The sequence below is a fragment of the Rhinopithecus roxellana genome, chromosome 18, assembly GCF_007565055.1.
Source record: "Rhinopithecus roxellana isolate Shanxi Qingling chromosome 18, ASM756505v1, whole genome shotgun sequence".
Lineage (NCBI taxonomy): Eukaryota > Metazoa > Chordata > Mammalia > Primates > Cercopithecidae > Rhinopithecus > Rhinopithecus roxellana.
In genome coordinates this window covers 70,285,382-70,353,201 of record NC_044566.1, presented here as the reverse complement: position 1 = coordinate 70,353,201, position 67,820 = coordinate 70,285,382, and the positions used below count along the sequence as shown (strand labels likewise).

The 67,820-nt window shown below is 44.1% G+C and overlaps 2 protein-coding genes across 5 annotated transcripts; one reads left to right on the top strand and one right to left on the bottom strand.

Annotated features, from left to right (window-relative positions):
* Positions 1 to 9,956: 9,956 nt before the first annotated feature.
* MTIF3 (mitochondrial translational initiation factor 3) lies at positions 9,957 to 24,961 on the top strand. Of its 4 annotated transcripts, none has more exons than XM_030922142.1 (5): positions 9,957 to 10,028; positions 15,745 to 15,812; positions 20,174 to 20,634; positions 23,337 to 23,494; positions 24,711 to 24,961. In XM_030922142.1, exons 3-5 carry the CDS (start codon positions 20,175 to 20,177, stop codon positions 24,927 to 24,929), a joined length of 837 nt encoding a protein of 278 aa, XP_030778002.1. In that variant the 5' UTR covers positions 9,957 to 10,028; positions 15,745 to 15,812; position 20,174; the 3' UTR covers positions 24,930 to 24,961. The 4 variants fall into 4 exon arrangements, with proteins under 4 accessions (XP_030778002.1, XP_010373386.2, XP_030778003.1 ...); XM_030922143.1 differs by lacking the exon at positions 9,957 to 10,028 and adding an exon at positions 10,457 to 10,578; XM_030922144.1 differs by lacking the exon at positions 9,957 to 10,028 and adding an exon at positions 10,603 to 10,683.
* On the bottom strand, positions 24,914 to 43,824 carry GTF3A (general transcription factor IIIA). The gene is given in 12 exon segments (XM_030922020.1): positions 24,914 to 25,171; positions 25,716 to 25,775; positions 25,872 to 26,101; positions 32,870 to 32,950; positions 34,508 to 34,581; positions 36,696 to 36,784; positions 37,357 to 37,453; positions 40,037 to 40,137; positions 42,317 to 42,430; positions 42,432 to 42,584; positions 42,586 to 42,807; positions 43,801 to 43,824. Coding segments are annotated over 12 exon segments (1,410 nt in total). The 3' UTR covers positions 24,914 to 25,006.
* Positions 43,825 to 67,820: the final 23,996 nt, after the last annotated feature.

Sequence of the window (67,820 nt, the reverse complement as noted above, 5' to 3'; positions counted from 1 at the left end):
ACGGCTCCGTGTGCCGCCCCCTCAGGAAAGCCATGGGTCGTTTGTCATGGAATTAGGGACAAAAGTCACCAAATCATTTCGCTTCTTTCCTCAGAAGCCTCATTCCCATTTAGTACAGTATCTTATGGACAAGTGAGAATTATTGTAGTAGCATGTGCACCCCCACACCCTAAACTAGAGAGACAGGACGTTTACTAAAGAGTTGAATGGAAGAAAAGAAATTCTAGAGGATTCTAGGACAAATTTCCAGACCCAGCTTCTACAGAGCACCTCAGACACTCCAACACTTGGCTTAGGAGTAATTTGTATAGAAAGTGTTAGCTCTAGTCCAGCCCCTCTCATGAGAATATTTTAGACAACTGTCAGTAAAAAACAGAAATCTGTATTCTTGTGAGATAGTAAGTTGTACTGTGTGTGTTAATGAATAAAACAAATTCCATTTGCACACAGACTGAATTTATAAAATCTCTCTCACCAAAATGGATTGATACACAATCTAATGCAATATTAGCTATGTTTTCATTTTCATTTTCTGTAATATATCAGCAGTAAGCAAAATAAAGTTATGACATCTTTTGAACATAAATGTCGTGAGGATCCTGCTGTAACTGTTTTTCTCATTGCTAAAGCCAAAGTATAAAATCTGAGCACCCTGAATCCCCTGAGATACAGACTCACTAGGGAAAACACAGCAGATGAGCCAGCCAAAGCCTGGCTCCAGGTCCAGCAGGCTGCCATGTGGCTCCGCAGACCTCTCCACATGTTTAGAATTCTCCACTGCCCTGTGTTTTGTCTTTGAGTTTGTTACATAACAGTGCTAATGTTTCTCAGCCCCAGTTTTGTCTTTTTGTCCATACTTATGCCTTTGCCTGCAAAAGCGGTTCTTAACCCTGTAGGAGCAGACACACACACGCACACGCACACGCTCACACACGGCAAAGCTCACATGTGGGCCCTCCTGCCATGCTCCAGGTGTCCAGGAAGCAATCAAAGGTCTCGCCTAACCAGGCTGGGCGTAAGATACAGCTCCTGTGATGCCGACTGTCATTCAGCAGTTCTCTCACCCATTCAAGAAGCAAGTGGGCCAGGCAAAGTGGCACACTTCTATAATCCCAGTGCTTTGGGAGGGTGAGGTGGAAGGATGGCTTGAGCCCAGGGGTTTGAGACCAGCCTGGGCAACATAGTGAGACCTCTTCTCTACAAAAAAATAAAAATTAAAAATTAAAAATTAGCAGGACGTAGTGGCATGCACCTGTAGTTCCAGCTATTGGGAGGCTGAGGCAGGAAGATTGCTTGAGCCCAGGAAGTCAAAGCTGCAGTGAGCTATGATTGTGCCACTGCACTCCAGCCTGGGCAACAGAGCAAAGCCCTGTCTCTAAAAAAATAAAAAGGAAAAAAAGAAGTGAATGAGAGACCAACTATAGACAGAATAACTTCAAATCCATTCTAATTTGCAAAAAACAAAATCAAGTAAAATCAGTGGCAACTTCTATGACGTAAACTATCAACACAAATGACACACACACACCAGGCCACATTATTCACACATTAGGCCACATTATTCAGTTACATGCTCTCCTAGTAATAATTTGAAGTCTCAGTTATAATTACTAAAATAAATCCATTTTATGGTATCTGGTTTTGACTGTGAGTGTTAATACCAAAACATTTGTCCAAGTCAGTCATCAAATCTGCCTATTATATACAGAAAATGAAAGATGTGGCTAGACTGGATTTTATTTTTTGAGACAGAGTCTCGCTCTGTCCACCCAGGCTGGAGTGCAATGGCACGATCTTGCTCACTGCAACCTCCACCTCCAGGGTTCAAGTGATTCTCCTGCCTCAGCCTCTGGAGTAGCGGGGACCACAGGCGCACACCACCACACCTGGCTAATTTTTGTATGTTTAGTAGAGACGGGGTTTACCATGTTGGCCAGGCTGGTCTTGAACTTCTGCCCTCAAGTGATCTGCCCACCTCAGCCTTCCAAAATGCTGGGATTACAGGAGTGAGCTACCGCGCCCAGCCTAGACTGGATTTTCTAACACACTGTGAGCCAGATCTGATCTTTCTGACTTGGATGTAGAAAGCTCAACCAGAGTTACACATATGTGATCATTTAATAACCCTTTTGACAATTATTATGATTATATTGAATGTAGGTTGCAGATTATTGAGTCTATAATATAGTAACTAATGCAAGCAAATCCGAAGACCTCACTGTTTCTCCTTTATGAGACACAGACTTTCTCTGACTTTTTCATAAATTATTTAGACTTTCTGTGCTTTTAATTCAGTTATTATATGTTACTACAGTCATAAACATGATACTTAACACAGAAGTTTATTTCAACAAAAACCCCTATTATTTCAGCAGAGCTTCCCATGATGATTTAGAAGGTTTCCTCCTAACACTGTAGTAAAACACCTAGTGGCATCTATGCAGTACTCTCAGCCAGAAAAAGAAGAGGTAGCCTCTAAAAGACACAAAGGCCTACACCAAAGCTTGTATACTCTCCTCAGAGACAGCTGTTCTCTCTTTTTTTTTTTTTTTTGAGACGGAGTCTTGCACTGTCACCCAGTCTGGAGTGCAGTGGTGTGATCTTGGCTCACTGCAAGCTCCACCTCCCTGGTTCACGCCATTCTCCTGCCTCAGCCTCCCAAGTAGCTGGGACTACAGGCACCCGCCACCACGCCCAGCTAATTTTTTGTAGAGACGGGGTTTCACCGTGTTAGCCAGGATGGTCTCAATCTCCTGACCCACGTGATCCACCTGCCTTGGCCTCCCAAAGTACTGGGATTACAAGCGTGAGCCATCGCGTCTGGGCAGCCTGTTCTCTCTTATCCAGAGATCATTTGAAAGTCTTTGTTGTGTCTTTTATAGCCCACAACTGTTCAACAAATACTTAGTGTACACTAAGGATATACAGAGGAGCAGGCCAGCTGCTACAGACAACACGAATTACTAAAGGTGTCGCCCCTGCCTTCAAGGAGCTGACAATGTAAAGGGTGGGATATGCAAAGTATACAAGTAACTTTGTTGAGAGACACAGAAAAATGCCACAGGATGGGCAAACAAAATGGCGGAGGTCCAAAAAAGGAAGACATGCATCTCGCTGGGCTAAGGGAAGGCTTTATAGAGAGGTGGGATTGGGTGAGGGCAGGAAGGCTGCATTCCAGGCAGAAGGGAGGGCACACACAGCCACAGAGACAGAAAAGTACCAAACACCGTTAAGGAACAGCCAGCAGTCATTTGGCTGCTCAGCAGGGTTGGGTGAAGAGGGAGTTAAAGCTGAAAAGGTGTCTGGTTGCCATGAACAGAAAGTTGTTGTAAAAAAAAATAAATAAATAATAAATAAATAAAAATTCCACCTGGGAGTTATCTAAAGACAGAAAATGAAGACCAGTATACCACACTGAGACTGGAATTAGAAAGGTAGAAAGGAAGGCTCCTTCCCCGATTTCTCATGAGGTCTGTCTTTCTGCATGGTTCTCTGTCCATGTCTGTTTTATTCTCTTCCTCTCTGCAGACCAACTCATCTGCTCGAAGAACTCCAGCATGCACAAGGCATTGGCTTGTACTGTGAAAGAAACAACTTTATGAGACTTTTTAGTTCAAGTACCATGTTGGTTAGGAGTAGGTTCAACTGCAGTATAAGAGTGTGTTTCTCGGCCAGGCGCGGTGGCTCAAGCCTGTAATCCCAGCACTTTGGGAGGCCGAGACGGGCGGATCACGAGGTCAGGAGATCCAGACCATTCTGGCTAACACGGTGAAACCCCGTCTCTACTAAAAAAATGCAAAAAATTAGCCTGGCGTAGTGGCGGGGCCTGGGGTCCCAGCTACTCGGGAGGCTGAGGCAGGTGAATGGCGTAAATCCGAGAGGCGGAGCTTGCAGTGAGCTGAGATCGGGCCACTGCACTCCAGCCTGGGCGACACAGGGAGACTCCGTCTCAAAAAAAAAAAAAAAAAAGTGTGTTTCTCTCTCACATTCAAGAAATTCAGAGGTAATGAGCCTCTGGCTGGTGTGATGTGCCATGGTGATCCACCTGTATATCTAAAGCTCAATTTCCCTAACAGTTCAGTTCTTGAACAGAAAATGCAGAGTAACAGAATTTTAAGAGCGAGCGTAAAGGACATACACAGAAATCTATGGCCATCTTTCTTTGCTTCTATAGAAATGCAATAAACAACTAGTCCTGCCTAGTATTATGTCCTAAATTTGAAGAAATGCACCTTCAGAGAAGGCCGCTTTGATAATTTTGAATAACTGGGAAAAGTTTACTAGGACGGCCGAGAGAAAAATTCACACAAAGAATCTTCTAGAAGTAGGAGCTCTGCATCTGACTACTGGAGCGTCCCTCCATTTCCAATAGGGATTTTTTTTTCACAGAATTATTTTTGACTTGGCCAAGCAGGGAGCCTATTTCAAAGCTCCCAATTTGGAAATCATGGAAGCTTTATAGTTTTCCACCTGCATCTCTTTTTAGGAACACAGTTCTTTATTCTCTAAGGGATGAAAACCTTTAGCATATAAAAACTTTGTTAAGCTGTCACTATCAATAGTGGGAAAAAAATAACAGTGGACAAAGAAGAAACAAATTGCATCTTCGAATAAGTTTTCTTGTAGTTCTTGTTAAAAGCTATAACCTCTGATGTTAACTAAATTTAACCCATTCTGACCCTCTTGGCGGCCCTTAACCTCTTCTTCTGTTTCCTGTGGCTGCTGGAGAGAACTAGCCCAGTCATTGGAAAAGCGTTCTCTGTAGCACACAAAGGCCCAGCCTTCCTGCTACCCCATCAGGAGGCCCCGAGTCGACCGAGGGGTCAGCACCTGTGCCGAGAAGCAGGTGACAGTGAACTGCCTGTATCCTTCTTGGCAAGTTGTAAGAGTGTCTACCCTTCAAATATCACACTGCAGTTTCAGGCATTCAAGCCACTGAAGTTTAGATTTTCTTTGTGAATGCAGACTTTACACAAATTAATCTATTGCTGTTCAACTGACTGTAAAATTAATAGATTTACTGTTGCAAAAAAAAAAAAAGAAGAAGAAAAACTAAGAGCTTTCACTTTCACTTTGGTAAGGTCAGGGATGTGTCCTAGGCTGCTAACAAAGCAGGCTTTAAAAATCTTTGTAGCAGAACCTAGCAACTTGCAAGGTGAAAAAGCAGCAAAACAATGACTCCAATGTACAGTGGAAAGTCTACTTCCCTATACAGTAAACATCTGAAACTCCACATTTGAGGAACTTTCCAAAACGGAATAATTTGCCTTTAATTCCATTTGCCTCAAAGATGGGAAACAGAGCACAAATTTATTTTATCACAAACATTCTATTTGCTGTCAGTCCTCCCCTCTTTAAATAGCCTTGTAACTACAACATTTCACGTAGGTGTTTAAAAATAGTATAGGGTTGCATTCTTTTTTTTTTTTTTTTTTTGAGATGGAGTCTCCCTCTATCATCCAGGCTGGAGTGCAGTGGTGCGATTTTGGCTCACTGTAACCTCTACCTCCCTGGTTCAAGGGATTCTCCTGCCTCCGCCTCCCAAGTAGCTGGGACTACAGGTGCGCACCACCATGCCCAGCTAAATTTTTTTTTTTTTTGTAATTTTAGTAGAGATGGGGTTTCGTCATGTTGGCCACACTGGTCTCGAACTCCTGACCTCATGATCTGCTCGCCTCAGCCTCCCAAAATGCTGGGATTACAAGCATGAGACACTGTGCCCAGCTGGGTTGCATTCTAAATGTAAAATGCTAACTAATCATTTCATCCTGTTTTGCTTTAGCTACACAGTAGTCAGCGTGGTACATTTCATACTAGCTCTTCGTTGTTCTGCATGATGTCCTATGATGGTAATAGAAATTTTCATTGTTTCAAAACGATCAAAGTTAACTGAATCACCCCAAAACTCAGTACCTCTGAAATGGAAAGACATGTCTCTGTTGTGTTCCAAATGAAACTTTTGAACCTATTTTCTGCTTCTGCGGTTGCACAAGAGACTTTTCACAGAGGATAAGTGGATCTTCCATATACAAATATTTTTATTTGGCAAATATGAAAGCTTTTTAAAAATTTATTACAATATGTCATTCATTTTAGACAAATTTATTTTGCTGATTCACAACCACTACCTTTTAATAACTGAGGCCATCATATTCTGACAAGAGAAATGATTAATCTGGAGTCTAATGTTATGGGAAATCTCACTCATGTTAAGGAAATTTATTTTGAATCGAGTAGTCTGCGAGCACACAAAGGGTTATAACACAGATGTGGTCACCAGATGTTCTCCAGCTCTACTGCAGAACCAGACTAAGTAGCAACATGATGGATTTAGGTTATGTAAAGGAAAAGACTCCCGTCTTATGAAACATTGAAATGAGAAGCTAAATCTCCTTGCCTCGAGTTTTTTCATTTTGTTTTGTTTTGTCTTGTTTTAAATGTAGAGATGTTTACATGTTTGGAATGGATTGATTATAGTCCTGCCTGAGGAAAATGGTAGAGATTCCGTAAGAAGGCTTTCGGCTTTAATAGTTTCTAACAGACAATAATAGACACACAATATTGGGCTGAGAGTATCTTCAGGAAGTTTTCAACGAGTTACCTAATACTCAGCCAAAGCCTCTTGCATGCCTTGTTTCTATCTTTTGACAAGTCTGTAAACATCAGCTAAGCAGAGCATGGGCCCTCTTGGCTATTAAACTGGCCTTGTAATGACAGAGTTGCTGCCATTTAAGATAACTGCTCTCAGCTACATTTGCTTGGCACTACATAGGATCTCACACATCATAAACTTAAATTCCCCCAGTTTTAGCAAAACTGCCCAGGTGAGAGTTTATAATCTGGGGAGGGAGGAGTATATAATCTATGAACAATTATTTGTTGAAGAATATGCTGAAGATCCAAACCCACATGGGCGTTAAAGTTTGAAGATGCTTCGTATCTTCAAAATAAACCAAGAATTTTGGCTGGGCAGGGTGGCTCACGCCTGTAATCCCAGCACTTTGGGGGGCCAAGGTGGGTGGATCACCTGAGGTCAGGAGTTCCAGACCAGCCTGGCCAATATGGTGAAACCCCATCTCTACTAAAAATATAAAAACTAGCCAGGCATGGTGGTGGGTGCCTGTAATCCCAGCTACTTGGGAGGCTGAGGCAGGAGAATTGCTTGAACCCAGGAGATGGAGGTTGCAGTGAGACAACACGGTGCTACTGCACTCCAGCCTCGGCAGCAGAGTGAGACCTCATCTCAAAAAAAAAAAAAAAAAAAAAAAACAGGATTTTTACTAGTATTAAATTTTTAAATGAATTGTTAGAGTCATTGTGGCATTATAAGGATGCAGCCCAGTGTTCAAAACTTTTTAAAGAAATCACCCACATACTGATTATTTTGTGGATCAGATATGTTGTACCTCAATGACCTTGGGCTAAGCAAGTAAATTTCACGTACAATCCTATTTTGGAAGGTCCCCTCGGCGTTGGGGAAAAGTGGGAGGACTTGGAAAGCTAACAGGCAAAGAGAGGGACAGGATATTTCCATTATTCCTTCATCAGAGCAAATCACCAATATATTCATTGCAAGAGAAAGTTCACGGGCATGCTATGGAAATCAGCGTAGAAATTACCATGTGGTAGAAAACATAGGCATTTTTAGAGTCACCATGATTTGAGTCTTATTGAGTTTCATTTTTGAGGGGGTTAAATTATGTGTAGAAACGATAACATAATTGGGAAAGTGCTACACATTTCTCAGAGTCCTCTTCTATGTACATAATGGAGTAGTTTACAAAAGATCTGTGGCATAGTAATATCACTTCCCCAAACCACAGTCATCTTTATTCAAGGATCTTCAAAGTCTGCCCCCACCAAGCAGAGTTCAAGGCTCTCAATGACTATTTAAAAGCTGCCAAGTGGCCTGGCGTGGTGGCTCACACCCGTAATCCTGTCACTTTGGGAGGCCGAGTGGGGTGGATCACCTGAGGTCAGGAGTTCGAGATCAGCCTGGCCAACATGGTGAAACCCCATCTCTACTAAAAATACAAAAATTAGTCGGACCCAGTGGGACGCGCCTGTAATCCCAGCTACTCGGGAGGCTGAGGCAGGAGAATGGCGTGAACCCGGGAGGCGGAGGTTGCTGTGAGCCGAGATCGCGCCACTGCACTCCAGCCTGGGCGACAGAGCGAGACTCCGTCTCAAAAAAAAAAAAAAAAAAAAAAAAAAAAAAAAAAGCTGCCAACCTCCATTTCGGCTAGAGGTCAAAGGAGAGTTCAAGGGAAAAGATGAAAAAAAGGCTTCTTTCCATCTGTGAGCGTGTCTGTAATGGTCATCCCATTTCTGCATGTCTCCTCCCAGGAACACTAAAGCACCATCTTCTAGGTGTGGAGACATCTGACAACATAAGTCTAGAAAGCTTCCTAAACCACCTGCTCTGGACATAGTTGCCTTCAAAGAGGGACTGCAAATGGATGCTGGGCGGTAGCTTCAGTTACCAGCGATTACTTGGTGTCAATCTATCTGTACTATTACCTTAGCAAATTTTAAGTCTTTAGTTTGGGCATTAAATGTTTCAGTTACTTGTACATACTTCACATCCTTTAATGTTTTCATGGACTCGTAACTTTACTGTTTCACTACTTCAGTCTAGCGATGCAAGGAACATTTAAAGTTTGCCTGGGCTTTGGGTTTTTTGGCTTTTTTTTTCCTTGATTCTGCTACTAGTTGTGTGACCTTGGGCAAATTTGTCTCAGTTCCCTCATCTGTAAAATGGGTAATAATAGTAATTGGCTCATAAGGCTGTCCTTCAGATTAAATAACCTGAGATATGTTCAGTGCGTAGAACAGTGTCTGGCACATAGGTAAAAGCAATCATAAGTGTGGACAATTCTAACTGCTGAGCACCTAACTCTCCCCAGGTATTGTGCTACTCACTCTATCCCCGAATCTACATCACACAAAATATCTTGGCATTGAGAAATAATTTTGATAGAATGAAATGAATCCTTAATTCTTCTTGATTAACTTGGAAACAGCCAAGATGCACACCTGGACTTTCGGTCTCACACAAGAGTTGTTTCATCACCTCCCTATTTTAAGTGAGCCTCGAGCTACCAGCAGCTAAGGAGGAAATGGAGATTTCGTCTTTGCTCTCAAAGAACTATTTAAAGCTGAAGTAGTTTTGTCATCTGTAATAAAAGAGGTAATGCTGATTCAAGGAGTTAATGAGAAATAAGACAACGCCTTCCAGTGGACAAGTAGCCAATAAATGTTAGTTTCCCTTCATACCAGGAATCCAAACATTCCAGGTATGACGCCAGATTAGGTGGCTTCACGACTGTGGATTCGCAGTCTGCCCTTGAGGAATTTCTTATTGAAGAAGGAGGGGGGAAGGGCGGCCCACACCCCCAGCACCCGGCTTTCGAGTGGGCTCCACGGGTCCGGGTCCAGGTCCGTTTTCCCCTTCGCCAGCTGAGGCCCCGTTCGAACCCAACTACAACGCGGAGGCTCTGAGGCCCCGGCCCCAGCTTCGTTTTGCCTCCGGGAGCCGCGCTCCACCGGGGACCCAAGGGGAGCCGTTCGCACTCCGAAGCTGTCTGCTCACCTGCAAATCGGAGATAGCGCCCTTTCACTCATGATCCTTATAAAAGACGCTTATGAAACACTTTATTCAGTGTTACATTAAAAAGACGTTTATAAAAGCTATTTATAAAGCCCTAGTGGGAGACCGAGATTGGTGTGAATGTAATATTAACTGGAGGAAGGGCTGCTCCGATTGCTGCAGAAATTTGACATTAGATTCACTGCACCTGCGGAGCGGCGGGAGCCAGGTGAGCAGCAATTTCCCCTCAACGACTTCCTCCACCCCCTCCTCATTTTCTGTCGGCATCCCAACTGTAGAAAACCGTGGCTCCACCCATCACCTCTCCTTTAAAGGACGCGGGATGAAGCCCCGCCCACTACGCAGAGCGAAAGGGACTCGCCGCGGAGGCGCTGTACGTGCGCCCGCCAGAGTGTACCAATCGCTTGCCCCGGCACAGGTAATGCTAAATATGAGGCGTGCGGAGCGGTGTGAGGACCAGCACCGGGAGGATGTGATCTTAGGGGGCGCCCCTGTAGAGGAGGCACCTGGAAGGTCACGGTCACCCCGTCCCGCCGGTACCGAGGGCGAAGAGGCCCCGCAGGTCCTGCCGCAGAGTCGGGGGGTTCTGCCGGGCTGTAATGCCATTTTCAGGGAGGCCGCTGCACGAACTTCCCAACGATGCTAGATCTAGAGTCGGCGCCCGCCCGGGGCCTACTGAGCTTTCCTAGTTCTGCCGCGCCATGCGCGCTCACCTTTGTACGCACGCAGGCAGTACGTCCCTACGTCCCGTCTCTAACCCGGACGCGCCGCCGGTGGCCGCCTCCAGGTGGGCGTGGCCGCCGTGTTACCCACGACCGGGTCAGGGGCTCCCGGAAGTGCTCCTGCCCCTTACTGCCTGGCACCTCTGGGGCAGAACAAGCCAGGCGAAGGGCGCCTGCGCAGGGAAGGCTGAAGAAATGCACTGTTCTTGCTGCCTGCTGCTGCGGGAGGAGACCTTATGGGGGAAGGTCGCTAAGTGGGATTTTTTTTCTCATTTATCATTTAGTAGGCTCCGTGGCTTAAGACTTGAACGAAGTAAACCAAATTCTCTTATTGAGAAGTCTCAGTTTGAAGTACGTGTTGTGAAAGGGCTAAGTCTAAGAAAAGTAGAGGGAGGAGAGAAGAATCTGGAAAATCGACTACTATTTATTGTGCCAGGCACAACACAGTCATGAATAAGTCGATTTTGTTCGTTGCTTCGTAGAGTTTACGGTCTAGTGATGGAGAGCAGTAGTACTAAGATCATCACAAAACTGTAATTGTAATGAATGTTTTAAAGGAAAGATAAATTGGACTGTGGAAGCATTCAGTGTTAGGCTCAGTAAATTGCGGGAGGGTTGGGAGACCTGGCTTAGTTTGGGAGGTAATTAGAAGAAGGCGCTAGGCATTGATCTGGCTTTTCCTAAACCAAGGACAGGAGTACTGTATTTCAAAAGCCGAGTGGCCAGTGTGGCCTAGGCATAAAGGAGAAACTGGAGAGGTGGGAAGGGCCTTTTGGCCTGGTGAAGGTGTAGATCCTTAATCTCGGGGCAGTTTTACTTAAGATGAGGAGGGTCCTGACGGGTGTAGTGACCACAGTGCAGTGGGAACTGGTTGCCAGGACTCAAGCCGAGTTAGGAGACTGGCAGGAATCCAAACTAGGTGGTCGATGTTTTAAACTGACGGTGGTGACAGTGGATACGGAGAAAACTGGATGGATTCGAGCGGGGTTTAGGAAATGAAGTCGATGAGGCTTGGTGTTGGGTTGACTGTGAAAGTGAAGGAAAGTGGAGGCGTCAAAGGTGTCTTGGAGGTGACTGGAGGTTGTGGATGGGTGGTGACTCCATCACTAAAGTTCTGGAAGAAGACTAACATAGGATTAACATAGGAGAATAAGTTCAATTTTTTTATTTTTTATTTTTGAGAGTCTCACCCTGTTGCCTAGGCTGCATGCCTAAGCTGGAGTGCAGTGGCACGATCTCAGCTCACTGCAACCTCTGCTTCCCGAGTTCAAGTGATTCTCCTGCCTCAGTCACTCAAATAGCTGGGATTACAGGCTCATGCCACCAGGCCCGGCTAGTGTTTTTGTATTTTTAGTAGAGACGGGGTTTCACCATGTTGGCCAGGCTGGTCTTGAACCCTTGACCTCAAGTGATCTGCCCTCCTCAGCCTCCCCAAAGTGCTGGGATTACAAGCGTGAGCCACCGCGCCCGGTCTTAAGTCCAGTTTTTAATACTGAGTCTTTAGCTCTGGGTTTAAAAGCTTTTTAAAAATATATGATTATTATTTCAACTTAATAGCTAAAGAAATATGGTTAAATAGTTGGCCAAAGATACATGTTGGCTTTTTCCAGTGTTCTGAGTGAGAGTTCTAGCACGTAAACAGCTCAACCTCATTATGGAGAGTACACTTTGTGCTTCCTGTGGAAGAGCAAAACCAGAGCCAAGGGAGGGCAGCATGAAGGCCCAGTAAGGTAGTGCTGGTCCTCTCGGATTAAGGCTGCACTGCTCAGGCTAGAATGGGGCAACTGGGACGGTTTGCAGGCAGAAACAAGGACTTTATGAAACTTCTTTGGAAGGTGTAAAAGAGTTCTTAGGGACATGAGAATTGGCAAAATTAATTTCACAAATATTTAGTCCGCTAGAGTCTATGCAACTTTGATCCAGTCTCCCAGGAAAGAACAGATAACAGTATGAGCTTGTGAATATCAGCTATATGAGAAAAGCAGTGGGTGAACAAATAATAGAAGTTATTTTCGTCTCTTCAGTCCACATGATTTCAAATGCATGCAAGTGATTTAATTTTTTATCGGACAAGAATGCCCACCCACTCACCCCTCATATCTACTAAACCACATGTTTAAATCATGTTCCAGGAAGTTTCCTTGCAAATATTTTATCAGTACTTCCAGTGGAATGCAAAATAATACAGGGAATACAGCTGTCCTTTGAAGCAGTAATAATTGTCTTTTTTTTTTTTTGGTACAAGAATGTTCACAGCAGCTATTCGTAAGAGCCAAAAAAAAAAAAAAAAAAAAAAAAAAAAAGGAATAGCCTAGGTGTTCATTAACAGAAAACTAGATTTAAAAACTGTGACATATTCATATACTTGGAGGACACTTCTTAGAAATAAAAAGGAACAAAGTAATGATCCGTACAACATGAATTAGTCTGGAAACATGCTGAGATGCCTTACAACAAAGAGTAGATACTGTTTATAGATACTGTTATATGAAGTCTTAGGACAGACTGTGATGGGAAAAGATCAGAACAATAGTTGCCTCTTGGGGATGGAGATCGACATGGAAATGGCAAGAGGGAACTTTCTGGGATGATGGTGATGTTTTGTCGATAGGAGTTTTGGTTACAAAGGTGTATGCACTTGTCAAAACTCAGATAAAGTCTGAGTAATCATCGAATTAAAAATGGATATCATACTATAAAGTTATGCATTATAAGTAATTGACATTAAGATCATTGACTTTTAGAATATTGTGGATGTCTCGGAGAGTATAGTTGTGGGAGTGAGTGCAGCAAATGCACCAGGATTATCATGAGAATGTAAGCATTTGTTTCTATTTTGAGTTAGTCTCCTGGCCTATTCAGCCTCGTGTTGTTTACCTCACAGAGGCATCAAAGATTTTCATCAGAGAATATGGCTTCCTATTTTTCATCAACCTTGAAAGGTTAGGGGCAGTCTCAGGCATCCTAGCTCAAACTACCCTTGACCCCACTTATAGTGTTTTCTTAAAGTTCATCTTTTTTTTTTTTTTTTTTTTTTTTTTTTTTTTTTTTTTTGGCCTAACCCAGTGGTTCTGAACAGGATAGGGAAGAGGAAACATCTGTGTTTTGAAAAGCATCCCCAGGTGATGCGGACAGGCCCTGGGTTCTGAGAACCACCGCCCCATTGTAGACCAGTTAACTTTTAACCATTCACTAGCAAAAAATTGTACAAGTTCTGCCTCAAACTGAAACCATCACCATTTATTTTATTCTTCTAAAATTTTTATTTCAGTAGCTTTTGGACTGCAAGTGGCTTTTCATTACATGGACGAATTATATAGTGGTGAATTCTGAGATTTTAGTGCACCATCACCCGAATTGTGTACATTGTACCTAATGTGTACTTTTTTTATGCCAGCCTTCCTCCCATCCTACCCCATCACCATTTTATGATGAGACTTTTACACTTGAGTTTAGGGAAAACTAAATGAAGAAATAAAGGCAGTATGCATTACCAAAAAATCAGAATTTTAAGTTTATAAAGTTCCTTATTTATGGGTCACTTAGATAGAAGCTTGAAACGAATAAAGGGAATATTTTTTAAAATTATGTACAAGGCCAGAATGCCAATGTATTAAATTACAGTGAAATTTAGAGCTTACACAGACTAGAATAGTTACATTGGCATTACTAGTGAACCGAGGCCTCTAGCCTATTGATTTGTTCTTTAAAAATGTATTAATTATTGAACACCCATATAACCATAACCTAGATTCAGCAAATGCTGCCGTAAGTGCATTGTTTATCTTTTCTGCTGAATGGTTTCAAAGCAAGTGATAGATGTCATGACACTATCCTAAATACTTCTGCATTTGTTTCTTAAGAATTGCATTTTCGGCCGGGCGCGGTGGCTCAAGCCTGTAATCCCAGCACTTTGGGAGGCCGAGACGGGTGGATCACGAGGTCAGGAGATCGAGACCATCCTGGCTAACACAGTGAAACCCCCGTCTCTACTAAAAAAAAAATACAAAAAACTAGCCGGGCGTGGTGGCGGGTGCCTGTAGTCCCAGCTACTCGGGAGGCTGAGGCAGGAGAATGGCGTAAACCCGGGAGGTGGAGCTTGCAGTGAGCTAAGATCCGGCCACTGCACTCCAGCCTGGGCGACAGAGTGAGACTCCGTCTCAAAAAAAAAAAGAAAAAAAAAAAAGAATTGCATTTTCACACCTAAGAAAATTAACAGGCTGGGTGCCCTGGCTCACGCCTGTAATTCCAACACTTCAGGAGGCCAAGGCAGGTGGATCATTTGAGGTCAGGAGATCGAGACCAGCCTGGCCAACATGGTAAAACCCCATCTCTACTAAAAATGCAAAAATTAGCTGGGCAGTAGTGGTGCACACCTGTACTCCCGGCTACGTGGGAAGCTGAGGCAGGAGAATCGCTTGAACCTGGGAGGCGGAGGTTGCAGTGAGCCAAGATTGCCCCAGTGCATTCCAGTCTGGGTGACAGAGTGAGAACCTGTCTCAAAAAAAAAAAAAAAAAAAAAAAAATTAACAATACGTCTCTAATAATATCTAATACCTAGTCTCTATTCAGATTTTCCCCTCATCCCCAACATGTCTTTTCAGCATAATTATGTCGCCTTGATTTTTTTTTCACTCAAGAATAGCTTTCCCCTTCCTTTTTCATTCCCAATGGCATTGGCTTTTGTAGACACTAACCAGGTGTCTTGTTCCATCTGGATTTGTCAGATTGTTTCCTTGCGGCATCTTCTGTTGTTCCTCTGAGTCTGGCCCTTGTATCCCCTGGAAACTGGAAGCTAGACCCTGCATCAGGTCAGGTCAAACCTTTTTTCAAAGCTGCTTCATAGAAGGCGCCATGCACTTCAGGTAGCTTCCCATCCGGAGATAGCACGTTGTCCCCCTGTTGGAGATGCTGAGTCTGACGTTTGCTTGGGATGACAGACAGCTGTCTCCTCAGCAGAGTGTGCTTATCCCTCTTGGTCTGAAAGTCATCTGCGGTGACCCTTTGGCATCAGCTCTCTTGCATCCATCCCTGCCTGAATCCGTGGTTTCACTGGGGTTGGAAAAATGGTGATTTTCTTTTTTTTTTTGTTTGAAACAGGGTCTTGCCCTGTTGTCCAGGCTGGAGTGCAGTGGTGTGATCACAGCTCACTGCAGCCTCAACCTCCTAGGCTCAAGTGAACCTCCTTCTTCAGCCTCCTCAGTAGCTGGGAGTACAGCTGCGTGTCAACACACCCGGCTAATTTATTTTTTGTAGAGACTGGGTCTTGCTATGTGGCCCGGCCTGGTCTCAAACTCCTGGCCTTAAGTGATCCTCTTGCCTTGGCCTCCCAAAGTGCTGGAATTACAGGTGTGAGACATCGTGCATGGCAAGATTTTCTAATTACTTTTACTTTTCTTTTGTGTTTATTAGCTATCATTCTTCTCTACAGAAGAGCTTTTTCTCATCAATCGGGGGTGATTACAGTTCTTCCTAAAAAGGTAGGATAAATGCTCAGTTCTTTTTACTTAATTACCAATTTTCAAAGTAAAGAATCAAGCTAATAGTCTCATGCAGTCGTGGCAAATTATCATTTTCATAGATTTTTGCATATTCAGTGTATTGACATGAATGACAGTAATTATGCCTTACTGTTTAAATTACACCAGAATTGACCAGTGGGAGTCTCTTCATGCTGCCAAACTGTAAATGACATATAAACAAACAAAATAATAATACCATCATGGAAATCTGAAAGCTAAATATTTGACGACATAAAGGAACATTTTTTAATTGGGATAATGTTATTGTGAGTATTAAAAAGATTAAGGAGTACCTCTTAGAGATACATACTATTTCCTGAAAAAGTAGGATTTACTTCGAAAGCCTTCCTGGATGGCTGCGGGGAGACAGTTGAGGGGTAAAGACGAAACGCAGGTGCTGTTTATTATCCAGTTCTTTCTGTACAAGGTTGAAAGGTTCCCTAATAAAAAGTTTTTAAATTATGAATTTATGTTGATGGCTGCACTTTAAATGTAATATTACAGGTTGTTTTAACTTTGTATTTATATTTTTATCTATAAGGGCCTATTTTGAAGAAACTTATATTTTCAATGTTGCTGATTTAAAGCCAGTATTGAGTTAGTATTAAAGCTTAATTGCAGTGAATTGCATTGTTTGCTGTAGACATCAAAAAAAATTGAAGCTTCTTAAAAATTTAAACTTAAATTTGAAGAATGGCAAAGGACTTTAAAAGTGATATACTTCCAGTGTGTTTCTGCTCTTTCCCTTTCCTTCGTTTCCTTCTTGGAAAGTGTTTTTAAAGCTTTTTAAAAAAACCTACATCATTTTTCTGGAATAGTCTTTGTTTTGTAAATAAATAAAGTTTATTTTCAAGTATAAAAATAATACTTATAAAATACTTATAAAAACTTGAGAAATACTGGCAATTAGGAAAAATAGGGGAAAGAGTTGCTTTTGTCTTCAACATTTTTATAATTTTTTTCCATCTTTTCCTATATCTAGTTATTTTGTTTGCTTGTTTGAAAAAAATCCTACATTTTGAAATTTTTTTAAATTTTAATATGTTGATAATTTATTAAACAAGGCACTTTAGCTTTTATTCATAATTACTAAGAGAAAAAGATAGCCAATATTGAGTTAGTATTAAAACTTAATTGCAGTGGACTGTTTCATCTACTGTATACATCAAGATTATTTAAATTTATATATATCTGTTTAGTAACATGATTTTATGTGTGGTAACTTCTACATCCTTCTTGCTAATACAGACTTTGGAAAGAAACAACACTGATTCTAGACATAAAGTTTATAGAGCAGGCTCGTGAGCAGGAACTTAAGCATCCCCTAGCAGAATACCTAGTGACATTTGGGACTGGATGCTGTTGCTGGTTTTCTGATGATAAGTGAAAAAAAATTATTCTCTGATCTCTTCAGATATTTCTTCTTTTTTGGTTTGGAAGCTTCTTCCATTCACAAAAGAAACCATATGTCAGTGATTTAAAATCACTTTGCTCCCACCTTGGAGCCTTTACCGCATCTACAGCTGGAGCCACTAGCTGGGTAATAACCGTAAATCAATGCGTGTCATGCACTGTGGCTGGAGCATCTGGCCACAGATCCTCACGAATACTGACGGGTGTCTGAAATGCCAGCTAGAAATGTGAAGGGTGTAGTTTGCAGGCATTCGTGTGCATTGGCGGGGAGTGATGCATCCGAAGGCTTGGAGGTTAAATGCCAGCAGCCCCGCCGTAGCTCCTTGGCTGTTTCCTTTGGCCCATGCATTCATTCAACATATACACGCTGAGCCAGGCTCTGGGCTGTATTGCCGGGGAACGTAGCAGTGAACAAAATGGACGAAGTCCATGTTCTCATGAAGCTTTCATTCCAGTGAGGAAAGATTATGAACGTATATGCAAATAAATATATAATGTGTCCAGCAGTGATAAATGCAGTAAAGTTTTTAAAAGGCAGGGGAATAGGTTTGAGAGTGTTGGGGTGTGCTCTTTTATGGAGGGGTCAGGGAAGGACTCGCTGAGAGGTAGCATTTGAGCAGAGACGAAGTAAATGAACCATGAGGCTGTCTGAGGGAAAAGTATTGCAGGGAGAGAGAATTTCTGGGTGCCAGGACTCAGAGGATGGGTGTGTTCACTGTTTACAAGGAACAGCAGGGAGGCTGGAACAGAGTGAGCCAGAAGAAGCACGGTCGGCACAGGCCAGTGGGCATGGTAGAGGACTTGGCTTTTACTTGGAGAGACACTAGCCAGGGGAGGGTTGTGGGCAGAGGAGAAACATGATCCGACTTACGCATTTTTAAGGATTGCTCCGTGTGCCCTGGCAGTAATAAACTCTAGGGCGTGAGGGCAGAGGCAGGAAGACCAGTCAGGAAGCTGTCACTGTGATACAGTTTTACTGTGATACAGTTTTACTGTGATGCAGTCGAGCAGCAGCGGTTTGGGAGTGGGATGATAGCAGTGGAGGAGGTGAGAAGTGGTTATACTGGTTGAACGGTAGGTTTTGCGGATGGGTTGCTGAGAGAAAATAAAGAGTCAAGGATAATGTTGGTATTTTTGGCCTGAGCAACCAGAAGAATGTGTTGCCATTACATGAGACAGGGAAGACTGAGGGAGGAGCAAGTTTTGTGTGGAAGACGAAGCATTGAACTTTAGACGCGTTAATCCTCAGTGACTAGTACATATCTAAGTGGAGAGGTTGGGTAGGCAGTTAACCCTACAGGTGTGGAACTCAGAGAAGAGCTTGGCACCAGAGCTATAAATTAGTGTTGGGTGTTACCACACTAGGTAAGGAGGGTGTTGAGAATATGCATGTCCATCACTTTCTGTTTAATTTGCCATATTTTTTGCATATCACTTTTGAACATGAGGGGTGAGAGATCAGTGGGTTGTACAGCCCAGTGGGTTCAAAGCCAGGGACCAGAGGGAACTTCCAGTTTTCAACACCCCAGGAGATTCTGGGACCATTCTTTGAGAAGCGCCCTGAAGACACCTTCTGTTTTCCTCTTTCATCTTGACAAGTCACACCTCTTGGAGTTTGTGATTCTCAAATGATTCCTAGCATGCCCTAGATGAGATGAATGGGTCCTCTCGGCACTCTTTCAGCCTGTACTTCTAAGATTTACCAAATGCATGAATGGAAGGACAGAAAAGCAATTAAAAAACCAATGTGCCATTTGTAAGTGCTTCAAATTCAGTCTCATAGAAATGAAGTAAAAGCGCTGTCACCATACATGCCTCTGTTAACATTTGGTAATAATACCTGCCTTACCTTGAGAATGATCTTTATAGTTGATGAGGTCAGTCAGCACTTTGATGTATGTCACAGTGTTTTCCGACAGTCTCAGTTATTCTTGCAGTGGGCTGGCTTCCTTCCTGGAGAGGTCCCTTTCCCATAATGTGTTCCTATCTGCTGTGTACCATCAGATGTATTGAAAAATTGTTAACACTTCATTATATTAAAAGTTTATCAATTGGTGTTTATGAATCACCAAGCATATTATGTACTGCATCCTCATAAATAAACCCCTAAGATGATACTTGCTTTTGGAGTTGGCACTACAAGATGCATGAGAAATACAGCTGACCCTAGAACAACACAGGTTTGAACTGCATGGGGTCCACATATATGTGGATTTTCCTCTGCCTCTGCCATCTCTGAGAGAGCAAGACCAACCCCTCCCTTGCTCCTTCTCCTCAGCCTGCTCGATGTGAAGACAATGAGGATGAAGACCTTTATGGTGATCCATGTTCACTTAATGAATAGTAAATATATTTTCTCTTCTTCATGATTTTAATGACATTTCTTTTCTCTAGCTTGCTCTGTTGTAAGAATACAGCATATAATACGCATGGCATACAAAATATGTGTTCATCAACTGCTTATGTTATTCATAAGGCTTTCAGTCAGCAGCAGGCTATTTTACGTTTTTGAGGAGTCAAAGTTATACACAGATTTTCAACTGCACAGGGAGTCTGTTTCCCTAACTCCCAAGTTGTGCAGGGGTCAGCTAAGTAGTCAAATGAGATCATGAGTACAGAAAAAAAAAAAAAGTGAAAGTGCTATACAAATCCGGTTTATTCTGATCGCCACTTGTCTTGGGGACAATACCACCATGAGTGAGTTAGTCTGGACAGAGTCACCTGCTAGTCCACTTTATCAGTGTAGACTTCCTGTGTGTGGATCTGAAAGTCTAGAGAACAGCAATTTCCTTCACACTTGCAATTACAGTCTCCACAGCCTCACATATGCCCTGCCATGTACCACAATGTCAGACCAAGGGAATAAGTGATTGAATTTTAATGAACTCTTCTTACTATGTTCTTAGGATGGCTGCTCTTTTTCTAAAGAGATTAACACTACAAACTGTGAAGTCTGAAAATAGTTGCGTTAGATGTTTTGGTAAACACATCGTGCAAAAGACAGCACCAGCACAGTCGTCCCCTATTGCTTCTGCCCTGAGACTCTCCTTCCTAATTCATGCAGAAGCCTTTAGTACCACTGAAGACACCCAGAATGAAGGAAAAAAGAAAAAAAAGAGTCAAACAGCTTTTAGTAACGTTGGAAGAAAAATTAGTCAGCGAATTATTCACTTATTTGATGAGAAGGGCAATGATATGGGGAACATGCACCGAGCAGATGTGATTAGACTTATGGATGAGCGAGAGCTGCGACTGGTCCAAAGGAACGCCAGCACAGAGCCCGCAGAGTACCAGCTCATGACAGGACTGCAGATCCTCCAGGAGCGGCAGAGGCTGAGGGAGATGAAGAAGGCTAGCCCCAAAACTGGTAAGTATTTTGCTGTTGGCTCCCTGAATCCTTTAAGGGCTACAAATCAGCAGTTTAAATTCTAGCATTTGTCAAGGTGCCTGTGACAACAGGGAAATGAGAAACTGGAAAATTCACGATTCCACCACCATTCCTAGTGTCTGTCTTTCCTCCTTCTTCCTGCACTTACTTCTGTTCCCATTATTCCATAATACCCTGCCCATTGTCTCTTCCCTTTAAACCTGTGTAAAATGGAGAAACCAGGCAAACAAACCAAAGTGAAGAGAACTCTTTCCCCTGTCCTGTGGCCTTCTCCCAGTGCCGCGGCAAGCTGAGTAGCTGATGGGTGAAACGGAATGAGATTGGGAGGGGTATGTTCAAGTTTCCTGCCCTCTGCTGGGCCAGTCACTTAAGTTTTCTTCCCCTTCTTCATCTCTAAAGTGGAGGTGTTTGGTTAATTATCTGGAAGCACCTTTTTATTTTTTTTGAGACGGAGTCTCTGCCTCCTGCCCAGGCTGGAGTTCAGTGGTGTGATGTGTGCTTACTGCAACCTCCACCTCCCAGGCTCAAGCAATTCTCCTGCCTCAGCCTCCCCAGTGGCTGGGATTACAGCTGCCCGCCACCATGCCAGGCTAATTTTTGTATTTTTAAGAGAGACGGGGGTTTCACCATGTTGGCCAGGCTGGTCTTGGACTCCTGGCCTCAAGTGATCCACCCGCCTCAGCCTCCCAAAGTGCTGTAATTACAGGCGTGAGCCACCGCGCCCAGCCTGGAAGTACCTTTTAAACTCTAAAGTGATTCACAGAGCATCTCCCATGCCAAAGCGTTTTGTTACAGTATCAGTAGCAACACTCTTTTATATATACAACCAGTCACTTCACAAGGCACTTGCCATTTAAGCCTCACAGAAGTCATGAATTGGATATTAAGCAAAGATGTTTTTTTCATAGTTGCTAAAAAGTGCTAATCATTACGAAAGTTCAGTGGATGGCGCACGGGGACAGGTGTCAGATGACTGCTCCCAGGACTGCATCGTGAGGTTGTGTGCCTTGAGAAAATCACATGTTATCTGCAGCTCAGTTTTGTAACACCACATTTAACAAGGACGTTGACTGGAAAACAAAAAAAAAATTCAGAAGAGACCAACTAGGGAGAATAAGGACATCAAACTATGTCACTTTAAAAAAAAAAAAAAGTCACTGGGCATGTTGGCTCAGGCCTGTAATCCCAGCACTTTGGGAGGCCAAGGCAGGTGGATAGCTTGAGCTCAGGAGTTGAGTACCAGCCTGGACAATATAGTAAAACCCCATCTCTACAAAAAATTTAAAAATTAGCCAGGTGTGGTGGTGCAAACCTGTGATTCCCAGCTACTCGGGAGGCTGAGGTGGGAGAATCACTTGAGCCCAGGAGGTGAAGGCTGCAGTGAAGAACCATGATCACACCACTGCACTTCAGCCTGGGTGACAAGAGCGAGACCCTGTGTTAAAACAAACAAAAAACAGGGTCTTGCTCTGTTACCCAAACTGGACTGCAGTGGTGTAATTTCGGCTCCCTGCAGCCTCCATCTCCTGGAATCCAGCAGTCCTCCCACCTCCACCTCCCATGCAGCTGGGACCACAGGCACACACCACCATCCCTGGCTTTTTTATTTTTTGTAGAGACGGGGTCTTGCTATGTTGCTCAGGTCTTGAACTCCTGAGCTCTAACGATCTGCCCGCCTTAGCCTCCCGAAGTGCTGGGATTACAGGCATGAGCCAGCACATCTGGCCCCCAATCTTTATGATGAACACTGGTGCATACTCTAGGGTCTGTGAACCTAAATGCATCAAACTGCTGTCAGCAGCAGTGTATGCAATTTCTCTACCTCCTCCCTCATTCTGTCAGACTCTAGTTTTTGTCATTTTAATGGTGAGAAATTAATGTGTATTTCACTATTTTTTCTCTTCTGTGAATGCCTGTTTGTATTCATTTTTCTATGTAGATGGTTTTTCTTCCTGATTTATAGGGTTCTCTGTTGTGTATGACACAAAAAACCTTATCCCAGTTAGATTTTTCACTTTTTGCCTTCTTTTCTTAATGAATTCCTTCCCTATCCTGAGATCACAAACCATTTTGTCTTGTCTTCTATTTGTTTTAAAGTTGTATTTTTCACGTGAAGAACATTAGTACATCTGGGGAGACCTAATTTTTGGCATCTATAAACTTTTCAATTGTCCCAACACCTTTACTGAGTAGCCTGTTCCTTCTCTATAATTTTCCAGTAGGCAGGATTTCTGGAGACAGAGGGCATGAACACAGGACGCAGGGACCCTTACCTGTCCGACAGTCTGGCTGACCCCTTAGTAGCAAGGAGAGCATCTCAAAAGGAGTGGGTAGAGCACTCCCAGATGCCAACCCACAGCTGAAAGATGAGGATATTAAGTGTTCCATAAAGCCAAACTTAAACCTTTAAATGACTGTCTTTTGGTGTTCTTTCAACAAATGATGGTTAACAATAAATGGAAGCATTTCAGATTTTAAGTACCCTTCCAGGGCAGGTAAAAAATTGGTATCTTTATGTTTATCTCCCCCATTTGAAAAGACATGTACTGGTGTGTGAAACTGAAAGCCAGACGAGAAGACTGTCAGGTGGCAACCTAAGATTTTATGATGGGCATGTTGGGAAGTTCAGGGTTCACAGTGGACTAGTCAATAGTCCTTGCACCCTATCTGTTTCAAACCAGGACCAACCCTGACAAAGGAACTGACTTTTTCTTCAAATATTGGACAACATGATTTGGACACAAAGATTAAACAGATTCAACAGTGGATTAAGAAAGAACGCCAAGTCCGGATTACTATAAAGAAAGGAAAAAATGTAGACGTGTCAGAAAATAAAGTGGTAAGTAAAGAAGGTACAAGCCATTGCTTGTGCTTTTGGTCTTCTGATCTAAAAATACAATTGTAGGCCGGGCGCGGTGCTCATGCCTGTAGTCCCAGCACTTTGGGAGGCCGAGGCAGGTGAATCACAAGGTCAGGAGATCAAGACCATCCTGGCTAACATAGTAAAACCCCGTCACTATTCAAAATACAAAAAAAATCAGCCAGGCGTGGTGGCAGGTGCCTGTAGTCCCAGCTACTTGGGAGGCTGAGGCGGGAGAATGGCGTGAACCCGGGAGGCAGAGCTTGCAGTGAGCCGAGATTGCCCCACTGCACTCCAGCCTGGGCGACAGAGCGAGACTCCGTCTCAAAAAAAAAAAAATGTAGAAAATCTGAAATATAAAGACAAAGTGACTGGTAATTCTTCCACCCAGTGATGTTAACAGCTTTCTAGTTTGCTTTTCAAAACTAAGCATACCGTAGATACGGTTTCCATTACACTGTATTTAGCCATATGAAAACGTTTCATACTTTAAAAGCAATATACTATTGTTTTATACATTGTAGAATAACCCTTAAACAGGAAAATTAGAAACTTTATCGATTGATCTTTTGTTTCCTCTTTGTACTTATGAGGGGCATTAATTACGTAGACTGTCTTCTAGAAAGTGTGTAGTTTCCAATCCCGGAAGTTTATGGAATACCTGATTTGCTTTTTTTTTTTTAAAGTTAGGTAACTTTAGCATCCACTAAGGGCATCCTTAGTAATCCAGCTCCACAGTAGAGTCACTTAGCATAGGTCCCAACCCAGCTGATTCAGACTTTCTTGAGTCCAGGTATCCATTTGTTTCAGCCACTGAGAGTGACTCTGTTAGGGGCAGTTGAGAGTGCTGAGGACTGCTCGGCTGACATCTTGGGGATGAGGAGGTATTTTGCCAATGCCCAAACCCAGTGCTTTCTGTTTGGGGCAGAGGGTAATCTGAGCCAAACATAGCCTCTTAGTGCCATGACAAAGTGGAGATTTAAAATTAGGAAGCATTCAGCATGTCAGTTTAGTTACATGGTGTTATTGTACAGATTTCAGTCAACCTAACCAGATATATATGAACTCATTAGCTAATCACTTATCCGACAGCAGCAATTCAAGGGTGCTGGTGTTTGTGAATGTTCAAGCAGAACACTAGAAAGCACCAAAGCCTCTGATTTTAAATTAATATCTGGCTGTTTCCCTTTTTTAGGAGGAGATATTTCATCAAATACTCCAGACTATGCCTGGAATAGCTACATTCTTATCTAGGCCACAAGCTGTTCAAGGAGGAAAAGCTTTAATGTGTGTTCTTCGTCCTTTAAGCAAAAATGAAGAGAAGGCACGTGGAGAAACTCAAAAGACCCAGAAAAGAGACACTTTGAACCAAGACCATGGAAATGATAAGGAATCAAATGTTCTGCATCAGTAATTTTAATAAAGAAAAGTATGATCTGAGAGAAAGTAAGCTCCTTGGTCTACCGTCCTTTAAACAAAGCAGTGCAGTTCTTAGCTGAGGGTAAGTACTGCAACTGTCGAGAGTACCTTGTCTTCCACACAGTTGGGTGACTCTCTGTTTTGACACAAAGGTAAGCCTTGCCCTTGTTTCCTTTTGGGAGGGATATATCCACTGAGACGAGAGGCCAAACTCCGTTTTTCACGAGATTTTTTGACCTTTGGGAATAAGGAAGACACACGATTAGAATTCAAAGTCAAAATTATCTGAGTTAATTTTATGATAGTCATATGTACCAGCAGGTATAGTATACAACATTGCTTTATGAGGAAGTAAAGTCTTTTTTTTTTTTTTTGAGACGGAGTCTCGCTGTGTCGCCCAGGCTGGAGTGCAGTGGCGAGATCTCGGCTCACTGCAAGCTCCGCCTCCCGGGTTCCCGCCATTCTCCCGCCTCAGCCTCCGAGTAGCTGGGACTACAGGCGCCCGCCACCGCACCCAGCTAGTTTTTTGTATTTTTAGTAGAGACGGGGTTTCACCGTGTTAGCCAGGAGGGTCTCGATCTCCTGACCTCATGATCCACCCGCCTCGGCCTCCCAAAGTGCTGGGATTACAGGCTTGAGCCACCGCGCCCGGCTGAGGAAGTAAAGTCTTCAGCAGTAGTGCAGACTCACACAGTCAAGCAGCTGAAAAGAATTCCAGACTCCTTCTGACTTTAAACAATTTCTGTTTGAAAACTAAGCTACCTAAGTAGTTTCAACTTACTTTGAGCTTCATTTTCTTCTTGTCAGGATCATGTACAACAGCATGCCTAGTGAGACTTTGCTAAAATGAAAGAAAGTTATTAATGAAATATTAATATGAAAACTGTGTTGTGAAAGCACAGACTACAGGACGGCGACTATGAGGGTGAATGCTTACTTTCATTGCAAATGTTTTGCCACAGCCGGCATGTTCACACACAAAAGGGCGCCTTTCCTCATGGAAGGAGAGGATATGGCTTTGGAGATTAAATACAGTTGTGTAGGTTCTTCCACAGCCTTCTCTTGGACAGCGACATACATCCCTCTCTGGGGCATGAGTTTTCATGTGTTGCTTAAGGTAATCTTTGCGTTTAAATGTTTTCTGGCATACTTCACATAGTATTTCCTCTGGTGGGACAGATAAACAAATTTCACCAATTTCCCCAGATATCACCATTTAGAAAAAATTAATACATAAGTAACATTCAGTGCCTGCAAATACAATCTGATTTGCAAATACAAATCAGAAATTCCCAAGGAACCCCAGTTCTTATCACCTAGGAAGTTTGTCTCAATTCTCTGAAGTTCTTAAATGCCACAAAGTCATTGCTCACTTGCCAAGAGGCAGGGCTCTCAGCAAGGTGACTGCAGGGAGGTCTAGAACATGAAGCAGACCAAACGGTGTCCTTCCTTGTCCCCCAGTATGCTGGGTACTATTCCACAGAACAGCAGTGCCTCCCGAAATTCTTCACTATATACCTGCCACCGCCTTCAGCATGCTAATTGTGCATGGAGGGGATGGCTCAGAGACCTAGCACAGCTCTGCTCACCTTTCCAACATCATACCCAGCACTTCACAAAATATCATATAGAAACCTTTTTACTGGGGGCAGAGCAAGATGGCCGAATAGGAACAGCTCCAGTCTCCAACTCCCAGCGCGAGCAACATAGAAGACCGGTGATTTCTGCATTTTCAACTGAGATACTGGGGTCATCTCACTAGGGAGTGCCGGACAATCAGTGCTGGTCAGCTGCTGCAGCCCGACCAGCGAGAGCTGAAGCAGGGTGAGGCATCGCCTCACCTGGGAGGGCAAGGGGGAAGGGAATCCCTTTTCCTAGCCAAGGGAACTGAGACACACAACACCTGGAAAATCGGGTAACTCCCACCCCAATAATGCGCTTTAAGCAAACGGGCACACCAGGAGATTATATCCCACACCTGGCCGGGAGGGTCCCACGGCTACGGAGCCTCCCTCATTGCTAGCACAGCAGTCTGCGATCTAACTGCAAGGCAGCAGCAAGGCTGGGGGAGGGGCGCCCGCCATTGCTGAGGCTTAAGTAGGTAAAGCCGCTGGGAAGCTCGAACTGGGTGGAGCTCACAGCAGCTCAAGGAAACCTGCCTGTCTCTGTAGACTCCACCTCTGGGGACAGGGCACAGCTAAACAACAACAACAACAAAAAAAGCAGCAGAAACCTCTGCAGACGCAAACAACTCTGTCTGACAGCTTTGAAGAGAGCAGTGGATCTCCCAGCACGGAGGTTGAGATCTGAGAAGGGACAGACTGCCTGCTCAAGTGGGTCCCTGACCCCTGAGTAGCCTAACTGGGAGACATCCCCCACTAGGGGCAGTCTAGTGTGAGACACCCCACAACTCACAGGGTGGAGTACACCCCTGAGAGGAAGCTTCCAAAGTAAGAATCAGACAGGTACACTCGCTGTTCAGCAATATTCTATCTTCTGCAACCTCTGCTGCTGATACCCAGGCAAACAGGGTCTGGAGTGGACCTCAAGCAATCTCCAACAGACCTACAGCTGAGGGTCCTGACTATTAGAAGGAAAACTATCAAACAGGAAGGACACCTATACCAAAACCCCATCAGTACGTCACCATCATCAAAGACCAGAGGCAGATAAAACCACAAAGATGGGGAAAAAGCAGGGCAGAAAAGCTGGAAATTCAAAAAATAAGAGCGCATCTCCCCCTGCAAAGGAGCGCAGCTCATCACCAGCAACGGATCAAAGCTGGTCAGAGAATGACTTTGACAAGATGAGAGAAGAAGGCTTCAGTCCATCAAACTTCTCAGAGCTAAAGGAGGAATTACGTACCCAGCACAAAGAAACTAAAAATCTTGAAAAAACAGTGGAAGAATTGATAGCTAGAATAATTAATGCAGAGAAGGTCATAAACGAAATGAAAGAGATGAAAACCATGACACGAGAAATACGCGACAAATCCACAAGCTTCAGTAACCGACTTGATCAAATGAAGAAAGAGTATCAGCGATTGAGGATCAAATGAATGAAATGAAGCGAGAAGAGAAACCAAAAGAAAGAAGAAAAACAAATGAACAAAGCCTGCAAGAAGTATGGGATTATGTAAAAAGACCAAATCTACGTCTGATTGGGGTGCCTGAAAGTGAGGCGGAAAATGGAACCAAGTTGGAAAACACTCTTCAGGATATCATCCAGGAGAACTTCCCCAACCTAGTAGGGCAGGCCAACATTCAAATTCAGGAAATACAGAGAACACCACAAAGATACTCCTCCAGAAGAGCAACTCCAAGACACATAATTGCCAGATTCACCAAAGTTGAAATGAAGGAAAAAATCTTAAGGGCAGCCAGAGAGAAAGGTCAGGTTACCCACAAAGGGAAGCCCATCAGACTAAAAGCAGATCTCTCGGCAGAAACTCTACAAGCCAGAAGAGAGTGGGGGCCAATATTCAACATTCTTAAAGAAAAGAATTTTAAACCCAGAATTTCATATCCAGCCAAACTAAGTTTCATAAGTGAAGGAGAAATAAAATCCTTTACAGATAAGCAAATGCTTAGAGATTTTGTCACCACCAGGCCTGCCTTACAAGAGACCCTGAAGGAAGCCCTAAACATGGAAAGGAACAACCGGTACCAGCCATTGCAAAAAAATGCCAAAATGTAAAGACCATCGAGGCTAGGAAGAAACTGCATCAACTAACGAGCAAAATAACCAGTTAATATCATAATGGCAGGATCAAGTTCACACATAACAATATTAACCTTAAATGTTAATGGACTAAATGGTCCAATTAAAAGACACAGACTGGCAAACTGGATAAAGAGTCAAGACCCATCAGTCTGCTGTATTCAGGAGACCCATCTCACATGCAGAGACATACATAGGCTCAAAATAAAGGGATGGAGGAAGACCTACCAAGCAAATGGAGAATAAAAAAAAAGCAGGGGTTGCAATCCTAGTCTCTGATAAAACAGACTTTAAACCATCAAAGATCAAAAGAGACAAAGAAGGCCATTACATAATGGTAAAGGGATCAATTCAACAAGAAGAGCTAACTATCCTAAATATATACGTGCCCAATATAGGAGCACCCAGATTCATAAAGCAAGTCCTTAGAGACTTACAAAGAGACTTAGACTCCCATACAATAATAATGGGAGACTTCAACACTCCACTGTCAACATTAGACAGATCAACAAGACAGAAAGTTAACAAGTTAACAAGGATATCCAGGAATTGAACTCATCTCTGCACCAAGCGGACCTAATAGACATCTATAGAACTCTCCACCCCAAATCAACAGAATATACATTCTTCTCAGCATCACATCGCACTTATTCCAAAATTGACCACATAATTGGAAGTAAAGCACTCCTCAGCAAATGTAAAAGAACAGAAATTATAACAAACTGTTTCTCAGACCACAGTGCAATCAAACTAGAACTCAGGACTAAGAAACTCAATCAAAACCGCTCAACTACATGGAAACTGAACAACCTGCTCCTGAATGACTACTGGGTACATAACGAAATGAAGGCAGAAATAAAGATGTTCTTTGAAACCAATGAGAACAAAGATACAACATACCAGAATCTCTGGGACACATTTAAAGCAGTGTGTAGAGGAAAATTTATAGCACTAAATGCCCACAAGAGAAAGCTGGAAAGATCTAAAATTGACTCTCTAACATCACAATTAAAAGAACTAGAGAAGCAAGAGCAAACACATTCAAAAGCTAGCAGAAGGTAAGAAATAACTAAGATCAGAGCAGAACTGAAGGAGATAGAGACACAAAAAGCCCTCCAAAAAATCAATGAATCCAGGAGTTGGTTTTTTGAAAAGATCAACAAAATTGACAGACCGCTAGCAAGACTAATAAAGAAGAAAAGAGAATCAAATAGACGCAATAAAAAATGATAAAGGGGATATCACCACCGACCCCACAGAAATACAAACTACCATCAGAGAATACTATAAACACCTCTACGCAAATCAACTAGAAAATCTAGAAGAAATGGATAATTTCCTGGACACTTACACTCTTCCAAGACTAAACCAGGAAGAAGTTGAATCCCTGAATAGACCAATAGCAGGCTCTGAAATTGAGGCAATAATTAATAGCCTACCAACCAAAAAAAGTCCAGGACCAGATGGATTCACAGCTGAATTCTACCAGAGATACAAGGAGGAGCTGGTACCATTCCTTCTGAAACTATTTCAATCAATAGAAAAAGAGGGAATCCTCCCTAACTCATTTTATGAGGCCAACATCATCCTGATACCAAAGCCTGGCAGAGACACAACAAACAAAGAAAATTTTAGAACAATGTCCCTGATGAACATCGATGCAAAAATCCTCAATAAAATACTGGCAAACCAGATTCAGCAGCACATCAAAAAGCTTATCCACCATGATCAAGTGGGCTTCATCCCTGGGATGCAAGGCTGGTTCAACATTCGCAAATCAATAAACGTAATCCAGCATATAAACAGAACCAAAGACAAGAACCACATGATTATCTCAATAGGTGCAGAAAAGGCTTTTGACAAAATTCAGCAGCCCTTCATGCTAAAAACACTCAATAAATTCGGTATTGATGGAACGTACCTCAAAATAATAAGAGCTATTTATGACAAACCCACAGCCAATATCATACTGAATGGGCAAAAACTGGAAAAATTCCCTTTGAAAACTGGCACAAGACAGGGATGCCCTCTCTCACCACTCCTATTCAACATAGTGTTGGAAGTTCTGGCTAGGGCAATCAGACAAGAGAAAGAAATAAAGGGTATTCAGTTAGCAAAAGAAGAAGTCAAATTGTCCCTGTTTGCAGATGACATGATTGTATATTTAGAAAACCCCATTGTCTCAGCCCAAAATCTCCTTAAGCTGATAAGCAACTTTAGCAAAGTCTCAGGATACAAAATTAATGTGCAAAAATCACAAGCATTCTTATACACCAGTAACAGACAAACAGAGAGCCAAATCATGAATGAACTTCCATTCACAATTCCTTCAAAGAGAATGAAATACCTAGGAATCCAACTTACAAGGGATGTAAAGGACCTCTTCAAGGAGAACTACAAACCACTGCTCAGTGAAATAAAAGAGGACACAAACAAATGGAAGAACATACCATGCTCATGGATAGGAAGAATCAATATCATGAAAATGGCCATACTGCCCAAGGTAATTTATAGATTCAATGCCATCCCCATCAAGCTACCAATGAGTTTCTTCACAGAATTGGAAAAAACTGCTTTAAAGTTCATATGGAACCAAAAAAGAGCCCGCATTGCCAAGACAATCCTAAGTCAAAAGAACAAAGCTGGAGGCATCACGCTACCTGACTTCAAACTATACTACAAGGCTACAGTAACCAAAACAGCATGGTACTGGTACCAAAACAGAGATATAGACCAATGGAACAGAACAGAGTCCTCAGAAATAATACCACACATCTACAGCCATCTGATCTTTGACAAACCTGACAAAAACAAGAAATGGGGAAAGGATTCCCTATTTAATAAATGGTGCTGGGAAAATTGGCTAGCCATAAGTAGAAAGCTGAAACTAGATCCTTTCCTTACTCCTTATACGAAAATTAATTCAAGATGGATTAGAGACTTAAATGTTAGACCTAAAACCATAAAAACCCTAGAAGAAAACCTAGGTAGTACCATTCAGGATATAGGCATGGGCAAGGACTTCATGTCTAAAACACCAAAAGCAACGGCAGCAAAAGCCAAAATTCACAAATGGGATCTAATTAAACTAAAGAGCTTCTGCACAGCAAAAGAAACTACCATCAGAGTGAACAGGCAACCTACAGAATGGGAGAAAATTTTTGCAATCTACTCATCTGACAAAGGGCTAATATCCAGAACCTACAAAGAACTCAAACAAATTTACAAGAAAAAAACAACCCCATCAAAAAGTGGGCAAAGGATATGAACAGACATTTCTCAAAAGAAGACATTCATACAGCCAACAGACACATGAAAAAATGCTCATCATCACTGGCCATCAGAGAAATGCAAATCAAAACCACAATGAGATACCATCTCACACCAGTTAGAATGGCAATCATTAAAAAGTCAGGAAACAACAGGTGCTGGAGAGGATGTGGAGAAATAGGAACACTTTTACACTGTTGGTGGGACTGTAAACTAGTTCAACCATTATGGAAAACAGTATGGCAGTTCCTCAAGGATCTAGAACTAGATGTACCATATGACCCAGCCATCCCACTACTGGGTATATACCCAAAGGATTATAAATCATGCTGCTATAAAGACACATGCACACATATGTTTATTGCGGCACTATTCACAATAGCAAAGACTTGGAATCAACCCAAATGTCCATCTGTGACAGACTGGATTAAGAAAATGTGGCACATATACACCATGGAATACTATGCAGCCGTAAAAAAGGATGAGTTTGCATCCTTTTTAGGGACATGGATGCAGCTGGAAACCATCATTCTTAGCAAACTATCACAAGAACAGAAAACCAAACACCGCATGTTCTCACTCATAGGTGGGAACTGAACAATGAGATCACTTGGACTCGGGAAGGGGAACATCACACTCCAGGGCCTATTATGGGGGCGGGGGGGAGGGGGGAGGGATTGCATTGGGAGTTATACCTGATATAAATGACAAATTGATGGGTGCTGACGAGTTGATGGGTGCAGCACACCAACATGGCACAAGTATACATATGTAACAAACCTGCACGTTATGCACATGTACCCTAGAACTTAAAGTATAATAAAAAAAAAAAAAAAAAGAAACCTTTTTACTTTAAAGCACAGAGCATTTCACTCTTGAAAAGCACAAAACGAGTTCTGTGGGGACAAACATTTGCACCATGCCTGCCATGCATGCCTGCCTTACCTTTATGGGTTTCTCTCACGTGTTTCAGAAGTTCTGTCCATGTTTTTGCCACAAGGGAACATCCTTTTTGACATACATAGCCTATGTAAAAAAATTGGTGCATTGTCTGTCATGAATATTCATTGTAAACACTGACCATAACTACAAAGAAAACTTAGGTGCCTATATAATTTTCTATTCCCCTCCTAATAGTATTCAAGTCAGCCTCCTGAGGTGGGAATAGAAACTAAAAAAAGATTTATGTTATAGTAAAACTGAACAGTGGCACAGCAAGGTGCCTCCCTTTAAGGATTTCACCTTCCTGTGAAGCAAACTTCACAGAGTTCCCATCTTCTCAGCATGATCATGGAATAGGCAAACTTCACAGGAAGGATGCCTTCCCCTCTCTCAGCGTTCTCAGGAAGTTGGGTGGGCTGTGTATGGACTCCTATCTCCACGTCTTGATTTCCCTTCCCCTGCCTGCTCTATTCTTGCCTCTATTTTCCTCAGCAAATATACTCTGTGGTCGGTCCCTTGTCTGTGGCACAGCACCAGCACCAGCACCAACTCTCAGTAGTGTTACCATGCCCACCCCTGGCTTCCTCTAGTCTGGCCATCTTGTGTCATACTGCACAAAAAAAGTAGGGTACATTACATTTTAACTCGATCACAAAAAAAAAGTTTTGTTTTTGTTTTTTTTTTTTTTGAGACGGAGTCTCGCTCTGTCGCCCAGGCTGGAGTGCAGTGGCCGGATCTCAGCTCACTCCAGGCTCCGCCTCCCGGGTTTACGCCATTCTCCTGCCTCAGCCTCCCGAGTAGCTGGGACTACAGGCGCCCGCCACCTCGCCCAGCTAGCTTTTTGTATTTTTTAGTGGAGACGGGGTTTCACCGTGTTAGCCAGGATGGTCTCGATCTCCTGACCTCGTGATCCGCCCATCTCAGCCTCCCAAAGTGCTTTTTTTTTTAAAGAGTACAGCTAAGGAAGAAAATAAACTGGAAGGACCCAGAGAAAAACACTGAACAACAAGGGATATGTGCAAAGCACTGAAATGGGATTAGTAAGTATACAACAGCAAGGCTGAGTTCCACCCAACTAGAAACTAAAAACAATCAGGCTGCCTCTCACTGTTACTAACCTCTTAAAAAAAAAATCATAAATTCTAGGACCTAGGAAATTGAAATACAGATTAGCAAAAATCCCTCAAGGAAACAGGTAATAGATTCAAGTAGTTAATGTAATCAAGTCTTTTTTTTTGAGAAGTGTAACATCTGAAGGCTCTCAAAATGTCACACTATTATCCAAGCCTTGTGAATGGTGAACAAGGAAAAGAATGGCACAGGCAGTAAATATTAATAGAAGAGGTTAAAAATGACAGAAGCATCAAAGCCATGGCTGGAGCATCAGCACATTCGTCAGTGTCACGTGTACCCAGGCACTTGTGAACAAATAACACATTACATGTGAACAGCAATGACACGGTAGTGGAAAAACAGACATATACAGTGCCTCTTTGGGCAAGAATGTAGACCCAAATAAGCAGGATGCTGTCCCCTGCCCCCAGAGTTCCCTTCTTTTCAGCGTAATCACGGAACAGATTCAAAGGCACCCAGGATTTGGCATCCCCCTCAGAGGAGCACACCCAGGCTGTCCGTACACACCCTCGTGGGTCTTGGCATGTCGTTTCAGCTTGCTGGGTGATGCAAAGTGTTTCCCACATCCTTCCTGGGTACACCTGCATTGGCAACACATGAGGTATTAGCCAATCCATTTTCACAGAGAACTCCACTCAGGGTCAATGGCACTTTGTCCTGTTTCTCCCACCGAAGTCTCCCCTCTTCCCATAACCAAACCCATGTTAAAATGTAGACCTCATCACAGGTGAGATTCAAGTTACTCGACCAGCTTTAGGGCAAAACAAACTGTTGGAGGAAAAAGTCACGTTACTTTTTTTAACCCAATTAAACAGTTTACATCTTTATACCTCCGAAAATATAGTCTGCTTTCATGGTTACAAAAAGATACTTCGAGAGGTTATCTGACTTGGCTTAGGTAAACCCCTAAGCGATTCTGAATCACTTGTGACTAGCTTTCCTAATGATGGTGCACAGGGGGTGTGCAAGAGAGCACAGCGCTAGATGCATCTGCCTCTGGTGAGCAATAAAAAGCACGTGTTCCCTCTGTGCTAAAGCCATCAGCAGCAAAGAAGCAGCAGCAGACCCACAAGCAAGGAGAAGCAGGGTCACTGCAGCAACTCCAAGGCACAAGGCAGCCTGTGCAAGCTGAGGGCAAGTGCCGGATGGCCAGAGCCATGCAGAGAGCCACTGGCCCTTTTGCAGGTCTACCCAACTTGTCCAGCCACCCTCACGTTCCTCAAAAAACCCTCTCTAACTGCAAATAAACCCAATTACTTGTTTTGTTCTACAGGAAAAGCATAACGAATGTCTCCATAATGACATTTCATATAGTTGCACAGGCTCTATTTGAATAGTTAAGTAATTTCGCAGCCTTTAAGCTTAACTACAACTAGAATAATCTCAAAAATTATTTTCAAACACATTAAATATTTCTTTTAGAGCAAAGTAAACCTTTAAAATGCTCCCAATATGTAAATGTACATATGCAGTACATATTATCAGAAAAAATGCTGATTAGGAAGCTTTCAGATTTGTCCCACTGTTGCTTTAAATTTCAATGGCTTTTCAGGTTACAAGTGTTTTTTCATTACATGGATAAACCCTATAGTGGTGCTGAGATGTTAGTGCACCAGTCACTCAAGCAGCATACACTGTACCCAACGTGTAGTCTTTCATCCTTCACCGCCTCCCCGAACTCCCCACTCCAAATCCCCAAAGTGCATTAAATCACTCTGTCTTTTTGGCCTCATAGCTTAGCGCCCACTTGGTGAAAACTATGGTATTTGGTTTTCCATTCCTGAGCTACTTCACTGAGAATAATGGCCTCCAGCTCCATCCAAGCTGCTGCAAAAGACATCATTTCGTTCCCTTTTATGGCTGTGTAGTATTCCATGGTGTATATACACCACATTTTCTTTACTCATTGGTCAGTGGGCACTTAAATTGGCTCCATGTGTTTGCAGTTGTGAACTGTGCTGCTATAAACATATGTGCGTGTGTCTTTTTCATATAGTGACTTCTTTTCCTTTGACTAGACTTCAGATTATACTACGAGGCTACAGTTACCAAAACAGAGTGGTACTGGTATAAAAATAGGCATTCAGACCAATGGAACAAAACAGAAAACCCAGAAATAAAGCCAAATACTTACAGCCAACTGATCTTGAACAAAGCATATAAAAACATAAACTGGGGAAAGGACTCCCTATTCATAAATGGTGCTGGAAAAACTGGGTCCCTATCTCTCACCTTACACAAAAATCAGCTCAAATTAAATTTATGACCTGAAACCATAAATATAATTCAAGAAAAAAACATTGGAAAAAACTCCTCTGGACATCAGCCTAGGCAAATAATTCTTACTAAGACCCTGACAGCAAATGCAACAAAAATAGAAATAAATAAATGGGACCTAATTAAAAAGCTTCTGCACTGCAAAACAAATAATCAGCAGAGTAAACAGACAACCACAGAGTGGGAGAAAATATTGGCACATTATGCATCCAGTAAGAATGTATATCCAGAATCTACAGAGAAATCAGCAAGAAAAACAAACAATCCATCAAAAAGTGGGCAAAGGATATGAACAGACATTTCTCAAAAGATATATAAATAGCCAAAAAACATGAAACAATGCTCAACACCACCCTTGCATTTCCAATCTTATTCACACCTAGAATCCAAGGGATTTTCAGCCACATGAAGTACCTACTTGAACAGAGGTTCACTGGTGTGCTGGCACTGATGGATTTTCAGCTGCTGATGTTTCTTAAAGGCCTTCCTACAGTCTTCAAAACTGCACTGTTAATTTTAAATTGTAAAGGCTCGTTAGTCTTATGGAAAGTCAAAAAAAAAAAAAAATCAACAGTTCATAACAGAATCCTCAAGATAAAACTATTTTGGAGATTATATAATTGTTACTTTCACCCGTTTTGTTACTGTAACATTCTGCTTTATCTCAAAAAGATTTGAAGAACCATATGACATTTGAAAAAGGAAAAATGTTTCCATTGGAATAGTCTCCCAGTACACTTTAATTTGCACAATGTTTGCTTCCAAAATAAAACCTTTATCATTATGATGGCATTAAGTAAATTCGGACATTTGACAGACAAAATTGGGTTGACGAAAACTTTATTTTTCACTTTTATTTTTTAGAGACAGGGTGTCTCTCTGTTACCCCAAAATTTTTTGTTTTGTTTTCTGTTTTTGTTTTTTTTCAGAGACAGCATTTCACTGTGTTTCCCAGGCTGGTCTCAATTTCCTGGCCTCAAGCTATGATTATAGACTTGAGCCACCGCACCTGGCTGAAAATGTCAGAAACACAGGCAGTAAGTGTAAAAATAAATTTAAGCATATAAAATCATACTTACTATATATTGTTTTTGTTGATTTTCATGTTTGCGTTCAAAATGTTTCTTCAAGTTTGATTTTGTGTTGAATTTTTGATCACAGCCATTAGCTGCACAACTGTAAGAAGTTGTATAAACCAAAATATTAATAAACCAAGGGAAAAGAAGTTTTAAGACACACATATCCTCCTACTTTATAAAAGCGAATTATTCCAAAGAACAGTAATACTATCAAATAGTCTTAGCGAATTCCAAAGTGTTAAGCCATACCACATAGACCTTTCAACCTGATGACTATCATGTAACAAGATGCTTTTTCATATTAGGCTTCTGAAATTATACACACTACATCAGTCATCTTTTATACACACTGGGCAAAAGCCTACACCAGGCCTAAATCATGCTTAAGATAAATTATTCTCAGCTTAGAATCTGACAACCTTAATGCTGCTTAAGATGTCATTATAAACTGCATTTCCGGAAAGGCCTCAATAAAACTTGTCTGGGCTTATCATTAGAGGTGAAACAGATACTTAGAGCAGAACCATAACCATTATGTTCCCTGGCTTATCAAGCCATTCTAGTTCTTATCTTGGCATCTTGGCTTTGAATGATCTAAATCCTCTGCAAAGCCGTTTTTTTTTTTTTTTCCAAAAGAAAATTTGTGCCTCTTGTGATGAGCCTTTGTAAGCTTGAGGGATGAAGCAGGACTTCCCTTCCCAGCATCAATCTTAGCCATCACTCACTGATAACCCTAGGGCAGGCACTGTCCCATTCCTAGGGCCAAGCAGAGACAAACAAGCCAGCAGTGACCATGGGAGGCACAACGCAGAGGCCCACAAATGGGAGAGACCCTAGAAGCCCCCACTAACTGCAGGGACAGAATGCTGAGTGTTAGCTGGGCAGGCAGCCAACAGTAAGCGCACTCTCCGGCCTCCCCTGCAATTAGGGCGGCTCAAGGCTAAGTCCAGCCCACCTCTCTAAATAAGGGGGCGTGCCTCTTATGTCCTTTCCTCCTTCCTTCCTGCCAGCAAGCATGCTTATGCAACAGCTGGGCCCTAACAGATAGCACAGTGAGGTTGAAACCCAAGATGAAGATGGCAGAGACCAGTTAGAAGGGGCTCCAGAGCTCCTGCCTCTGTATTTCTGTATTTCAGTCACACAAGACAAACAGCCCATCTTGTTTAAGCATCTCTTATGCTGGGTTTCTTGCCATTCTTCACCCTAAACCTGACACAGGCATCTAACCCAACCGAGTGTGGGGCAGGAGGACAGGCGTGGAAGAGTCCTGACAGGAACCCAATGGGCATGAGAGACCCCGGCACACTTGGGAGAGAGGGCTGGTTAGTTAGCAGAGCTGGAGCACAACTTCATGCCTGCAAGTCAAGCAAATGGGGCAAGAGAAGCAGAAAAAGACCAAATCACACAGGTCACTGTAGGACACACTTGGAACCTGGACTTCATATGTAGGCCGTGCTTGAAAGCACTGCACAGCTTTAAGGGAAGCACGTGGGAGGGCACTGGGGGAGAGGGCTGGCCTACAGACTGTCATTCCGCCCAAAGGAAGGGACTGAGATGAGACGGTGGCTGCTGGATCTGATGGGTCAGTTACACAACCTGGCAACCCACCTGTTGCAAGGGATGGGAGAAAGAATGGAGAGTCCAGGGAGCTGCCTTATCTTTGCTATGGGTCACTGGACAGACAGCGAGTCCACCTCTCCAGACAAGACCATGAGAGAAGATCAAAGAGAAAAGTGAGTTCAGTTTGTGACAAATTTGGGCCACATGGAATTTTTTATTTTTTTAATAGAGATTGACCTGACCATCTTGCCCAGCCTCAAAGCAATTGCTTGGCCTCCAAGCAATCCTCCCACCGCAGCCTCTCAAAGTGATGGGATTACAGGCTTGCGCCACCATACCCAGCCTACCACATGGAATTTAAGAAGACACAGAGACAGCCAGGTAGTGCTGTCCCAAGCAGTGGGAAATGGGGATCTGTAGCTAAAGAGGGGCACGGTCTGGGCTAGAGCACAAGCTGGAAGAGTCACTGTCCAGTAGTAGTTGCATGGCATTTCCTACCATATCCACCCCCTACTTGGCCAGGACCCCCCACTGCTGCCAAACCAGATGACATTTTTAGTTTTGTTATGTAACTTTTAAGACTTCTTTACACATAAGAACAAATACAAATATAGTTGCTTCCTGCCTACCCAACACCCACTACTCACCCCTCCCCTGACCCCCTAGCTTTTTTACACACATAAAGGTAGGCTACGGAGGACTCTTCTGCACCTTGGTTTTTCAATTAAAGTGCCCTGGTGATTTTCTCATGGCTTTGCAGAGAACATCTGCATTCATTTTCCTGGCTGTAGGGTATCCCACTGTGTTGATATACTTTAACTTGTCCCCACTCATGAGCATTTTAGCTGCTAAGATTACAGGCACAAACCACCACCCCTGACTAATTTTTGTATTTTTGTAGATATGGGGTTTCGCCATGTTGCCCACGTTTGTCTCAAACTCCTGGGTTCAAGTGATCTGCCCGTCTCTGCCTCCCAAAGTGCTGGGATTACAGGCATGAGCCACTGCACCCTGCCAGGCTTCACATTCCTGATCTCGTGAGTTAACAATCAATCTTCTTACCAGGTCTATATGCCCAACACAGCCCACTTCAAAAGCCTAAAACCAGGTCTCTACTTACACAAACGGCTTTTCTCCAGTGTGAGTCAGAATGTGGCGGCTCAGATGGTAGTCCCTGATGAAGGCCTTGCCACACCCTTCATAGTCACAAACAAATGGTCTCTAGCAAGAAAAAAGAAAAAGCATGTCACCCCTGCACTAGTTAGTGACTCTGGTATTATTTAAAAGCTTAAACTGCCTAGTGTTAAGGCCACAGGCTTCCTATGCAGAGGTGGTTTCTACTCAGTAAGAGCTGTGCACCTGCTGCAAGACACAGTGTTCCTGCACGAAGTGACACAACATAAACGCCACAACTTCTCACAAAGTCACTGCAAAGATTTTTGTTCTATGAACAGCATTTAAAATAAGCAGGCATAGCATTTTTAACCTGCTCCCAACCTGGCAGCAGGCTTTCAGAGGGCATCGATGCCCTGGCTGTTAGCATGGCTTGTCTGCACAGATCCCCACCGCCGCATGATTTAACATGTAACAAGCAAGCCTAGGGCAGAGGAATGAGGGAGGCCTGTCTCATCCCAGACAAGCCCAGTGTCTGTGCTAAGAGAATGCCAAGCACAGCTATAGGAAAGTGTGTCACACCTGAAAAAGCTCACAGGTGCCAGGGCAAAGCAAACAAAACAGCTCAACACCCTAAATGCAACCACCTTTTGTGATCCAGGGGTTGGGAGGGGGTGACTCATTTTGAATCTATAGTAAAACCCAAACACACACCCAAATAACCAGTTTGGTGCATCTAACTATGAAAAGCATACCACCAAGGTGTCCAGGAGGGAGGTACCCAGGCCTCCATGAGAGTACTAGGAGCAAAGCAAGCAAACAGGTACACAGTGAGCTGTATCACCAGGGCAGAGCCACAGAACCTTGCACAGTGGCAGGCGTGGAGTAGGCTCAATAAACATGTGTCAAATTAATCTACATGAGAGATTTGGGACAACAAAGATGACTCCAAGTTTTTCAACCTGTATTAAGGCAACTGGTAGTGGCAGTATCCAAAATACAGCACAAGGTCTAAAAGGAAAGGCAAGCTTTTATTTGGATCTACTGGTAATACGGAGCCCAGAATTTAGAGGCTAGAACGGGCAAGAAGAAGGGAGAGGAGCAAAGCATAAAGGATGTTATGAGTGATGCCAGTGGCTACAAAAGACTCCAAGAGGGAGTGGGTGGGGTGGAAATGCAGATGGCAGAAGAGGATCCAGTGAAAAAGGCAGACGAAGAAGAGGAAAGAACCAGAAAAGGTCTCAAGGAGGACGCCGTCGACCTTCCAGTGCTGGAGAGGGTAAGGAATGAGGCCCATGAGGGGACCTGGAGGAGGTGGCCCATAAATTAGAGGAGGTACAAGGGGCAAAGGTATGGACTGCAGCCCAGTGGTTTAAAAATTAAGGGCCTTAAGCTGAGGCAGTGGGAAGCCTAGCTCTGCCAAAAACTGGGAAGGTGGGCAGATTCCTCGACCTCCATGACCCTCGTTTTCCTCACTTGTGTGTGACATGGGCTGCCACGTCATATCATGGTATCTGACATTCTCCTGCCCTCAAAATAAAATCCAAACTCCTACTAGACCTACTTCTCAGAACTCATATCGTGATCTCCGCACCTAAACACACACACCTGCCTCCCACCCCGAGGGCCACAGGCTCCCTTTGCGTTCTCTCTGCCCAACTCAAATGTCTGCAAGGCTAGATCCTTCTTATTCGGCTCACACAGAGAGGGCTTTCCTGACCACAACCCTGCATGTCATTCCCACCTATCCTGTGGTCGGCTCGACCCAGGAACGAAGGTCCATGGCAGCAGAAACCCTAGGTTTGCCTGCTTTGCTCACTGCTCTCTCCAGTGTGGAGTTATGAAGAAATGAGCACATGCTGCTCTCACGACCCCCGGTACATGTAACCCATCTTCTGTACCAACTCCAGGGGCCAGTAATTGGCAGGTGTCTAGTAGTGGTGGGCCCCCTCAAACCTCGCACTTATTTGCAGACTACCGGAGGCACTTGGCTGGCCGAGACTCACGATCAAACAAGGGGAAATGATTGCTTAGTAAGCCCCGAGCCCCTGGCATAGATACCAAGGTCGCAGAACGAAGGTCCTAGAACTTCTTGTCTACTTCCTCAGCTCCTTCCCTAAGTCCACGATGTTAAAGCTGAACGCCCCGCACAACGGGGCCTGAGGCCCTGGCCATGACTGCAGTGGCTGCTGGGGGGGCCACGCGCCCTTCCCAGGCCGCTGGGCAGAGCCCACTGGCGAGCCACCGCCATCCCTAGGTTCAGGGTTGGCCGCCTCGTCCCCCTCACCTCCCCCGTGTGCTTGCACAGGTGCGCGTCAAGCTTCCAGGCCTTGCTGTAATTGGCGCTGCAGTCAGGGAAGGAGCAGATGAACCTCCTGGGAAGCGCTGGGCGCGGCGGGGTCAGGAGCTGAGCTCTCGCCGGCTGCGATGAACGCTTCAGCGATGGTCAGGGACGACACCGACTCCGCGACCACGGCCGGCGGATCCAGGGCGCTGGCGCCTCCACGCCCCGGGCCAGGCGCGCTGCCATGTGCCGAGACACGTGCCGGGAACCGGCGCGCCCGGCCAACTGCTCCAGGCGGAACCTTCGCGCGACGCCGGCACACTTCCGGGAGCGCGCGGGGGCATCAGGCCCCGCCCCGCGCCGGCGCAGCGGCTGCGCTTGCTCCGGGAGATCGCGCATGCGCCAAGCAGGGCCGCCGTCGCCACCCCGCGCCCCGCGCCCCGCGCCCGCCCGCCCTGGATAAGAGGCGGGGCTTCTGCGTCCTTTGCAAAAGGCTATTGCGTTTCACAGGCAACTCAAATCTCAAGGCACTGCTTAAATGGGACTTGTTTCCCGTCCTCCAGTACACTCTGGAAAGCACTAGCCTTACATAATTTGTTAGCCTGTTGCCACATTGCTAATGTGTCCTCTTTGTGGATTCGTTTCATTGCATGCTCTACATGCTTCCTCTGCAAGCCCCAGCTCAGAGGTTCCTAAGCTCAGATTCACGTGGAGAGCTTTACAAAATTCCGAACCTCTAAAAGAATAAATACAGATGTCTCCTCATCCTACCCTTCCCCAGCCCCGCAAACTGACCAGGTGGTTGGAAAAAAAAATAAAGGAAAAATTTGGGAACACTGCCCTGGAGTCTTGATGACCTGCTTGAAACAAATCTCCAGGTGACTCAGTGCATATTAAAACCTGAGAAGCCCTTTTGAGACACCTGAATGAATACAAGTATCTTAGTTTATGAGGACCACGTGCCTAAAAAACGTCCTTGGGTACAGGTAACTGGCAGGATGATTTGTGGGATGATCGCCAGATCCATATTTTTCACATCCTGCATTATTCCAAATCATTAAGCCCTTGTCGGAATCTGATGAACAGGTCCCTGCACAGCAGTGCAGTTCTGGAAACAAGCCAGGGCTTAACATCAGAGCTTATGAACTGAGTATTCCAGTTCATGAACACTCCTTTGCTTCAGTCTCCTCATCTTGAAAGTGGGAAAGGTGATAACGCCTGTCTCGTCCTCCGTCTCAAGATAACGGGGCTGTGAGAGAGTGTCTATGTCGTGGGTCCACCTATTGCTTTCTTTATTTGCCACTCTAGCCCCCGTCCATGGATGAGAGAATTCTACACATGTACATCCCTCCCACAACTCCGGAAGTCAAAAATGGTTTCCCTTGCGCCAGTTCTGGTTTTCTCCTCCCCATGCCTCATGCGCAGGGCCAGGGTGCACGGTAAATCTCTGAGATCCTCCTTTCTTTTGGCCTTTCTTGGCCACTGACCCCATGCAGCATAGCCACACTCATGGCTTCCCCTTGCCTTCCTGACTTATCCTGTCTCCTTGGACAATCGTTCTTCCACCTTTTTAGCTTGGTTCTTAGCCCTGTGCGCTGACGTATTATATAGCAGGCGAGCGCTGGCTTTCAGCCTCAATACCTGACATTGAATTCCAACTCTAAATTTAGTAACTGTAGGATTTTGGATAAGGGTTCTTTGAGTTTCTTTTCTTATCTCTAAACTGAGACTGTTAATACCCACCAGTTAGAGCCGTTTTAAAAATTAAATGAGATTCTATTAACCAGTAGTTGTATTTATTAGGTGCCATCCCCTGTGCTAGACACATTTACCACCAACCTACAGCTCTTCCAACAACTCTCCACGTAAAGCAGCTAATAGGGTCCAGGTCGTTCTGTATACTCAACAACTGTTGGTCTTTTTTCTTTGTTCTTTCTCACCGTGTGATCCATAGCTCCACCTCCTTTCTCCCTGCAGTTTACTTCCCAATGTGTTTTTCTTTTTTTCCAATTTTTTTTCTTTTTAGACAAAGTCTTGCTCTGTTGTCCAGGTTGAAGTGCAGTGGTGGAATTTCAGCAATCTCAGCTCACTGCAAGCTCTGCCTCCTGGCGCCCAAATGATTCTCCTGCCTCAGCCTCCTGAGTAACTGGGACTACAGGAGCACACCACCACACCAGGATAATTTTTGTATTTTTAGTAGAGACGGGGTTTTACCATGTTGTCCAAGCTGGTCTCGAACTCCTGACCTCAAGGGATCCATCTGCCTTGGCCTCCCAAAGGGTTGGAATTACAGGCGTGAGCCACCGTGCCTGGCGCCCAATGTGGTTTTCTAAATTTTCTAATATCCCACATTTCTAGATGACAACTGGGGTTGATGTTTTTTTCTTTTTTCTTTGTTTTACTTGAATGTCAGTCACCTTAAACTCAACATTCTTTGTAAGTCAATCTTACTGCCTTTGTCTGGCTATACCTCTTTTTGCCCTTTTTCTCTCTGTCAATGGTGGCATAATTCTGTCTCCAGTCATGAAAACTTACAACAGTGGTTCTCAACCCTGGCTGCACGTTAGCCACCTGGAAGCTTTTGAAAATGCTGATGCCACCATACCGGTGAAATGAGTCTCTGATTCAGGGTTGGAAACCACTGACAGTATCACCTGTCTCATCTGCACTTCCCTAGCTGGCTTCTGCACCTGTCCTATCCATTTTCCTTGGCTAGAAAGCTAGGCTTTCCTTTGCCCGAAGCTATTTGGGCCTGGGGAACAGCTTGAACCCTAATTGGGCTGAAGGTTCTCTTTCAGGGGTCATTAGCCATGGGGAGTTAAGGGAATAGATTACATAAGGTCTGGGCTGCTTGGGTGGAGTCTGCATTATGAGAGAGTAGAATGCAGTGGGTCCACCTGTAACAGCCTGTCAACAGATTTTCCTGCCTTTACACTCTCCTGCCTTTTAGTCTCTCTTGCATATAGCTGCCATGTCATCTCCCTAAAACACCTGTGCCAATAGCTCTAGGGTAGTTTCGTTATAGATTTAAATTTACAAGACTAATATTTGCAAAGCATTTTTATTCCTGCTAGCAATTATTCCTACAAATCAGATAACAGTGCTCAGGTGGGACACAGAAGCCCAGGGTGCAGGCCTCCTCCAGGCCCCTTCCTATCTGAGGCTCAATTCCAGGCCCAGATCAAGTTCTGCCTCCTCTAGATAAGCCTCCCCTGGTGACTGCAACCCTCACCTGCCTTCTCTTCCTTTGAACTTTTGTGACCCTTTCTTTCTATAATAATCCTCAAATGTGTTGGGCTATTTTTAACTATTCAGGCACATAATTTCTTATTTCACTGATCTTGATTTAACCTCTATAAGGCTAGGGACTGGAAGATACTCTTTTCGAGTCCTCAGTAGCAAGATGACATGCATACATGAAGGGCTAACCTTATTATTTGTTAGTTGAATGAACAACTATGAACTCATTGTGCAAAGCCTTAAAGATTTTACATGAATGTCTTCAGCAAGTAATCTTTTGTGTGCAGGGAACATAATTCCATTCAAACTAATCTAATGAAAAGGGAGTTATTCTAAGGATACAAGGGGATCTCATGGGACCAACTGCAGAAAGGCCTCAGGGGGGAGAGTTGTCTGCAAACGCTTTAGGTCTCAGTCTGTCATCATTGGAATCTGCTGTCCTCCTTAGTCTCGCTCCCCCTTTGCTCTCCAGGCATCTCTTAGACTGCTGCATTCATGTCCTGTGTGCACATACGTGTGTGTTGCTCAGCTCTCCCTTCCCTGACCTTCCCTTTCCTCCCTCCTGCCCACCCACCCTCCCAGGTTTCAAGTCCTCACAGGCCCAGGCCTCTCCTCACTTCTGCCTGTCTCTCCACTCTTTTCTGTGCAGATCAGCTTCATCCATAAGGCTGAGTTTCTGCCTCTGTGAGTGTAGTTTTCCGAGGGCTTTGACTCCACCCAAACAGCCCAGACTTTATGTAATCTATTCCCTTAACTCCCCATGGCTAATGACCCCTGAAAGAGAACCTTTGGCCCGACTGGGGTTCAAGCTCTTCCCCAGGCCCAGAGCTTCGGTCTGGAGGCAATAAAACTGTGAGTCATGAAGGTCAACCTCGAAGGTGAACTTAAACAGAACTATGGTGTGCCTGCCCAAGCGAGTAAATGTCATGTATTAGCCGCCCTTTACCATGTGGCTTTGTTTTGCCCATAAAGGGGGCTGGAGATACTTTCTCACCCATTGTCTATAAGTCCATCTACATGACATGCTTCAGTTCTGTAAGTTGGAACTGACAGTGTGCAGGTTCCAAGCCTAGGCCTCAAGAGACCTCACGTATTGCTCCCTGTGCTCTGCCATTGCCACAAGGACCACATTTCTGCATTAGTCTGTCTCAGGAAGAAGAGAGATGTGAGGGGCAAAGCCGAGCCATCCCAGCTGAACCTGGCCTCCCATCAGCTGACCTATCAGCCAATCCACAGATCTGTGACCATAAATGACTATAAGCCAATAGCTCTAGGGTAGTTTTGTTATGCAGCAATTTTGTGGCAATAGCTAGCTGATACACCCTCTTTGCTGGTGCTTCCCCTCAGCCACATGCTCAGGTCTCTTTGTCTTAGTCCCACATGCTCAGGTCTCTTTGTCTTAGCCTATTTTTGATATAAAGGAATACCTGAGGCTAGGTAGTTTATTTAAAAAAAAAAAAAAAAAAAAAGAGGTTTATTTGACTGATGATTCTGCAGGCTGTACAAGAAGCATGGTGCCAGCATCTGCTTCTGTTGATGGCCTCATAGTGGGAGGGAAGGGAAGCTGACATCACATGGTAAGAGGAAGGGAGCAAGAGAGAGAAGAGGAGATGCTAGGCTCTCTTAAGCCAGCTCTCGCATGAACTAACAGAGCAAGAACTCTGAACTTGCTTCTGAATTCACAGCCTACCTCGGGATGGCACCAAGCCATTCATGAGGAATCTGCCCCCACTAACCAAACACTTCCTGTGAGGCCCTACCTTTAACAATTTGATCCCTATGAATTTGAATTTGGGGGTCAAATTTCAACCTGAGATTTGGAGGGGAGAAATATTCAAACTATATTACTCTCTCTTCTCATAATCAGACAACTCCCTTTTATGCCTCTCAGTCATTGCTGGATCTCACTCCTTCCCTTCATGGCCAAATTCTCTGAAAAGATTAGTCCATGATCTTCTTGTTTGCCTGTTCACACTTTCATCATCATCACAGAAATTTTAAGCATATACAAAAATAGAGTAGTACAAAGAACCCATTTGGACCTATTATCCAGTTTCAACAGCCAATTTTTTGCCATTCTTGTTTCATCTAACTGACTCCAGGCCCAATCTATGACTCACAGACCTCAACGTCAGCATATTCAAACCTGCTCTCCCCGCTGACCTCAGGGTTTCCCTGTCTCCATGAGCAGTGCCACCATCCACCCAGCTGAATGAACCCACGGCTCCTTCCCTTCTCTCACCCTTGCATTTATGAAATGATCTGTCACTGTTGATTTTATGTCCCCATCTTCAGTTACACCCAGGGGAGGCTCTGATCCTCTAGTTCCCATCGTCAGCTGTGATTCCATCAGAAAAGGAGTGTTCAGAGAGCAAACCAGCCACCCCCCGGTCATGTGGAAAGAGTCCTGCTCAGGGGCCATTCTCCCCCAAACGGTTCCACATCTCCCCAGTTCTCCCATTAGTCTGCCAAGCCTGGGCCTTCTTTCTATACCATCTGAGTGAGTGTGATTTTATCATGGGCATAGCATGTGGAAATCCACGTTAGCCTCCCCCCTTGCCACTATCCAACTTATGAACGAATTTGCATCAAATAGAAAGCCAAGATCCCTTACAGCTCTGACATTCTGATTCTTTGATAGGAAATAGGGAGATGGTGAGACTTTTTTGAGCTAGAGGTTGGCAAGATAAATGTGATACTTCCGGCTCTAACGTTCTATGATTCTATGATAAGAAAGAGGGAGGTAGTGATAACTTTTTGAATCAGGGCTTGACAGGATAAATATGGTACTAAAGCAAATAAGGATGTAGAATAGGATTAGGAGAGAGTCATAGAGTAGGAAGGCACACTACTCTCCTGACAGTATCATCATTATCATCGCCAGAGTAGGAGGTCTGGACTCCAGGGTGTGACCATGGAACCAAAAAGAAGGGGACAGGTAGAAGAAATTTGAGTGTTTAGGTTAAATGGCAATTGAGCAATGGTGGTGGTTGGAGGCACATGCTTTGGAGGTTGGTAGACCTGACTGAATCCTGGCTCTGGCATTTACTATTTGACCTTGAGCCAGATATTTAATACCTCTGGAGTTCAGATTTTCTGTACAAAAAGATAATATTTATGCCACATCATGGTCGTGAGAATTATATGAGATAATTCATGCGAGGTGTTTAACACAGAGCCCAGCACATAGTAAGCAATCAAAAAATAGTAGTCTTTTTTTGGTTTTTTTGCAATTAGATTACAGAAGGTTGAGACTTGCCTCTCGCTAGCAGGCTCTCCTCCTTGCCTCCTTGACCTTCTTGGCATCCACACTTTGCTTTAACCAGCTACCCTGTTGGAGACATCTACAAGGAAAATAATTGCTGGTGGCCTCTGAGCAACAGCCAGCTAGGAACAGAGGCCCTCAGTCAGGAGCCCAGAAGGAACTGGATTCTGCCAGCGATCGTGCAAGCTTAGAATTGGCTTCTGCTGCAGTCAAACCTTCAGGTGAGACCCTAACCTGGCTGATTTCTTCATTGCATCCTGGGAGAGGCCCTGAAAGAGAATTCATTTAAGCCATACCTTGATTCTGGGCCCACAGAGACTGTGAGATAATAAATGTGTGTTTGGTTTAAGCCTCTGCGTTTTAGGGTAACTTGTTATGCTGCATAACTAATACACAGAGTCCAGGCTTTTCATGCCACAAAATGACTCTAGGCCTGGTGGTTCTGAACTCACTCACATGGAGGAGGGAGCATTTTAACAAAGGGGGTTCTGGCAGGGCGTGGGGCTCTGACACAAAATCCAGCCATTTTACAAAATGTCTTCCTAACCATAAATCAGATACAGTAAGTCCTCACTTAATAATGTCAGTAGGGGCCAGGCACAGTGGCTCATACCTGTAATCCCAGCACTTTGGGAGGCCGAGGTGGGCAGCTCACTTGAGGTCAGGAGTTCAAGACCAGTCTGGCCAACATGGCAAAACCCCGTCTCTACTAAAAATACAAAAATTAGCTGGGCGTGGTGGCGGGCACATGTAATCCCAGCTACTCAGGAGGCTGAGGCAGAAGAATCACTTAAACCTGGGAGGCAGAGGTTGCAGTGAGCCGAGATCATGCCACTGCACTCCAGCCTGGGCAACAGAGCGGAATTCTGTCTCTAAATAAATTAATTAATTAAATAATGTCAGTAGGTTCTTGGCAACTGCAACTCTTAAAGTAAATGACTTTGAATGAAAACATTTTATTTTTGCCATCAACATTATAGAAATGGCCTTCTCCAAGGACCAAATGGATGTCATTTCACTTTTAAGTCATGGTTTTCAAAAACCCATCGACAACATTAAGTGAGGACTTACTGTACACAGTGTGACAAGAATGAGTGTAGTTATGATGATAACTGCACAAACTGTCTCAAATGTGGACTGTCCTGGAAAATTCTTCAATGGGTGGTCCCTTGTATGCCAATTTTCCTGTTATCTCCAACATTATCTCCTCCCAGATGGATGCAGCACAGCCAAGGTGGTTAGTGAGAGCCACTGTCCATGCAGGTCAGGCAAGGAACCAGGACGTCACCACAGAAACACACCTTTAACTAAAGAAGCAGACCACATGCTCTGTTTCTCCTCTTATCGGCCACATGGCATGGTAGAAAGACCTTCAGATTGGACCCTAATTGCCATTCATGACTTGAGTCTGACTTTAGGCAACTCTATCCAGCCTGCATGACCTCTTCTAAAGAACAGAGGAGACCCTGCCTGCCTCACTCACAGGGGTGTTACAAGCATCCCATGAGGTCTTGGCAAGTTAACCTCTCTCTGCCTCATCAGTCGATGATAGTGGTACCTACCTCCCAGTTTGTAAGGATTCAACAAGAAAATACATGTAAAGCACATAGCAAAAGACACAGCAGAGAGGAATTGCTCAGGAAATGTTAGCTCTTCACATTGTTATCATTATGATCTGCCTGAACACCTGTGTCAGTGACAAAGTGCCACCCATCTGACAATAGTGTCTGACAATAGGTTCTCAAATATTGGCCCAGACAGAAAGTGAATGAGTGGGTGAGCACCATTATGTTGGCAAGGTGAGCTGGAAGACAAGGGATTAAAACAGTGCTCTCCACTTTGCCTCTGGATTGAACAAGAAAGATTCTCACTTCTAGGCCACTTTCCTGCTATATCTCAGTCTCTGAGGAAGCCTCAAAGAGTCACTGACTGTCTAATCGCCCAGTTAGGACAGGTCCCCCAGGCTGTCACCTGTGCCTTTGTCCCAGCTCCCAGCTGAACTCATCAGCAGATTTCTCACCCTCTCTCAGGGTCAGCTTTTTGAATGCTCCCCACCACTTCCCTTGGATGTTTGCTTATCTGGAATCATCTAGCGGGTGGTGTTTAGACACAGTACTGTCTTGCCTTCTCGATGATGGGCTCATCTGCAATTCCGGCCTGGCTTCTCTAATTAGCCCTCCTCTCACTTGGTTGGAGCATCACGTTTTCCTGCAGCTGTAATTGACCCTGCAGGGTACCGCCACAGGCCTGGGCTTAATCACTGCCATCCACTTCAAATCCATTTCAGTCTGTGGTGGCCAGATTCCATCTAGTAAGCGAGGCCTAATTGCTCTCTGATTACCCACAGGGTCAGGTGCTTGAATGTGCACAGTTCCATCCACAGCACATGCAAGATCCTTGTGTTCGCTAATTTCCTCTGATAGCTTTTTACTCTGAGCCACCAGAGATGCCCCTGGCAGAGGTGAGCAGTCACCATTAGGGAGCCTTCACCCCATTTCTGGATGGCTCCTTGGCTTACTTTAGGGGTAGAATCCATCCATCTCCCCTCACCTCCTGAAGAGGACGGGGAAGCCCAGGCTCTCAGCCCAGACTACCAGGTGCCTGGTGGCCTCCAGCCCCTGCAAGGGGAGACTTAAAACTTGAGGCAAGTTCTCTCTTGCTTGGAACTTGCAAACTAACAGGTTTGTTCATATTTGCTCAAAAAAGTTCATGTTGAGGAGATTCCAGCCTCTATGTTGACCTCAACAGGAATGTAAGACAAAAGAGATGAGGAGAGTACAGGCTGGTCCAGTCCTTTCTTGCTTGTCGCTGGGGCCAGCTTCAGAGATAGGAACCATCTCTCTTGCGGTGGAGGGCTGGACTGAGAAGGGATAGAAGAGGAGGGGTTTCTGTTCTCCTTGGGACATCTGGGGTCCTGTCTGAGAACCTGCAGGATGTATCCTGGAAAACCACTATTCTACTTGACGTGATGATACAAGCTTGCCCCAGAATCTCAGTAAGACTTCTATAAATACTCTCTTACCCATGGAGAAGAGAAAACAGCTGGTCTCAAATGTTCCTTCTTCTAAAAATAGGGATTAGAGCAGATGTAGGCACAGTTGTTAATTCTCCTGACTGTGCACTGCCCCGTCTCGTCCAGAGGGAGGAAAGGATCGAAAACGGGAACATGCCCTCATCTGCTTGCAGCTGGAATGGGATGGGATGGGATGATGTGTTTCTATTCAGCTTTTCTCCTTTGCAGGCCTTTTGTCATTCTTTTCCCCAATGGAGATAGGGTTAAAGACACTGAATTATGTGGGCATTTCCTTTAGCAAATGTAGAAAAAAAATACAGCACACCAAAAGCTCTTCCTTTGTCACCCTTACACCCTTACACCCCCTTACCACTATCTCACTACAACTGGAGGAGCATCCCAGGGCTGCCTCCCCAGAATATACACACAGAAGCAAAACATACGTCATGCAGTTTCATGGACTTCGGACCCCAGGTTCAGAATTCCTGCTCCTGAGGTGAGTAGAAAAGGATCTTTCTTTCACCCTTCCTTTCCTTTCCTCTCCTTTCTCCCCTCGCTTCTCCCCTCTTTCAAGACAGACTCTGGTACAGTAGTGATCATGGCTCCCTGCATCCTTAAACTCCCAGATTCAAGCAATCCTCCTGCCTCAGCCTCCCCAGTAGCTGGGACTACAGCTGCATGGTTGTATTTTAAATATTTTTGTGGAGATGGGGTCACATTATGTTCCTCAGGGTGACCTCAAACTCCTGGGTTCAAGTGATCCTCCCACCTCGGCCTCCCATAGTGCTGGTACTACAGGCATGAGCCATGGCACTCAGAAGAAAAAAAATTTTCGAAAGTAACTTAGGGCAGCTGAGATAGAATGGGGACAGCAACACGGTTTGAAATTTTAGATCTTGCCAGGGGCGGTGGCTCATGCCTGTAATCCCAGCACTTTGGGAGGCCAAGGCGGGTGGATCATGAGGTTAGGAGTTGGAGACCAGCCTGACCAGCATGGTGAAACCCCGTCTCTACTAAAAATACAAAAAAAAAAAAAAAAAAAGAAAAGAAAAAGAAAGAAATTAGCCGGGCATGGTGGCACATGCCTGTAGTCCCAGCTACTCAGGAGGCTGAGGCAGGAGAATTGCTTGAACCCGGCAGGCGGAGGTTGCAGTGAGCCGAGATCGTGCCACTGCCCTCCAGCCTGGGTGACAGAGTGAGATTCCATCTCAAAAAAAAAAAAAAAAAAAAAAATTAGATCTTTCAGTTGGTCTTCATTGTCACAGTTTAAGTCCTGGAGCTGTTGACTGTTTCCAGCTCAGTATCCTCCTCCAGCATCCCAAAGGTGGGTGGCCAGGATCCTCCGGAAGGGAGCCTGTCCTCACATGGGATTGTTTGTGACAAGGAATCCTGTGTGTAAGCAGGTGGTTTTCTTACCCGTGACTTCACCTCCCTCAGCAACTGCCATAGAAAGACATTTGCTTATGGTAGCAGTGACAGTGGAATAAACCGGCACGTAAGGGCTTCAGTTTTGTTTTGTGTTTTTGAGATGGAGTCTCACTCTGTGGCTCAGGCTGGAGTGCAATGACACTATCTTGGCTCACTGCAACTTCTGCCTCCCAGGTTCAAATGATTCTCCTGCCTCAGCCTCCCGAGTAGCTGGGATTACAGGCGTGCACCACCACACCCAGCTAATTTTTTGTATTTTTAATAGAGATGGGGTTTTGCCATGTTGGCCAGGCTGGTCTCAAATTCCTGACCTCAGGTGATCTGCCCACCTTGGCCTCCCAAAGTGGTGGGATTATGGGCGTGAGCCACCTTGCCCAGCTGTCTTTCAGATGTTTTTTGGGCATCTCCATGTGGCATGCTGTGCCAGCCCTAAGGTGATGCTCAGGGCATGTGCCACAGAACCTTCCAGCTCCTCGCTGTCTTGAGACAACTGGGGCCAGTGCCATATTAGTGGTAAAAAGTATTTAAAACATTAGAGTGTGAGGTCACTCATTTATAGCAGGATTGGTAAAGAGAGATTTCATGTGAGCTTTGTTCATATCGCATACAACCTTTTAATTAAGCTTCTCTTTAGTTTATTTTGCTTAATAAATGAAAGCATGTAAAACTGGGAGAAATTTAGATTATAGTCCTCTGGAGAAAATTAAAGGGCCAGTTTTTCTCTTTCAAAGTTATTTTGAGCAACAAGGAGTTTTTTGTTGCTGTCTGTATTTGTAAAAAAAAAAAAAAAAACTTTCTGAATATTATCATTGTTCTAAAATTGACTTTACTGAAACACTACTGTTTTTACTTGAATAAATTATACAGGAGTGGTAATAAACAGCAAGAATTAATCTCCAGAGTGTAGCCCACTCATAACATTAATGCCCACCTAGAAGTAAGTGACTGTCTCCATGGAATGAATCTGGGGTTCAAGAAAGAACCCTACCCCATAATCGTTCTCCTCCTTCAAGCTTGAAGGCACACAAGGTGTTGGGTACCTGGAAAAGCAAAGCACATCTTCCTGGGAAGCTGCACTTTAGCACCCACCAGCACAGATCTCTGGGACCCCCTGAGCTTGAACAAGTTGGGTTTATTGCCCGTCCCATGTGATGTACAAATCTGGAAAAGTCTGGCTGGGAGATGCAAATTGCAGCATATTGAACTATGTTTTAAGACTCGTAGGTATTTCGAGGTTACCACCCAAATCCTCTCAGATCCTCTTACATCTCAGAGGTATGTCGCCAGCCTTCTGGGCGCCCTGGAGTGCAGGAGCCTCTCCACCTGTGGCCCTTGGTGCCCTTGGCCCTCTCCATCTCAGTGTCTGGCCCTCCAGAGGTGCTGGAGGGAGTGACGAAGCCCAGCAGCCTTGCCTGGAGCTGGAGCAGGGTCTCAGTTTCTTGTTCTCCAGAAGCAACCATTCATTCTACATTTGTTTTAGCTTTTTATCCCCCATGTTCCTTCAGATCTCTGAATAACATTCCTATAGTGCTGCTTCCTGATTTTTCAGTTTTAGGCATTTCTATTGATTTTCCTCTATGGAATGTGACAGACAATTAAGTTCCCACCCTCCATCCCCACCCCCACCCTCAGCTCACCTCTTTCTCTCCATTTTCCTAACATGATTATGAAACAATACTAGGGGCCAGGCTCGGTGGGTCACGCCTGTAATCCTAGCACTTTGGGAGGCCGAGGCGGGTGGATCCTAAGGTCAGAAGATCGATACCATCCTGGTCAACATGGTGAAACTCCATCTCTACTACAAATACAAAAATTACAGGTGGCTCACGCCTGTAATCCCAGCTACTCAGGAGGCTGAGGCAGGAGAATCGCTTGAACCCAGGAGGCAGAGGTTGCAGTGAGCAGAGATCGCACCACTGCACTCCAGCCTGGACAGCAGAGAGACTCCATCACAAAAAAAAAAACAAAAAAACAAAACAAAACAATACTAGGTTACTCTTATATAGAACTTACTACATTCTAGGCATTGTTCTAGGCATTTTACATGTGTTAATTCACTCAATACTCCCCCAAGCCCTAGATAGTAAGTTCTGTGATGATCCCCGTTTTACAGATAAGGAAACTGGGTCACCGAGTGATTAAGCGAATGGCCCAGTCACACAGCTAGCAGGTGGTGGATACAGATTTGAATATAAACAGTATGGTTTCAGAGTCTATGCTCTCAATTACCGCATCATATGCTGGGATTATGCCATAATTTTAGTGAGACCAGTCTTCAGTATTTATACTAATATGATTACATCAGTGCTATGTAGGTGGTAAACTGTGTTTTCTCTTTCTTTCTTGCAAAACGTTTTATTTTACCCAGAGTTTAAAATTATTTTTTTGTTTGTTTGTTTATCTGTTCTTCTGTGTCTTATAAATTTATCACAAATTCAACTTATCTGAATCACAGCTCAATATTGCATCAGGTATTTGATCAATTTTACCTTTGGGGGAAATTTCTCCTGGAGCATTTCTCAGACTCCTGACCTCAAGGGATCCGCCTGTCTCAGCCTCTCAAAGTGCTTGGATTACAGGCATGAGCCACCATGCCTGGCCTCTCCTGGAGCACTTCTGACCTATTCCCATGTGGACTGGGAGCTCCCAGAACCTGCTACAGAGCCCTCATCCTGGGATCCCCTTTCCTCATTTTCCATGGGCTTCCCTTTACCTATCTCCTATTTCTTGGATCCCAAGTCTTCGTCTTTCCTGGTTTACTATTTTGTCTTGATGGAATGCTCTGTAGCTTCCTGGGGATGAGAGGAGTCAACACAGGAAGGAAAATTTGGGAAACCTTGTATATCTAAAAATATCTTTTGGTAAGGCACAGTGGCTCATGCCTATAATCCCTGTACTTTGGGAGGCCGAGGTGGGCAGTTCGCTTGAGCCCAGGAGTTTGGGACCAGCCTAGGCAACATGGCAAAACCCCTCTCTACAAAAAAAAAAAAAAAAAAAAAAAAAAAAAAAAAAAAAAAAAAAAACCTGGGTGTGGTGGCACCTACCTGTAGTCCCAGCTACTTGGGAGCCTGAGGAGGGAGGATCGCCTGAGCCTGGGAGGTCAAGGCTGTAGTGAGCCATGATCACACCACTGCGCTCCAGCCTGGTGATGGAGATCTTGTCTCAAAAATAAATAAATAAATACAAAATAAAAATGTATTTTGTCTGCTTACCCTCATAATTCATTGATTGCTTGACTGACTATAGAATTCTAAGTTTGAAATATCTTTTCCTCAGGATTTTGAAGGCATTGCTTCATTGCCACCTAGCTTCCAGCATTCTGCTGGAAAGTCTGAAAACAAAATATATTTTGACTCCTGATCATTTATATATGCCTCTACTGGCTCTGTTTTTCCTCGACCACTCTAGAAATGTTCAGGATCTTCTCCTTCTACTTAGTGTTCTGAAATTTCACAATGATGTGCAATGATATGTCTTGGTGTGGTCTATTTCATCCATTGAGCTGAGTACAAAGTGGGTTCTCATGATCTAGAAATCTATATCTATAGTTTTAGGATATATTCTTAAATTACTTCTTGGATGATGCTCTCTAATCCTCTAGTGTTCTCATCTTTTCATTAGAAAATGTTTCACTTCTGTTTCTTTTTTCTTTTTTTGCTCTATTTTCTGGGAGATTTCTCCAGCTTTATTTTCTAACCCTTTCATTAAGTTTTTAAAATATTGTATAATATTCTATCATATTTTTATGTTTTAAAATTTCTGCTATGTTTTAAATTAAAAATTTTTAAGTTTAATCTCTGCTCGTTACTTTTTCATAGCATCTGTTCCTGTTTCATGCATGTGCTATCTTCTCATCTATTTGAGGGTATTAATAGTAGTGATTTTGAAATTTGAAACTCCCAAATGATCTGTTTCCTCCACTTTGCATTGTTCTCTTCATATTGGTCCCTGTCTTACATCAGATAATTCTTCAGCTATTTGGTGATCTTCTGGAACTCAGAACACACCACCCCAAAATACACAGGGGATTAGAAGATACCACCCCCAAAATATACTACTTTGGCATGTTTTGAACTGATTATTCTGAGAAACTGCAGACACAGGAGTAGTTCTGAAAAGCTGTCCTTTTGTAAATGGAGGTAACATCTAGAAAGAAAATCTAGTAGAAGTATCTGTATCAGGCCTGGGGTGGTGGTACACACTTATAGTCCCAACTACTCAGGAGGCTGAGGTGGGAGGATCATTTGAGCCCAAGAGGTTGAGGCTGCAGTAAGCTATGATCACGTCACAGCACTCCAGCCTGAGTGACAGAGCAAGAACCTGTGTCAGATAAACAAAATAAACAAACAAACAAAAACTTCTCTCTCTTATAATGTCATAACTTCCTTTAAAAATGAAAACAAAAAAGTACCTGTATCAGGAAGACAGATGCTCCAGACAACTTTTATTACCTGAAAGACTTTTTATCTGCACAAGACAAGTTTGTTCACCATGCATTTCCACCCCTCTTCCTCCCATACCTTGTTGCCATCTCCTGCTAGAAGCCCCGAGCCCTGTTTCTTTCTGTAGCTCAGGATGGGATATAAGCTTCGGTCGTCTGGCCCTCCGTCAAGTCTCATATATTGTGGGACTGCTGTGCATATGTACATAATTAAACATGGTTTTTGTCCTGATAATCTGTCTTACGTCCATTTAATTATTTGTAACCCAGCCGAAGGGTAGAGGGAAGCCCTTTTTCCCTCCCCTACAGATCCCTGGCTGCTTTCTCATATTTAATTAAAAACTGATTGAAGCCCTGGACTCATGAGTGATGACCAAGAGCCGGGCCATTTCACTGGGAGCCCTGGTGTCTGTAGTGCTTTCCTCTTGGGGTGGTCATAGCCCTTAAGTCTCTGCACATTGCGTTCTTCTGGCTGCTTGTTGTGGGGAAAGAGAGTGGGGGTTGCCCTGTTCATTGTATAAACTTTTCCTTAGTTTCTGTACCCCTCAACTGTACCATTCCCATCAACCCAGAGACCCGGTGCTTTTACATCTTCCTTGGGTATAACTATCTCCAGGCGTCTTCTGGAAAGAGAAAGTGGAAAGTGCCCACAGTGAGGAGTGAGCGCATTTGTGTGTGTTGCTGCATGTTGTAAGACCTAAAACGTCCTGTGCTGCGTGATGTCTTAGAGCCGCACAGGGCCCCAAAGGCATGACTATGAGTTTCCCTGCTCTGTTCAGATACGTTCCCCCAAGCAACAAATCTCCCCCACTGGGCCAGTTCCCCTCTCAGCCATACCGGTGACACTCCACCTGATCCTCTACCAGCGGCACTCCACCTGATCCTCTACCAGCGGCACTCCACCTGATCCTCTACCAGCGGCACTCCACCTGATCCTCCACCTAACGGGCTTCACCTGCTTGCCAGTCTGTGGAATTATTCAAACAAACCAATCACATCCTCCTGTGGAAACCAGGGAGCACCTCACGCTCCTGTTACTACAAAGCCTCCTCCCACAGCCCCTACTGGTTCATTTCAGTGCAGCCGCTGTGTGGCCCTGCACGGTGTGTGGCGTCCTCCTCCCCTGGCTGTGAGTGTGTGATGAACTGTTGTCATCTCATCAGCCCAGTGCTGGGTGTCATGGGTTCAGCCATCTTATACTGTTTAGGGCAGAAGATCACCCCTCACTAACATGGTAAATAGAAGAGAATCAGTACAGAGTGTGTGTCTTTGTGCGTATGTATGCATGCATGCATGTGTGTGCAGTGTGCTTAGGGGTCTAACTACTTCTTAAACAGAGCGTCAGTCAGTTTTCTATTTCTACCACCTCCTCTCTTCTAGGGAAAAGATGATAAATGCTGGAGTCAGACTGCCTGAAATTGGATTCTAGTTCTGTCCCACTTCCTGACGGTGTGGTCTTGGCAAGTTATTGAACTTTTCAATACCTCAGTTTCCTCATCTGGGAAATGAGGATAATAACAGTGCAAGATTATTGTGATGAGTCCATGACACTACATGCAAAGGGCTCATTTTGGGCTCCTTATTAAAGATGTTGGATGGAATATGAGCATTTACTTCTGCTTCCTCTGAACCCTCTAAGTAATGGTGAGGTCCTTTCTCAAAAAAGCAAATTACCCCAGAGGGACAAATGAACCAGAGACAAGAGACTGTAGCAACAACAGTTTTGGATGCTGGAAAGCAAAAGTTGGATGGTAACTGATTGAGCAGAGGCCAGAAGCCATGGAGAGAATTGAATAAGTTAACACAGGCTAAGCACTGCAAACAGTCAAGTGCAGTAAAACTATTGTGGAAAGCTTTAGGCTGGTAGAAAAAGAAAATACTTTGAAGAGGCTAAGTCCACAGACTTCCTGAGAAAAGAACTGACAGCGATTGGTACTGCCTGGGAATGGTAGGTGAAGAAATGTGAATAAGGCTGACTTATCCTCGACTGGAAATAAGTCTTGGACTACACAGGGTTGGGGAGTTTGCAAGGGAATTCTCTGACTATAAACAGGCAAAGGAAATAATTTGTGTATTAAAATTATATAAAGCTTGACCACCCTTCCATGCAGGGAGTGAATTTCGGGCAGTGCACCCTGAAATGGAGGTAGCTACGACCTGGAATCGACACTGACTCCCACGAGTACTGCAGCCTCCACCAGCACAGCACAAATTTCTAAGCACAATTTCAGGCACTGCTCTAAGCACTAGGAAGACAGTGATGAACAAAATAGGCAAAGTCCTTGCCAACACAGAAGGATCCAGATGCTGGGTTTTTTTGTTGTTGGTTTTGTTTTATTTTGTTTGAGAGACAGGGTCTCACTCTGCCACCTGGCTGGAGTGCAGTGGTGTGATCTCGGCTCACTGCAACCTCTGCCTCCTGGATTCAAGTGATTCTCCTGCCTCAGCCTCCCAAGTAGCTGGGATTACAGATGCGTGCCACCACGCCTGGCTAATTTTTATATTTTTAGTAGAGACGGGATTTTGCCACATTGACCAGGCTGGTCTCAAACTCCCAACCTCAGGTGATCCACCTGCCTCCCAGAGTGCTGGGATTACAGGTGTGAACCACTGCAGCCACCCCAGATGTTGTTTTAAACTTCGATAGAGGAAAGTCAAAGGCACTGGGTGGTTGGGGAACAGAGTGGGAAGGAGAGGGTTTCTCTCAGCAAGGAAGGGAGGTTGAAGTTACTGGTTCAAACCAAATGTCCAGTTTCGACAACACCATTGCCCAGAGTGTGTGTGCTATTTCACAGCCATGAATTTGTCCTGCCACCCGTGTGGTTTCTGAGAAGAAACCACCACAGAGCCATCTTGTGGTGGAAAAAAGACACACAGGTTTCACCATGAACACTTGGATTTTATATGGTATTAGCAGGTGTAAATACATCTGCATGCTATTGTACCCCTGAATCCTCCCATATGGTCCAGCAGCATTTTAAAGTGGTCAGCAAATGTTTACAGCAATCTATACTTGTCCCACTAACACATTTACCACAGGTAATTAACTTAACTACCTGATAAAAATGTAATTGTCGCGTTGTAATGCGAGCTATTGTCTGAGAAGACTTTGACTGACAGTTACTTACATTTGCTTCTTGGTTATCTTTATAGGCACATAATCAAATCCAAATTTGATCATTATTTTGTGATTTGATTAAAGTAAACAGTCAAATTGGGTAATCGTGGTCCAGAAAGATTTATTATTGGCTTCAATTATGTGGTTTGGATTTTTATATTGTTAGAACATAATACGAAATTAGTCTGATTGCTCTCTCATGCTGTCAAATGCTGTGCAGACACACCCTCCACGTCAGTGAGAACCCCGATTCAGCAGAGATGATTTCGCGAGGCCGTGGAATATCAGTTTGTATAATTCAAGGACTCATGTTGCTTCTCCTGGAAGCATCCATCATTGCATCTGAGCCATTCAGCACATCGCAAACCGCAACAACACACACTTAGTTCAATGACACCATAGAGAGCATCCCCACCCAGCACAGGGGACAGAATTTCAGTGCATGGATTGCAAAGCAGCTGCTGCCCAAGCATGACTCCTCTGCTGCTCCAAGCAGTACTGTCACCTGCAGATACACGGCTGTTATAAACAGCCTGAACAACAGTGAAAAGCCTCCTCAAGTTGCTTCGGCTATGACTGGTGATACACAAGCACCACCAGTCTGCATATAAACTTCAGCCCTCAAATAAGCAAACAGCCTCCTGCATAAGCTCAGCAAGACGCCCCTGTCGTCAACACTCATAAGAGACACTTCAAAAATGTGACTTTTAAGGCTTCTTCTCACTCTGCTTAGAGAGTAGTCAGGTTTCACAGGCGCTTCCACAGATTTGGGCAACTTCGCAGTGGCCTGCCCAAGAGCGAGGCGTCTGCTGAGCTGTGTTTATGAAGACCACGTCTCAAGACCACAAACAATGGAACCATAAGAGCCTCAGCTTGGTGCCAATGTTTGTAGGCACTAAGTCACAGCCCCAGACCCAGTCCATGGGGACACTCTGCTACAGATGACTTTGGCCATGCCCTGGAAGTTGGTTAAGACAGAATTCCGTTCAATTTTTCCAGGCAGTGGAGGTTGCAGTGAGCCAAGATCACACCACAGCACTCCAGCCTTGGTGACAGAGCAAGACTCCATCTCAAAAAAAAAAAATTCAGTTCATTTTTTAAAACAACAAGTTTTCCCCATTTCCTTAGGGAAACCTGGAATGTGTTTCCTGCTCCTCCACACCTGTCCAGCCTCCCACCCCAGCGCCAACCTGATCTTTGCCCAGCAGACGCGGAGGCGCCTGCCCAACCTCAGCGCTGTGCCCACAAGGGCCTTGGAGCCCGCGGACTTCCTGCCGGGACCTGCTGGCCTTGCCCATGTTTTAGCTCCTGGCTCTGCTAGTCTTTTCCTGCTGTCTCGTGGTCTCACGTGTAACACCCACATCACCCCAGCGAGACGGTAAGTGACGTGGAGGCAGCAAGCAACAGGTGTAGAGCAGGTCATACGATCTGTGTGTTCGCTCAGCAAATACGGAACGCCTGCTCCATGCCAGACCCTGCTGTATACCCGAGGAAGACAGCCATGACCAAATAAACCCATCACGCCCTAGATGCACAATCTGAAGCATGCTCCCAGGTCATCCAGGACAGGAATAAAATCAGAGCCTTCAATGATGCAAGTTAATTAGACCCCCGGCTTTCAGTTTTACTGTGCATCACTGTGAACTGATGAGCATGCCTTAGATGGCACATTTCCTGATGAGGGACAGGCTCTGGGAAGTCCATGGGACTGCTAACACCTCAGTAATCCAGTGGTTCTCAAAAGATACGCGGCGTTTGTCCCACTGGGGGGACCTGATGACCATGAGCCATGCAGTGCTCACCTCAACACAGTGCCCAACAGCAGGAGGAAGTCGGGGCCATTTGCACTGCTGATTTCAAATTACCCTTAGCAAATATGGTTCACTTTATAGAGCAAACAGGATCAGCCAGTTAATCTATGGCGCAAGAGAGAAAGAACTTTACCCATAATTAATGTTTTACTACCTTTCTCAAAAAGCGTAGCCTTTAACTCCTAAATCAACTCTAAACTGAGGCGAAGGAGGAACAGCTCCTGGTCAGTCCCGGTGCTGGCTCTGTCCCCTCGACAATGCTGTTTCGATCTGGAGAAACAATAAACAGAAAGATAAGCTCTTTACAGCACATGGTGGAGCAGACCCGCAATTTCCAGACCAGAGGCAGCCTCAAGTGGGGTGATGTATGGCTATCTCCCCGAGTGCTGCCCTGCCTGAGACCCAGCTAGGCCCCAGGAGTAAACTGGCGGTGAGGGAAACCCTTCCATGTGCCTGGAGAGCAGTGTGGCAGGAGGTGGGCCTGCCTAGAGCTGACTGCAGAAATTCTGTCGTGGGTTTAGCTCCAGCAGCAACTAATTGACTATCTTAAGGAGTTAATGCTTCCACAAATATGCCAGACAGTGCCAGTAACTACCAGCAAGGATCTCATTTAGCACAAGGATTGCATTGACTCCAAAGTTGAAATCAAACTTGATTGATTGGAAGTGGTGATTGGAAATGACCTTAGTGAAGCCCGAGCCAGGAAGACAGCTGTTCTGTGTAAGGTATCAGTGATGCGGTAGAATTCTCTAGAGCCAGTACTGCTAACCCAATGCCCAGCCTGCCTCCTGCTAGGCAGATGACTGATACAACCACTCAGGTTCTTTTTGCATGTCTACTGTGTCAATGGCAGGCAGTTCCAGACACTTTCATTTTTATAGAAGCCTAATTATTTGTGACCTAAGAGTGAGTCATGAGGAGTCGGTACAGTTTATTATTCACTCACTAAAACTAGCACAGAACTAGCATTTACCAAGGGTTTAACTTCAGTTCCTTCCCAGAGATCTGGCGGCTGTGCAGGGCTTAAGGCTCTGTGGCCCACATATGCAGCATAGTTGGAATTCCTGGAGTTTGGAAGAGGAACACTGTGCTATTAGTGCTGTCTTGAGGTTGTCATGCTTTACAATTGCTGCTTTTCTTGCTTTTGAATTATAACTTACAGTTGGTTTTGTGTCTTTATTGCCAACTTAGTTCGCTGTGGGTTGTTTGGTTAGTGTGCGATGGTATATTCTAGCACCTGCCTATGCTGTTCTGGTAACTACACTTGAACACATAAAACGCACTGGGTTCAAATACGAACCACCCATGCTGCTATTTCTAAATGAAAAATGTTTATGACTCTGCGAGATGTATGTGGGGATCCCTTTTCCTATGCCATATGGAAAGTGAATGAGGGAGGTAGGCCATGAGGTTTCTGGCTTGTCAAAGTAGGGTGCTGTCAAAAAAGTTTTGTAGGCTCCAGTCCTAGAAGTCTGGAATTACATTACACCAGTGTATGCAGTGGTGTGCTAGTACAGATGTTTGCAGCCAGCTTTCAGGGGTAAAAAGTGTGTCTGTGTGTATGCGTGTTTAATATATGTTTATTATAAATGTTGATACAGATGTGTGATGTGCAACTTACAAATAAATACACAATTAAATATATTCCTAATCATAAATCCCATATAACCGACTCTCACTAAATGCTTTCAGTTGATTTTTGTTGAATCTTGTATCCATAGCCAAACTGTAGTTGCAATTGATGAACAAGTGTAGTTCCAACATAAATGTTAGTTGTCATTTTGTTTAAGAGTAAGACAAAAGTGGCTAGTCTGAAGGTAGTGAGTTATCTCAACTGATGGTTCATAGTTAGTTACAGATCCAACTCTTTATTCTACCGTTTCCTCCTTCTTACTCCTGCACTTGGCTAGTCTAAAAAAAAAAAAAAAAAAAAACAGCGAGGTGTGGTGGCGGGCAACCATAATCCCAGCTACTTGAGAGGCTAAGGCAGGAGAATTCCTTGAACCTGGGAGGCCAAGCTTGCAGTGAGCCGAGATCGCGCCATTGCACTCCAGGCTGGGCAATAAGAGCAAATCTCTGTCTCAAACAACAACAAAAAAGTGTGAAATAACAAAGACTATGTCAAAATTTCAGTCCTTTATCAATGATGTGACTGTTTTGCCAAATCAGATAGTATTTTCAAAAGCTAGAAGAAAGTATTTTCAATGTGTAAGCAATTTGCAATTTAATGGCTGTGCACATTACACAGTTGTAAGTTTAATCTGCATCATTAACATTTTCTCCATCACTTTCTTAAGTCTAGGCAATCATCTAAACAATCAAGCCCTGGCTTGTGGTGTTTGCCCTTGTTCTGGTAAACATTCCCACCATGGCCGATTTCAATCTGCTGACAGGCATCACTGACCGCAGAGTTGGGGAAAGATTCACAGTAATACACCTTTCTATAGTATTCCTACCATACACCTTCAGTAGCCTAAGTAATCTCAAGAACGTAAATCGTAATACAATGAAGCAAAGAACAAATGAGGAAGTAATGAGTTTTGAGCATTTTTACCTTTGTTTTTTTATACACCTTATTTCAGTATACCTTTATAAAATATTATCCATAGTGGCTATATTTAATAACTGGGAAGTTATTAAATATAACAGATTCATGAAGATGCTCACCAGCCGATGCCAGCCAGCCTCGGCACAACATTGAGTGCAGCAGTGGTTTAGGAAAGCCTGTTTTTTCCTTGTGTTTCCCATTCCTACTCCCCTTGTCACAGTCACTGCCAGTGTCCCGCTCTGGGCCGAGCTGTGGCTAAGCAGTCTGTCTACAGCCAAGATGGGATGGGCAAGTCTGCACTTCTGGAGGTGCCGGAAGCCCAGCCCCACCATAAAGAGGAAGTGCTGGAAGCATTTTGAGAATTAGGAAGAAAGTGCCAGCCAGTGACTAAAAGCCTAGTGCAGTCATAAAACTCTGCCATGGGCTATGTCCTGAGAAACAAGCTGTTGGCTTTGAGAGTGTTTCATTTTCTCTCCCTTAAGAACTTAACTGGAAACTTTAATTATAAGCAGATCATAAAACTCAAATTGCAATACCAAAGGACATTTCCAAGGACAAGTATACATGATTCACACATTTTATAATACCGATCCAATGACTAAAAATGCTTTTTTCCTCCATGTCAGTAACTGTATTAGTCCTTTTATTGGCCAAATGTGAATTTTAAAAGTTTTTTCTTTTCATGTTTTTTGTTTTTTGTTTTTGAGACGGGGTCTTGCTCTGTCATCCAGGCTGGAGAGCAGTGGCTTGATCTTGGCTCACTGCAATCTCCACCTCCCGGGTTCAAGCAATTCTCAAGCAATTCTCCTGCAAATCCCAGCCTCCCAAGTAGCTGGGATTACAGGTGTCTACCACCACACTGTGTCCAGAGTTGGAGTTTCTTCCTTCTGGTGGGTTCCTGATATTGCCAACTTCAAGAATGAAGCTACGGACGCAACAAGTGTCACAGATCTTAAAAGTGACAGGGCCCCAAAGAGTGAGCAGCAGCAAGATTTATTGTGAAGAGCAAAAGAACAAAGCTTCTACAACAAGCAAAAGGCCCGGAACGGATTGCTGCCACTGGCTGAGGGCGGTTGGCCAGCTTTTATGCCCTTATTTGTCCCTGCCCACATCCTGCTCATTGGTCCATTTTACAGAGTGCTGACTGGTCCATTTTACAGAGTGTTGATTGGTTTATTTTACAAACCTCTAGCTAGCTGAAGAGCACCGATTGATGCGTTTTTACAGAGCACTGATTGGTGCATTTTACAAACCTCTAGCTAGCTACAGAGTGCTGGTTTGTGCATTTTATAGTCCTAGCTATAGAGTGCTGATTGGTGCATTTTACAATCCTTTTATAAGACAGAAAAGTTCTCCAAGTCCCCACTCGACCCAGGAAGTCCAACTATCTTCACCTCTCAACACCTGGGTAATTTTTGTATTTTTAGTAGAGACAGGGTTTTACCATATTGGCCAGGCTGGTCTCGAACTCCTGACCTCAGGTGACCCACCTGCCTCAGCCTCCCAAAATGCTGGGATTACAGGCATGAGCCACTGTGCCTGGCCCATGTTATCTGATTTTTAATGACAACGGATCTGAATTTCTTTCAAAAAGGATCCATTCATTTAGAAATAAGCCAAAATATTCCCTCCATCTTTTGCTTTGTTGGAATGAGTGAGGGTGCTGGAGGTGGACGGGCCCTGTTTCCTTGCCCTGCTTCCATTAAGGGCTGTTTCTGACCTGTCCCAGGTTCCAATTCATATAGACTTTGAAACTATTCTTTTCTCAGAGGAGCTCTCATCTGGGATCTCCTTGTGAGAAAAATACTTATAAATTTGGAAGCCATCTTGAAGTTCTGAGTGCTAAAATCTGCCCTTTGGAAAATGCTACAGAAAAAAATATATTTAAATAAGCACCATCTATTCAATAATATTTAATAAGTTGAACAACAAACAGACAAACAATTCTTGACTTAAGAAGCCTGAACAAAGTGGGCAGAGGCCTAACTTCCTTTCTTTAAGTCAGGGAAAATGGCAGCCTTTTGAGATCCACCAGTTTGCTTTAGGAAGAATGCAGACAGCACTGGCAGGAATGGAACTATCACTTACAGTCTGAATAACGTCGACACTGATAGCCCTCGTGTACTTCCAGATAGATTCCTGTCTTTGTGCCCAGATGGCACCTTGACACAACTGCTTTAATGAAAAGGTCTCTTAATAGGAAATGCATTTTGGTTTTTGAGATGCTTCTTCATTTCTTGCCGGCTGGGCTTCCTTGATGAGTTTTAAATGTTCCTTTGTTTCCAGTAAGCCTAGCTCTCAATTTCACTCATTTTGGTAGTGACCAGGGTGCAGGGAGCAATGGACTGATGGGTTTTGCGATTTGCCTACACCCCCCAGTGGCTCACTGAATCCTGCTTTCTGGGGTCTGCTTCCTCTGCACCTTCCTATGCATGTGTGTTTTATGGGTATCCTAACAGAACAGTCACTTCTCCCCTGTTTCTGGAGAGGCTGTGAGCCCAGTAAGACAAGACACGTGAACACGCTTTATCTGGAATATGCTTTCAGTCCTTCATCCCTGCACCAGCCCAGGTGGGGGCAGAGTTCTTCAATGGGCCAAGAATAAAAAACTGGTTGTTTGAATAAGACTATTTTACAAGCTTA

Coding starts and splice junctions, on each gene's coding strand:
- MTIF3 (XM_030922142.1), top strand. CDS start 20,175: ATGGCTGCTCTTTTTCTAAAGAGATTAACACTACAAACTGTGAAGTCT. Junction 20,635..23,336: donor GAAGGCTAGCCCCAAAACTG/GTAAGTATTTTG, acceptor GTTTCAAACCAG/GACCAACCCTGACAAAGGAA. Junction 23,495..24,710: donor ACGTGTCAGAAAATAAAGTG/GTAAGTAAAGAA, acceptor TCCCTTTTTTAG/GAGGAGATATTTCATCAAAT.